The following is a 72,089-nucleotide window of genomic DNA, read 5'->3' as shown; positions in this document are numbered from 1 at the left end:
CCCCAATTAGCCTCTGTTTACACCTGTTATTTTTTGAAAAGCATGCCAAGTCCCGGAAAGTTGCTGATTCCTGATTTTGCTGCAACAGAGAGCAAGAAAGGGGCATAGCAATGTATTTGCACAAATATATGCATGTCTCGATCCTCGTGCCACCAATCACGCATACCGAGGCATGATGGCAGAGGAGTCGAAATGCACAACTCAATATAGGATGAATGCACATGAAACTACAGCTAAAACCTAACTCCATCATGGATAATCCGGAGTGTCGGTGACTGGGGAATTGAGACACATTCCGTCACTCGGAGTACGAAACATACCTCGTTTCCCGTGCCCGGGCTAACTCATATTCCGGACACGATGCAATATGCATGATATGCGTGAAATGCAACTAAGATGCAATCCTAACATATACAATGCTATGAAAATGAGATGGCTCGAAATGCGTGCACACGGGTACGCAAATCGAGAAACTGAAAATGAGGTGCCTCGAAATATGTGCACGCGGGCACGCAAATCGAGGCGATGATAGGTGTCTCGAAATATGTGTATGCGGGCACGCAAACCGAGGCGATGATAGGTGTCTCGAAATACGTGCACGCGGGCACGCAAACCGAGGCGATGATAGGTGTCTCGAAATACGTGCACGCGGGCACGCAAACCGAGGCGATGATATGAAAAAAGACAAATGGGCTTATACCAACATGAGTGAGCCTCAGCCACACTCACATAGGATGCCGACGGATAAAAAAAGAGTGCCTCGAAATGCGTGCACACGGGCACGCAAACCGAGGCGATGACAAAATATTATGAAATGACATGGAAATGACAAATGGGCTTATACTAACATGAGAGAGCCTCAGCCGCACTCACATGAGATGCCGATGGCAGAAAATGAGGTGCCTCGAAATGCGTGCACACGGGCACGCAAACCGAGGTGGTGCATACGCAATGCAAATGACATGGAAAATGACAAATGGACTTATACTAACATGAGTGAGCCTTAGCCATACTCACATAAGATGCCGATGGCAGAAAATGAAGTGCCTCGAAATGCGTGCACACGGGCACGCAAACCGAGGCGGTGCATACGCAATGCAAATGACATGGAAAATGACAAATGGACTTATACTAACATGAGTGAGCCTCAGCCACACTCACATAAGATGCCGATGGCAGAAAATGAAGTGCCTCGAAATGCGTGCACACGGGCACGCAAACCGAGGCAATGGCAGAATGCGATGAAATGATATGGAAACATGATATGGGCTTATACCAACATGAGTGAGCCTTAGCCACACTCACATAGGATGCCGTCGGATAAAAATGGAGTGCCTCGAAATGCGTGCACACGGGCACGCAAACCGAGGCGATGCTAAAATGACATGGAACATGGCAAAAATGATATGCAAGCATACTAACAGAATTTCAGCAACAAAATATGGGGAAAAACAGTCCCGAAATGTAGCGAAATGATACCAGATGCATGAAATTGTCCCGAAATGCAACATTAGGCACCCGAAATGGCCTATAGCCATGCTAAACATGCACAACATGGACATGCAATGCAAAGACAGAAGCTAGACAGCCCCAAAATAAGCACTTTTCCAGTTATAAACATGGCCAAACAGAAAATATAGGTATGGAAAAAATAGCATACAAGAATAGGGGCCAAGATAGGGGTAATGAAGCAAGTGGTATAAGCTAAACCCAAACTGAAAAATTTCCTTCTACAACAATGAAGATGGACCAAAAATATGAACATTTACAGTATATGGCAGCCTCAAAATCAGTATACAAATATGATAAAAATGGGATGCAAAGCAAGGCCCAAAAGGTGCTATAACATGAAGTATATAAAATAATCACCAAACAGAAAAAAAGTGTGAATGAAACATGAAGTATAGGCCAAAATAAGGCCACTTTCAGTTCGGACCAAGGTCCAAAAACAGAAACCAAGAGGGCTATCAACTTATGCAAAAATGGGGCCAAATAGGGGATTGAACTACAAGTGATACATGGAGACACCAAACAATGTTGAGCCCTTCTCCAATGTTGAAGAGGGGCTCAAAATAAGCCCTAAATCAGTTTACCACATGCTCGAAAATAAATTTCTCATGGGTCAAAAATAGCATGCAAAACTATGACATACAAGATGGTCAATGAAGCAAGTGTATCATGGAGGGCTCAAACAGGGTTGAGCCCTTAATGAGAAGTGAAGATGAGCTCAAAAGATGGCCATTTTCAGTTAGGGCCGGAGCTTGAAACAAAAAGGAAGTGAGGCTTAGAAATGGATCAAGAAAAAGGGTCAAAAGGGTAAAAGTGTAACTTACCCTTGAAGATTCGAATTTTTGTTGCTTCTTGGATGGATTTGCAGCTTCTTTAGCCTTCAAGAATCCCTCCTTGCTGCTGGAAATGAGATGGTGGTGGTAGAGCTTGGTGGTGTAGAAGGAATGAAGGTTATGGACTTAGGGTTTTTTGAAGAATTGAAGAAGAAGAAGATGGAGGTGGCTATGGAGCTTTGAAGAAAAGTTTTTCTAACCCTTGTAGAGGAGGCCATCAGCTGGTTAAAAGGGCCAAAAGGGGGTGTAAAAGGTGGGGGAAATGGAGAGGAAAACTCCCCCACAAAATATCCCCCGGATACAGAAAATATCTGGGGGATATTGCCCAACAGCTGGAAAGGGTACAGTGAGGAGAATACGGCCGGCCTCATACTTTTACAGGAGGTGGCCGGCCGGCCACACCCCCTAGCCGGCCGGCTAGGGGTCAAAAGGGTCAAGGAGCTTTTCTGGCCGGCCAGATATTGGGGAGGTAGCCCTATGTGTGTACAACACAACCATGTAATTGAAATTCCAAGAAAGTGGGCCCAAGGGGTTCAACAATGGCTCGGAAAGAGGGGGTCAAAAGGGTCAAGTTGACTTACTGGCCGGCCATGAACTTTTAGGGGCCTCTCAGGTGTGTACATCACAGATATGTGGTTCAAAGTTCAAGAAAAAAGGTCCAAGAGGTTCAACATTAGCCCGGAAGAAAGGGGTCAAAAGGGTCAGGTGACCTTAATGGCCGGCCACCAACTTTTAGTGGCCTCCCAGATGTGTAGATCACAGATATGTGGTTGAAAGTTGGCAACACTACCCCTAGGGTGTTCAACATTAGCCCGGAAGTTGGAAAAACGGGCGCCGGGAGGCTCCGGAGGAGAGATAACTGGTTGCTGCAACAATTACTAGCCTCCCACCCTCCAGTGACCTTCCTGGTGATAAAACAGAGGTACCTGCCAAAAATGAGCAAAAACCGTTGCAAAACGAATGTTCCGGAGCCAAAACACGCAGTTCGGGGTCCCGGAAATGGGCCGTTAAGCACCGAAAATGGTATTCGACCTCGAAGTGGGTTTCTCAGCCCCCAGTGTCCCTCAAAATGGATGAAATAAGATGTATGCAAAAAAAATCAAAGCAATAGGAGATGGTTAAGCGGTCCCGAACCGAGGCACACGGCCTGACGGCTCCGAAAACCGGGAACCGGACTCCGAAATGGGCAAAATGGCCTACGGCCACCAAATGTAGCCTACGGACATTGAGAGATGGTCTACGGGACCTCTCCCTTCCCTCAGGAAAAGAAATAGAGAAAACCGAGTCTGGTTCGCAAACCGAGACAAGGCACAGAAGAGGGTTCGGAAATCCAGAGGCAGGGCTCACGGCCGCAACTCTGAAGCTTCTGAACAAGCACATTATGCAACATCACCAAGCGCTCAATCGGTGACGTCTGAGTCTTAAGGTCGGTCAAAAATGGGGTGTCTACACATGCCTAGGTTGCATTCCATCTAACATGCATGCTTTGTCCCTTGATCTAGTGATAGGGATTGGGCCTTTGTTTGTGTGTGTGCATTGCATTTGAAATCAAAATGCATACTTGGTCTCTTGGGCCATCATGCATCAAAATGCGCGATTGATGGTCCGAGAACCAAGGAGCACACCTCTTTGAGTCATACATATGATAAGGAGTGTGGTTGGTGCATACATTGCTTGAAATGCATTGTCATGCCAAGTTCTGCCCTCTGCTGCTGTCAACTGCAGGTTTCAGCAGGAATATTTGGCCGAGAGCACAATATTTAGCCGGTGACCATTCTCCATGGCCGGTAGTATATTCTTTCAGCTGGTGGTGTTCCACAACACTCAGAGAAGCAACCTTAGGAGTTGTGCAATTTTCAGAGAAGCTAAACAGTCAAAGCAGAGGCAACTTGTGCATGGCAGTGACTATCCGAGCGGAGTCGAGCGCGCATTGCATTGGGCCCTCTTCCCGAGGCTATTTACTGCTTTCATTAGATTAGTCAATTTGTTAATCAATTAATTGGTCTGTAATATTTAATTAGCTTGTAGGTTAATTAACTTGTATTATTCTTTCGGTCCCTCCGAGCAAGGGCAAATCTGTAATAAGTGTGGGTGCGTGTGTGCATGTCTTCCAACCCCCACTTCTTTCTCCATTTTACTTACTTGCTTTTGATGGTTAGTATTAGGATATGTTTACTTTAGCATACCTTATGCTATGCATGCGTGCATCATTCATCAGTATTGCACGCACCAGGCTCAGCGCATTATACTAACTGCATAAGTATTTCAAATCTAACTTGAATACATGCTACTTGTGCATTTTCACATATCATTTATAGACTAGCCGAGCCTACTCTAGGGACATTTTGTATGCGTTGCATTAGCCACTTAACATGGACTTGGATCATGTATTGATTGCTAACATGTTTTTGTTTTGGCTCGGAGTACTAGGTAAGCATTTATGCTTTAGCATACCGCATGCGTGTGAGTGTTGCCATAATAGCATGATTACCATGAGGCTAGATGCTTATGTGATATAAACTGCTTGAATGCCTGTGGGTGAAGGTTGGATTGTTTGAGTTAGAACAACTCGTTGAAATCCGTGCTTTAGCCTACTTGCGAGTAACAAATTTCAAACTGTTTTCCAAACAAACGGATATGCAATGTTTTGTTCCAAATTAGGCGATCTAGTCTATACTTGTTTGTTGTACGCATAACGTAGTAATTCTAGGCTAATAACCGGAATAAGAACACATAACGTTTTCAAAAACGGATATCACGGTTAGTAGAGGCCGATCTTCGGATCGGGCGAGAGGGGGTGCTCATAGCTGACCTTCCCCAATCGTACTCAAGCTCCCGAGCCGATGCAACTTTGGTGATGACGGACACGTGGCCTTTGGCACCGAGTCAAGATTTCCTAAATTCTCCATAAAAATATTTAGGTGGCGACTCTGTATCTGGCAAAGCAGTCCATGTTTGGCACTTCTTTTATAAAAATCTATTTTTCTCAAAACGATTTACCGGATTTGGACTCTTTGGTTCAGATTAAAAACCGTGACAATTCGAGAGTCCGAACTGTAGTGAACCCAAAACGAACAAAACAGGGGACCTATCCTCCCGGGACGTTCGGGGACGTCTACAGTCGGTCAAAAATAGGGTGTCTACAACGGGTGATTGAAAGGTTCAACATGAAAGATGCCAAGCCAGTCAGCACACCACTGGCGAACCATTTCAAGGTGACAAAGCATTCGTGTCTCACGACCAGCTCTTAAAGGAAAGAAATTGAGGTAATTCCCTATTCCTCTATAGTAAAAAGTTTGATGAATGCAATGGTATGTACCAAGCCAGATATAACTCACGTAGTTGGCGTTGTGAGTAGATTCCTCGCCAATCCAGGAAAGGAACATTGGGAGGCAGTCAAATGGATTCTTTGGTACTTGAAGAGAACTTCAAAGATGTGTCTATGTTTTGGGGGAGCTGAACCAATTTTGGAGGGTTTTACAGATGCCGATATGGCGTGTGATCTTGATAGTAAAAAATCTACATCAGGATTTCTGTTCACCTTTACAGGAGAAGTTGTTTTATGGCAGTCCAAACTACAAAAGTGTGTTGCTTTATCTACAACAGAGGCAGAGTACATTGTTGCCGCAGATGCTGGAAAGGAAATGTTGTGGTTAAAGCGGCTTCTCCAAGAATTGGGTCTAGAGCAAGAAGAGTACAAGGTAAATTGTGATAGTCAGAGTGCAATTGATCTAAGTAAGAATTCCATGTACCATTCACGTACAAAGCACATTGATGTCTGGTATCATTGGATACGAGAAATGATGGAAAAATAGTTGATGAAGCTAATAAAGATTCACACGAACAAGAATTCTTCTGACATGATGACCAAGGTTGTCACCAGAGACAAACTGGAAGTTTGCAAGAATCTGACCGGGATGGACTTCAAGTAAGAAGTCATTCATCCATATATACGTGGAGGGGAAGAATTGTTGACTCCAACCCACATGGAGGAGTAGTTGGAGGTTGGCTCTCCAAGTCAAGAAAATATGGGGGAATATGGAATATGGCTATTGGCAGTTGGCAGCCCAATCACTTTGTTTTTGACTTTGTATTTCCTCAATTGTGTATAAATTGAGGTGAGGAAGAGGGTTTGAAAACAAGGAAAAAAAGCACAGAATGTGTGTTTGAGTGAGAGTGCTATAGAAAGAGAGTGAGGTGTAAGTGTTGTAACTCACTCTGGGAAAAATTCTATAGTGGATATCTCTCTCGTGGATGTAGGCAATTGCCAAACTACGTAAATCTCTTGTGTTATCGTGTGTGATTAATTTCTAGTGTACCTTGATCCTAACACTATGTTGTCGTTCGGCAAAAAAAAATTTAGTCGATATTTTGGAGTTGGAACTTTTTTAGCTTGAGACTCTAAAGTTTGTTTGGCAAATTTATTTTGAATTTTTTGACTTTTATGAGAGAAAAAGTAAAAGTAATTATAGTTTGAATGTGATATTTTGTCTTATTAGCTTTTTAACATATTTAGCCTTTTAGGGACTAATTTAGTCTCAACCCAACCTAACCCACATAGCTAAACGAAGCCACCTTTTCCCTTATCTACACTAAAAAAATTTATATAGAATAATGTGATTCAACATTTCACTTTAAACCAAAATAGTTATAAAGATGATTTATATTTACAAAAATAACAGTGCCACATTATTTTTCTATTAATAAAATTTTTCTTTATTTGAAGTTAATTTGTTGAATATTGAAACATGTAAGAGGAAATGAAATTAAAATTACAATTTTCAGTCTAGAAATGCTGAATTTTCTAACACACAATGGTACATTTCTTTCTAGAAAAGAACCTCGATTTAAGATTGACCTCCATTTCAATAATATTTACTTCATAACATGAGAGGCACGTAGGGTCTAACTGTAGTACACAAAAGTGGTTTTCCCGTATCATACATAAAAATTAATTTCAGCCATTGATCCTCATCTTTTAATCTGTGTCGTCCGACAATTCCATTCACCAATAATATTTTCTCTGCCCCTGCCCGCTGAACGGCATCGCAATGTTCTAGAACCCTTCATTCACCAACAATTCTGTTAATGTACACTAAACCTAACCCACTAACCTAACCCACTACATCCACCCCACTAAACCTAACACACTTACCATCTCCACTACCACCCACCACCTCCACTACCATCCACTACCACCACTCACTTACCTCACACCTCTTCTATATAATAGCTTGTAACATACAAATCAATACACAACAATCTTGTAATACATCAATCAATACACAATTTATTCTCTCTCTTTCTCTCTATCAATTTATCTTACATGGTATCAGAGCTATAGGTTAGCTCTTGGTGATCTTCACCTTCCGGCGGGCGGCAACCTTGCCTTCACCGCCCGCCGGACCCCAACCATGCTTATTGAAACCTCCATGGCTCTTCTAGCTCGAAACCCACATCGAATGGCCCTAGTCGCATCACAGACATCAGCAACGATCCACCCCACCCTCCCATCACTGGCTCCGCCATCGCCGTGGCCGTCGCAGCCCACGCCCTACTCCCGCCCGCCGGAGCTCAACTAATTCGAACTTCCTAACTCCCTCTGTCAAAACCTCCAAAAAAAAAAATAAATAAATAAATAAATAAATAAAAAAAAAATCCACACCTAATTCCCCATTATTTTTGGCTTTCCTTTCAGACCAGCATGGATCTCTTCTGCAACGCCAAGGCGGTGCGCCTCCGCAGCCACCACGACAAGTACCTCCTCGCCGACGACGACGAAGACTCCGTCACTCAAGACCGCAACGGCTCCGCCAAGAACGCCCGCTGGACCGTCGAATTCGTCGACGACGACGGCGGCGGAGCCAACTTCCTCCGCCTCAAATCCTGCTTCGGACAGTACCTCACCGCCTCGAACTAGCCATTCCTCCTCGCCATGACCGGTTACAAGGTCGTTCAGAGCTCACCGGCTGGCCGGCTCGACTCGTCGGTGGAGTGGGAGCCGATTCGGGAAGGGAATCAGGGGAAGTTGAAGACGAAGTTGCTTCTGATTCGAGCTCGCCTTCCACTCATTCTGCTAAATCTAATAGTTTTGGACGACAAGATGAGACAGGTATTGAGGACAGGTATATGAAGATCAGGTTCAACATGTTCTAAACCCGAAATATGACTGCCTCCTCTTTGATGTCGATGATACTCTTTATCCCCTAAAATCTGGTCTGTCTGCAGAATGCACCAAGAACATCATAGAATATATGATTAACAAGCTCGGCATGGAGGAGGATAAATTCTCTCTGTCTCCCTCTTCCTTTTGGCAGAATTGAAAATTGCATACCCACTCTCTCTCTCTCCTATTTCTACTTTCCAACCACCATCTATTTTCCTATTTCTTTTCTTTTTTTTTTTATATTTACTTTACTCCATCTTTTGACAAGCCCACGACACACCAAGCAAACCCATCATCTTCCTTTTCCATTAGTGGTCGGACCCGCCCCACTACATTTGAATCTCTCATTTCTTTTTTTATTTTATATTACTTTACCCTTCACACACTTCTCTTCTTTTTTATTTTCTTTTATACTTTATTTTCTTCCCCTTCCTCTCTGTTTATGTCAGTGCGCTACATAGCCTTCTCTGCGCAGCACATGGATATGAGTACAAACAAAACAAACAACTAAAACAAAAAAAAAAAAAAAAAAAAAAAAAAAAGAGAAGAAGAAGAAGAAGAATTGCACACCAACCTCATTTTATTCATGTCGGGGCTCGCCCCGCTCACCATTTTACACAAAAAAAAAAAAAAAAAAAAACAAAACAAAACAAAACAACCACACCCACAGCGGGCTTTTTTTTTCTTCTCTACTCTGCTGCAGGTCTCTTCTTCTTGCTTTTCTCTTGGGTGTCCCTTACCGGTGCTGCCTCTGTGTTTCCCACGCCGCCGAGCACGTTCACTCCCCCATACTCCTCCACTGCAGCATATGGCGGACCTCCAAATCGGAACATCACGGTGGCCTTCCGCTTCAGCTCCTTGTTTTCTGCCCTTAGCACGCTTATCTCTGCTCGCGCATCCTTATACATGCGTTGGAGCAGAGCCAGCTGGGAGTTTAATTGCTGCACCTCATTTGTCCTACTCTGCAGCCGGTGCGACAAGTTTGTGACCGCCGTCATGGACTCCACACATGCCTTCAAAGTATACTGATTAGCCTCCACATCCGTTTGCACTGCCATTTTTTGCTCCACCGACTGCATCGGAAAGTTCAACGGAGCAAACCCAGTGGTGTTTGATTGAGGTTCACGGGACACCGCACCAGTTATCTCTCTTGTGGACTCGTTGAGGTCTGGAAAGAGAGTGAGCAGACTCCGGGAAGACGAGGCCATTTTCTGGGCAACAGAGTGTTACAGAATATCTCTCACAACAGAGTGTTACAGACTATCTCTCTCAGCAATCTCAGCAAAACGATCTCTCTTTCTCAGCCAAACGAAGAATTTTTCAGCGGTTTCTCTCAGTTTTTCTGTCTCAGTTTCTGCCTCCTCCGCTTCGGTTTATAAAGACCATGACACAGAGGCAGCCACGCGCATCGCGCGCCTTTTGACGCCGACAACCTGGCACGCCTTTTCATGGCACGCCTTTTGATGACTCGGGCACGCCTTTTGATGACACGCCTTTTGAGGGTGCGGGCACACCTTTTGAGGGCACGACTTTTGAGGGCTCGATATCTACATCTATGTATATCTTTTGGGCAGTCCATCTACACACTCGTACAGTGTCTTCTACACCAGTCAGCTTTATCAATCCCTTTGTTTCAACCTCAAATAGGTTTCTATCTTCACACCTATTTGAGTTTGAGGGGGGGTTATACACAGTATCATGTATAAGTCATCATAAGTCGTCCATGGCGCACTCCCTAAGTCGCCCCCTTGGTGCACCACCACAACTCATGCTACATCGGTCCGACATGACCCCGTAAACTGTCTTCTACAACGGTCCGACATGACCTCGTAAACTGTCCTGCTACATCGGTCCGACATGACCCCGTAAACTGTCTTCTACAACGGTCCGACATGACCCCATAAACTGTCTTCTACAACGGTCTGACACGACCACACAGTGTCTGCTACATCGGTCCGACATGACCCCGTAAACTGTCTTCTACAACGGTCCGACATGACCCCGTAAACTGTCTGCTACAACGGTCCGACATGACCCCGTAAACTGTCTGCTACAACGGTCCGACACGACCATACCGTGTCTCCTATCCTGTTTTGTTTTTTATTTATCAGTTTACTTTTCTGTTTTGTTACTCTCTTCAAACTCAAGTTGATTAGTTCCTATCCTCCTTGAGTTTGAGGGGGGCTGTTAATGTACACTAAACCTAACCCACTAACCTAACCCACTACATCCACCCCACTAAACCTAACACACTTACCATCTCCACTACCACCCACCACCTCCACTACCATCCACTACCACCACTCACTTACCTCACACCTCTTCTATATAATAGCTTGTAACATACAAATCAATACACAACAATCTTGTAATACATCAATCAATACACAATTTATTCTCTCTCTTTCTCTCTATCAATTTATCTTACAAATTCCATGTCAGTCAAAATAGCTCGTCTCATCCCAAGCTTTAGCATTGTTTGTGGATTTATGTTTCTATTAAAATTATGTACATGTATGATTATATATATATCTCTGTTTTCACACACATATATATATATATATATTATAGAATGGCTCATATATGTTTTGATGGTCTTTATTTGTAAAGATAGATAAGTGGAGCCCCAAATGGAATTTTTCACTTTCTTGGAGAAAATATTCTTGCAAAACAAATAGAGCACGTTTTAAAAAAATCCGATCCACTTTCTTTAGTTCTGAAAAGTGACGTGTTTTCCTTTTGGTAATTAGCTAAGGGTTTGCATTCTTAGGCTTCATCTGTATCCCGAATGCTTGATTGAACAGACCATGATTCGTTTTTTTTGGAGCATAATTCTTCGGCTAAACCATTTAGAGCATCAGCATCAACCTAGCTAAAATCATTTTTTAACTAAATTAGTAATACTGTTCATAAAAAATGGACTGCATCAGTCTCGTTACTGTTCATCGCTAATATACGAGTGTTACGATACCTCGTTACAACAAACGAAGTACTGTTTATCGCTACAACACGAAGATTAGTGTTACCGGATGTTCGGCCGGTCAACTGGTCAATGGCCAATTTTTTTTTTTTTTTTTTAAATTATTTGGTTGGTAACTCATCAATTTAATAAAAAAAAAAAAGAAGAAAGAATAAAAAACATAATAAGAAAATAATATTTTAATAAAGTTAAGTGAGAATAGAGAGTTTGATGCAGTAAGTACTAAAGAGGTGATTAGCTAAAATAATGAAATAGCTTTTTTAGTTATAATTTGACTAAAAATTTGAAGAAGCTGATGCGGATGCTCTTAGCGAGTAAAGTAAGGTTATGTTTAATTTATGTATTTGGTAAAAGATTTGAAAAAGAAAAATGAAAAGGGATTGAAATATGAATTAAATACGATTATATTTCATATATATATATATATATATTTTAAATTCCTTATCATCTCCTGGAAAATTAATTGGGAATCACTTTACTAAATGTGATCCAATTTTTTAGTAATTATGGTAAATTTTAACTCAATTTAAAATTAATTATTTTGTTATATTTTAACCATTTAAACTGAGGTGGTGACAGTGATAATAGACTGGTGGTGAAAGTGGAAGGGTTTAAACAAATTTTACACCAGTAATAAGTTCACAGTTTCAAATTAAATTATAACATAATATTTTATTCAATTTATTTATTATTTTATTATTTTAAAAAATAACTTCAAATAATTAAATTTTAGTTTTGTAAAATCATAGATATAGAAATTGCTAAAGGTCTATATCATACTCAACAATATTTTACTTACTATTTCATTATACTTGCTTTATTATTCAATGAAATTCTATTTCCTACTTAATGAGATTCAACTTACTAACAAGCTTGACTTACTATTCAATAATATTCCATTTACTATTTTATCTAACTACTACTCAATCAAATCTTACTTACAACTCAATGATACTCAATTTATAGAGCCATCCAAGAAATTAGGTCTAGGCAAGCATCAATTCGACCCGCTACCGATTCGCTACAAATTGGGTGATTTCAATGGTTTGAGCGAATGGATGCGAATATTTTTTTCAATATGCGTAAGTTCAGATAGATAGTGAATGGGTAGCCACCCGATTTATGAGTATCCATTGTTTGGCAGAGATTTGGTGATCAATTTTTACTTAAAAAAATGAATAGAAATACATTGACAATTATATCTTTTTATTTATTTTGAAACATAACAATTTGTTTGTTAATTTTTTTTGTTGTTGGCATTCTACAAAATGATGCTATACTTTATGCTTTACATGTCAATAAAATGACCTTTTATTAATTAGTAATTATAGCTATTTATGAAATATAAAAGTTGTCTTTATTTTTTATTATAAAAAAATAAAGATTAAAAACTTTTTTGCCCAAATAAGGCCCAAAACAGTAAATAACTATTAGAAAATAGTATGAAAATGTTCAAAATAATAAAGCCTAATCGCCAAATCGATCCTCATCCACTTATTATTTCATTAGATTTCACTTACTACTTAATGAGCTTCCACTAACTATTTTAATAGACTCCATTATCTACTTAATTTCAGTTTCACTTATTACTCATTGAGCTTCCACTTACTATTTCATTACAGTTCACTTACTATTCAATGAAACTTTACTTACCATAAAATTAAACCCCACTTACTACTTAATGAGACTCTACTTACCACTTGTTAATTGTTTACTTACTACACCATCAAACTTGACTTACTATCCAATTAAACACTACTTGTTACTCAATGAGACTCAACTTACTACACAATCAAACTTTACTTCACCACTACTTAAAAAGACACCACTTAATTGGATTTGATTTACTACTCATTTAAATCTCACTTAATCCCATTTACTACTCATTTAAATCCCACCTAGTTGTATCAGATTAAACCCCACTTACTATTCAATGAGAGGCTCTACTTATTATTTCACTAGATTTCACTTACTATTTAATTAAATCATATTTACTATTTAATGAGTTTTCACTTACTACTTCATTAGACTTTACTTACTACTCAATAATCTTCTACTTACTATTTCATTACACTTCACTTACTACTAAATTAAACCTTATTTTCTATTTAATGAGACTCTATTTACTACTCGTTGATACTTTACTTACTTAGTGGTAAACTGATAAGTGGTAAGTTGAGTCACAAAATGTTATAAGTAGGGCTGAGTATAAAAATAGAAAAAATTGTAAATCAGCCTAGTCTAGACCAAACCCTATGGTTTGGATTGGTTTTCTCACTGCATAGTTCAGTTCTGATTTTTGAAATAGGCGAATTGTATTTCACGATTCAATTTGTGATTTTATAACTTTTTTTTTTGAACCAAACTAGATCATTTAGATTATATTATATGAGAGTAAGAAGATGTTTGGTAGCACCTATAAAAGTAAAAAAGTTACTAAAAAAAGTAAAAAAGTTCATACTGTTTAGGGCTTTTGGATGGGAAGTCTGTGGGGTCAAAAAAAAAAAAAAAGTCAATGATAGCAGCTCATTGTTGCATTGCATTTCCCTCACAAAAAAAAAAAAAAAAAAACAAAAAACAAAAACAAAAAACAAAAACAAAACAAAACGTAGCACAATGTAAGCCACAAATTCCCATAATTTTTTTTTTTAAATGCACAGAAAGCCAGCTCAGTGATGTTTCATGTGTCACGAAGGACAACCCGGTAATTTTGATATTTGCTACAATATTTTATTACAAATTTTTTCGTAAAAAGTAAAAAGTCAAAAAGTGCACTTATATAGATCATCTCAAACAACCACTAAATTACAAATACCCCTCCTGAGATTTTCTTAAAATATGTATCATCACTAATGGTTCTCAAAATTACATTTCACCCCTTGAGATTTTTAATTTCATAACAAATGACTCATTTTATTAATAAATCATCAACTCAATGATTGGTCAATAATAGAAATATGATTTTAAATTATTAACACAAGAAATATGAATTTTAAGCAAAATGTGAAAATGCAAAAATTTGTTAGACTTAACTTAGTACTCAGTAAGATACCACTTAACTTGAGAATTGGATTGTTGTCTTGCATGTATTTAATACATATGCTTAGAGATTTTATCATTGGTCATCGGTGAGGGATGGCATTGTTGTGTTGAATAATATCGTATATGTAGTACACTTGTATTATTATATATTTTAGTATGCTGAGATGGTTGGAATTGTTCACATACTGAGAATGAGAGATACCAATATCTTTCAGCTTGTGCCTAGAGAATGCGCTTAGAATGAGAGATACCAGTGCCTTCCAGTTAGTGCCTGGAGAACTTGGCAGATGTACCATTACCTTTCAGCCGATGTTTGGTAAATTGGTAGAGGTACTATTACTTTCCAGCTTGTGTCCGGTAAATTGGCATTTCATTATGAAAATGTGTATCCTTGGCTTACCATGCTTAAGGCAAGTAGAACATTGCCTCATTTCTCATTTTGTCTTGGTGTATCCTTGTATATCATGAGTAGGTGATGGTTACGGTTGGATGAGACCAGGTTACTTTAATTATGTGATAGCGTAGTAATCATTATACATGTATTGATTTCGTATTCGTGTTAGGACATATATGTATGTTCACAGGTGTATTGGACGAGCTGTTGAAAATGTTTTTTGACCACGGACTTAGGGCCAAAGGAATGTGATGAATGTCTTAGAAGTGAACCTATATTTTGTATTGGGCGTAAATAATAAGAAGTAATCGGATTTTTGTGAAAGTATTTTTAAAACAACCAGTTGTAATGCGTCATTTATAAATGGGAAATGAGAAAGAATAGTGAATTGTTTGTGTTATTGGGCAAATTGAATGATTTTGAGAAAAGTACCTATATAAGTTTCAGTATAAACCACACTTATTACTCAATAAAACTCTACTTACTCTCTTATTAGACTTGACTTAACACTCATTTAAACCACATTTACTACCCAATGAGACTCTACTTACTAGTTTATCAAATTTGACTTATCAGCCATTTAAACCACACTTACTAGTCAATGAGATTGTACTTACTATTTCATCAGACTTGACTTACCACTCATTTAAACCACACTTACTACTCAATAAGACTGTACTCTCTGCTTTATCAGACTTGACTTACCACTCATTTGAACTACACTTACTACTCAATGAGACTCGACTTACTACTTTATCAAACTTGACTTATCAGCCATTTAAACCATACTTACTAGTCAATGAGAGTGTACTTACTATTTCATCAGACTTGACTTACCACTCATTTGAATCACACTTATTACTCAATGAGTATAGTGATCCCAGGCTTACCCTTGTTGTACAGTGATCCGGACATGTGTCCATGAATGTTGGTAGTTGTTTATTTTCTAGTTTGCATCCTCTTTACTTTGTATATTGAGTTATAGGATGTGTTGGGCGGGTTGGTTACAGGTTGGTTGAGTTTAGAAACCAAAACTAGTTGCCCAGATTTTTGGCCTGTCCGCTCGAGCGGAGGTGTTGGCGCTCGAGCGGGGAATACATCCATCCAGTATCTTGTTGTGCAGTGTTGTGAGCTCGAGCGTAGGGTTGGGAGCTCTAGCGGAGGCCTGGTTCTGCAAATGTGCTGAGCGAGTGCATTCTGAGCTCGAGCGGGAGGTTGGCCGCTCGAGCGGAAGTCTGTGAGTGGCCGCTCGAGCGGGGTGTTTTACGCTCGAGCGGAGACCTGGGTTAAAGTCCCGAAATTGTGACTTTTCAAATCACTTTTTCACTTTCTCTTCTCTCTCTTACTTTTCCAAAATCACCATTGTTGAGCCTCTCACTCTAGACTCTACCTTCTCTCTAGGTTTTGATCTAGTATGAGTGATTTACTCACCTTTGGCCTTTACAAAAAAGTTGTTGATCGTCGAGGGCTTCATTTTAATCTGAAAATCTCGGGTTTTGGAGCACGTGGGGTTTTGTCGTCTTCTCCTTTGGGACTCCGAATTTGAGGTAGGGATAACCTACTCCTCTCTATGGGTTTTGTCTTTAAATTTTGGTATTTTGAGATGTTGGGCTTGGTTTGGTAATTTTGTGAAAGTTTGGGGCTTTTGTGTAATTTTACAAAAGTTGGGGTTTTATTCATAATAAGCCTAGATGCATGTTTGGCATAGAAAAATGGAATGATTGTTGAATCATTGATGAAAATGGGACCTAAGGGTTGAAATGGTAATTATGGAAAATGGCCTAATTACATTGTTTAATTAATTGGGATAATTAATTGGTGAGAAATGAGGAAATGAAATGTTGATTGAATATCCATTTGTGCATTTATTTTCTGTTTTAGAAATAACTGCTTTGGGCTATCGGTGGAGGATAGTCGAGATTGTTGTAGACAATGCATGATGATTAGGTAAACGGAAACTAATCAATGGAATGTGTCATGGAACTTGACGGTTGATAGAATACATTAATTGTGTGTATTGTGTGATTGTATATAGAATCAATGTGTTTATATACGTTATGTGTAGAGGAGGAGATAGGGGATGTACTCCGCGGTTTAGGGGAAGATAGGGGATGTACCTCTAAACCGGATAGGTATTGGGAGGAGATAGGGGATGAACTCCGTAGACACAGCTCATATGCTTGTCTAGAGAAGTGAAGATAGAGCTCATATGCTTATCTTTGTGAAGTGTGGATACAGCTCGTATGCTTATCTGTGGATATTGTTGTTATACATATCTGTTGAGAATGTGGATATAGTTTTTATGCTTATCTGAATGTGAGATATAGTTTTTATACATATCTGTGGAAATGATGATAGAGCTAGTATGCTTATCTGTTGTTAAAGGGAAAATGAAAAGTAATTGGGACTTGTAAGTCGTTGACATAAATATGTTATTTATGTGATTGTATCAGTGTTGACCAACTATCAATTGCTAATGTTTTAGTCATTGTCCATGGTTGGTTTAGTGTATTTCTACTGGGCTGTGGCTCACCCTATATGGGAATATCATTTTCAGGTGCAGGAAGCATGCCACCTCCAAGGACATAGCTTGGGAGGCTAGAGGCGGACATAGTGTAGTTGTTTTACTTTTGATGTATTACATGTAACCTCAAGCCAAGGGCTTAATGTGTAAACGAGTTAGTACTCTTTTGTTGAAACCAAGTGTTAACTTGGAAAGCTGTAAGCCCGTAGGGCATTTTGTTTTGATGTTAACATGTAATACTTATGTAATGAAACTCAATGAAATAAAGGAATATGGTTGGTTTATATGTAAATGTATGTCTTATCTGATGGGTTTAATGTTACTATTTTGAGGGCGTTACAACTTGGTATCAGAGCGTACCGGGTTCGAATACTTTGGGTACGTGGGAAGTGATTAGTATCACAATGGGTATGTCTCGCTTGATAGAGACTTAGATGTAGTATCATATGCTATGTGCTTAATTGATAACATGCTTATGTGACTATGTGGGTATGAGATTTAATTTCTGGGATGTTGATTGGATCCTTGAGTTTCTGGGAGTCTTGTTGGAAAAGCACTTGATCAATGCTGTTTCTAACCGGAACTCTAGTAACGTCTCGGGACTATCATTATCCGGAAATGAAATTCGTAAGTGCTTATGTGTTTATGTGCTTACGTGGAGTGAATTACAGTTGTCCATGCATTAGGACGTGAGTGTTTAGTTTCGGCACACTTATGAATGTGCTAACGTTCTGTGTTGCCTTTATTAGGATGTCAGGACGAGGAAGAGGTGCTAGGCGTGGTAGACCTGCGAGGCAGGAAGCGCCGTTACCGGGTGAGATTCCGGCAGTGCAGGAGGGAGTTGGGCAGGCCAATGTGGCCGAGCCAGTAGGTCAGCAGGCTATGGGTGCCTTGGCCAGAGAGATAGTAGGAGCTTTGGGTATTCTTAGAGCTGGGAATCAGGCAGCTGAGACAGGGCCTTCCTTCTTGAAGAGGGAGTTCTTCCGGTGTAATCCAGACGAGTTTATCGGGGATCCTAAAGAGCCGCTTAAGGCAGATGAATGGCTCGAACAGACAACGAAGACGTTTGAGATGCTTGGCATCGAGGACGGAGCACTGAAAGTGACCTTGGCATCCTTTCAACTGAAGGGAGATGCGGGTCAATGGTGGAAGTACGAGAAAGCTCGTGTTGGTGGTACTTGGGAGGCGTTTGTGAATGCTTTTCAGGAGAGGTTTTTATCAGCAGCAGCTAGGGAAAAGCTGAGGGATCAGTTTAGCCGGCTTAATCAGTAGGGCTTGTCAGTGGCCGAGTTTGAGGCTACTTTTACCAGTCTGTCTAGGTTTGCACCTGAACTGGTGGCGTCTGAGGAACGCCGTTGCTATGAGTTTGAGCGGAAGTTGAGGCGGGGCCTCAAGTTGAGAATTGGTGGGTCTTATATTCGAGAGTATAGACACCTAGTGGACGCTGCAGCTCATATGGAGCTTATGATGCAGGAGGAGAATGAGGGTCAGAGAGGCTCCAAGAGGAGCCAGGATAGTCAGGGTGATGGCAGGAGACAGAAGGGTTATAACCCTCAGCAGTCGCAGGGTGGTGTTGCTAGATCGACCTTCCCAGTGCCGAGTGCAGGCTCCGGGAGAGGTGGTCAGGGGGATTTCACTTGTTACAAGTGTGGCCAGCTGGGTCACAAGGTATCTGTTTGCCCGCAGAAGGGTGGGGGTCAGAAAGCTGCTTCTTCTTCAGCTAGACCGCAGAGTCAGAGTTTGGGCAGGGGGCAGCTCTTGACTTGTTATCAGTGTGGACAACCTGGGCACATGAAGAGGTTTTGCCCACAGTTGAGTGTCACTTCGGGAGCGTCTGGTTCTAGACAGACGCAGGGTTTTCAGCCAGCTCAGTCTGTGCAGGCCTCGAGGGCCAATCCGGGAGCTTCGTCATCCCAGTCTGTGCAGTAGTCTTTTGCTCCGAGAGGTGAGCAGGTAGACCAGGGGCCTACGGGGCGCGTGTATGCTGTTACCGCGCAGGATTTAGTACCAGCTCCATCAGTAGTGAGAGGTACTTTTCTGTTTTGCAACTCGGTTGCTAGTGTGTTGATAGACACGGGTGCATCTCATTCTTTTGTATCTGCTGCATTTGCATCTGTTTTGGAATTGGAGTTAGCACAGTTAGCATCTCCTATTTGTGTGGTATCGCCTTTGGGTGGTGAGTTGATCCTGAAACAGGGTGTTAGAGGATGTGATATAGAGGTCGCCGATTATAGGCTTCCTTTTCCGTTTGTTGTCATGCCCATGAAGGGTTTTGATGTTATTTTGGGTATGGACTGGTTATCGTCATACCGGGCTGTTATTGATTGCTACCGCCAGAGGGTCACGTTATGTACCTTGAGCGGGGAGTGGTTCCATTTCTTGGGAGACCGGGTTGGTAGTGTTTTGCCACCGGGGTATGATTCGCGAGGGCGAAGTGAACTTAGTAGTCTACTTGCCAGCTTTGAGAGTGGTGAGAGTGGTGAGACCCAGGTTGTGTTACCGAGGGTGGTTTGTGAGTATTCGGATGTCTTTCCCGAAGATCTTGTTAGTTTGCCACCTCACCGAGAGATAGAGTTCTCTATTGATTTAGTGCCTGGTACGGCGCCGATTTCTATGGCACCTTACCGTTTTGCTCCAGCAGAGTTGGGTGAGTTGAAAGTTCAGCTCCAGGAATTGCTAGATAAGGGCTTTGTTCGCCCTAGTGCTTCACCGTGGGGAGCACCGGCACTCTTTGTTAAAAAGAAAGATGGTGCCTTGAGATTGTGTATAGACTACCGGAAGTTGAATCGGGCTACGGTTAAAAATAAGTACCCTATGCCCCGTATAGATGATTTGTTTGACCAGTTGAAGGGTTCCCGTTGTTTCTCTAAGATAGACTTGAGATCGGGTTACCATCAGTTGAGGGTCAGGGAGGAAGATATTCCTAAGACGGCATTCCGTATGCAGTATGGCCATTACGAGTTTTTGGTGATGCCATTCGGACTTACCAATGCACCGGCAGTCTTTATGGACTTGATGAACCGGATTTTCCGGGAGTTCTTAGACCGATTTGTGGTTGTCTTCTTGGACGATATCCTTATCTATTCGTCTTCTGAGGAGGAGCACGAGGCACACTTGAGAGTGGTGCTTGAGTTACTTAGAGCCCATAGGCTGTATGCTAAGTTTGGGAAGTGTGAGTTCTGGCTGAGGGAAGTCAAATTCTTAGGCCACGTGGTATCCGGGAAAGGGGTGTCTGTTGATACATCCAAGGTTGAGGCAGTGCAAGATTGGGCACAGCCTAAGAGTGTGTTTGAGATCCGCAGTTTTCTGGGATTAGCTGGGTATTACCGTCGGTTTGTGAAAGATTTCTCCAGGTTAGCGTCACCGTTGACTAGGCTGACTCGGAAGGGAGTCAAGTTTGTGTGGAGTGAGACTTGTGAAAAGTCGTTTCAAGAGCTGAAAGTTAGATTGACCACCGCTCCGGTGTTGATTATTCCGGAGAGAGGGTTGGGTTATGCGGTTTATTGTGATGCCTCACGAGAGGGTTTGGGTTGTGTGTTGATGCAAGAGGGGAAAGTGGTAGCTTATGGCTCACGTCAGTTGAAAATACACGAGAAGAATTACCCCACACACGACCTAGAGTTAGCAGCTGTGATCTTTGCTTTGAAAATTTGGAGGCACTACCTTTATGGTGAGAAGTTCGAGGTATTCTCGGATCATAAGAGTTTGAAGTATCTGTTTACACAAAGAGACTTGAATTTGAGGCAGAGGAGATGGATGGAGTTCATCGAGGATTATGATTTTGAGTTACATTATCATCCGGGAAAGGCCAATGTTGTGGCCGATGCCCTTAGTAGGAAAACCATTAGTGATGTAGCTTGTATAGCCATCCGGGAATGGGTGATGTTGGGAGCACTTGGCGAGTTTGACTTGCTACTGGGCGAATCTGTTGAGGCTGCGGCCTTGTTTTCTGTTGTTGCGCAGCCTACACTTGTGACTAGAGTGTTAGAGGCACAGAGAGGTGACCTTGAGGTAGAATCCCTCCGAGAGAAGATCTCCAGTGGGAAAGTTGAGAAGGGTTTGACGGTGTATCCCGACCTGAGTGTGAGATACCGAGACCGTTTGTTTGTACCGGAGTCTTGCCGAGAGGAAGTACTCCGAGAGTTTCATCATTCGCGCCTTACGGTGCATCCGGGAGGTACTAAAATGTATCAGGATTTGGGTCGCCAATTTTGGTGGCGGGGTATGAAGAGAGATGTGGCTGTTTTCGTATCGAAGTGCCTTACTTGCCAGCAAGTGAAGGCCGAGCATCAGAGGCCAGCGGGTTTGTTGCAACCCTTGCCTATTGCCGAGTGGAAGTGGGAGCATGTCACTATGGACTTCGTTGTAGGTCTTCCGAGGACTCAGCGGGGTAGTGATGCTATTTGGGTGGTTGTAGACCGGTTGACTAAGTCGGCGCACTTTATTCCTATGCGCGTGAGAGATTCGATAGATCATCTTGCCGATTTGTATATTCGGGATGTAGTAAGATTGCACGGGGTCCCAGTGACGATCGTCTCAGATAGAGATCCTCGTTTTACTGCTAGGTTGTGGCAGAGTTTGCAGAGTGCCTTGGGCACTAAGTTGACCTTTAGTACGGCTTATCATCCTCAGACTGACGGGCAGTCCGAGCGTACTATTCAGATCCTCGAGGATATGCTTCGGGGTTGTGTCCTGGACTTCAGTGGGACGTGGGAGAGGCACTTGCCATTGGTAGAGTTTGCCTACAACAACAGTTTTCAGTCTAGCATCGGTATGGCACCGTTCGAGGCCTTGTATGGCCGACCGTGTAGGTCTCCAGTTTGTTGGGCCGAGGTGGGTGATGCACCTTTGTTGGGTCCGGAGTTGGTTAGGGAGACGACGGAGAAAGTTGAGCTTATCCGTAGGAGACTTGTTACAGCCCAGAGTCGACAAAAGAGTTATGCCGACCGTAGGAGGAGGCCTTTGGCGTTTGAGGTAGGTGATCATGTCTTTCTAAAGATATCACCTAGACGAGGCCTGATGAGGTTTGGGAAGAGTGGGAAGTTATCCCCTCGGTTTATTGGTCCTTTTGAGATCCTTGAGAGGATTGGTGAGGTTGCTTATCGATTAGCCTTACCGCCGCAGTTGTCCGGAGTGCATGACGTGTTTCATGTGAGTATGCTTCGGAAGTATGAGCCAGATCCATCACATGTGTTGGATTGGACTGATTTAGAGGTAGATGAGGATGCCTCGTATGAGGAGAGACCAGTTCGGGTCTTGGATAGGCGGGATCAGGTCCTGCGTGGCAAGACCATTCCTTTGGTGAAAGTCTTGTGGAAACATCACGGAGTGGAGGAAGCCACTTGGGAACGTGAGTTGGAAGTCCGAGAGAAATATCCGGACTTGTTTGTTGATATGTAATCTTGTATTTAAATTTTACATTTTGTTGAACTTAAGAGCTTTTATATATGTCTTAAGTTGTGAAATATTGAAAATGTTTGGTTTATTGGAAGTATGTTTTGGGAACTTGCCTCATATGGAAGTTGAATGTGACACTATATGTGTTGAATATATTGTTGAAATTGGAAAGTTAGTGCATAATGTTGATGCATGTTGAAAATACATATGTTGTTTACATATTGTGATATGTCTCTTGTTAAAGGGATGGGATGACCGGTAATGGGTCGAATTGTTGAATGTTAAATTGTAACATTGTCTAAAATGAAGGAAAACTTGTTTTTGAAAACTTATGCTTAATTTCGGGGGCGAAATTCTTTAAGGGGGGGAGGTTATAGTGATCCCAGGCTTACCCTTGTTGTACAGTGATCCGGACATGTGTCCATGAATGTTGGTAGTTGTTTATTTTCTAGTTTGCATCCTCTTTACTTTGTATATTGAGTTATAGGATGTGTTGGGCGGGTTGGTTACAGGTTGGTTGAGTTTAGAAACCAAAACTAGTTGCCCAGATTTTTGGCCTGTCCGCTCGAGCGGAGGTGTTGGCGCTCGAGCGGGGAATACATCCATCCAGTATCTTGTTGTGCAGTGTTGTGAGCTCGAGCGGAGGCCTGGTTCTGCAAATGTGCTGAGCGAGTGCATTCTGAGCTCGAGCGGGAGGTTGGCCGCTCGAGCGGAAGTCTGTGAGTGGCCGCTCGAGCGGGGTGTTTTACGCTCGAGCGGAGACCTGGGTTAAAGTCTCGAAATTGTGACTTTTCAAATCACTTTTTCACTTTCTCTTCTCTCTCTTACTTTTCCAAAATCACCATTGTTGAGCCTCTCACTCTAGACTCTACCTTCTCTCTAGGTTTTGATCTAGTAGGAGTGATTTACTCACCTTTGGCCTTTACAAAAAAGTTGTTGATCGTCGAGGGCTTCATTTTAATCTGAAAATCTCGGGTTTTGGAGCACGTGGGGTTTTGTCGTCTTCTCCTTTGGGACTCCGAATTTGAGGTAGGGATAACCTACTCCTCTCTATGGGTTTTGTCTTTAAATTTTGGTATTTTGAGATGTTGGGCTTGGTTTGGTAATTTTGTGAAAGTTTGGGGCTTTTGTGTAATTTTACAAAAGTTGGGGTTTTATTCATAATAAGCCTAGATGCATGTTTGGCATAGAAAAATGGAATGATTGTTGAATCATTGATGAAAATGGGACCTAAGGGTTGAAATGGTAATTATGGAAAATGGCCTAATTACATTGTTTAATTAATTGGGATAATTAATTGGTGAGAAATGAGGAAATGAAATGTTGATTGAATATCCATTTGTGCATTTATTTTCTGTTTTAGAAATAACTGCTTTGGGCTATCGGTGGAGGATAGTCGAGATTGTTGTAGACAATGCATGATGATTAGGTAAACGGAAACTAATCAATGGAATGTGTCATGGAACTTGACGGTTGATAGAATACATTAATTGTGTGTATTGTGTGATTGTATATAGAATCAATGTGTTTATATACGTTATGTGTAGAGGAGGAGATAGGGGATGTACTCCGCGGTTTAGGGGAAGATAGGGGATGTACCTCTAAACCGGATAGGTATTGGGAGGAGATAGGGGATGAACTCCGTAGACACAGCTCATATGCTTGTCTAGAGAAGTGAAGATAGAGCTCATATGCTTATCTTTGTGAAGTGTGGATACAGCTCGTATGCTTATCTGTGGATATTGTTGTTATACATATCTGTTGAGAATGTGGATATAGTTTTTATGCTTATCTGAATGTGAGATATAGTTTTTATACATATCTGTGGAAATGATGATAGAGCTAGTATGCTTATCTGTTGTTAAAGGGAAAATGAAAAGTAATTGGGACTTGTAAGTCGTTGACATAAATATGTTATTTATGTGATTGTATCAGTGTTGACCAACTATCAATTGCTAATGTTTTAGTCATTGTCCATGGTTGGTTTAGTGTATTTCTACTGGGCTGTGGCTCACCCTATATGGGAATATCATTTTCAGGTGCAGGAAGCATGCCACCTCCAAGGACATAGCTTGGGAGGCTAGAGGCGGACATAGTGTAGTTGTTTTACTTTTGATGTATTACATGTAACCTCAAGCCAAGGGCTTAATGTGTAAACGAGTTAGTACTCTTTTGTTGAAACCAAGTGTTAACTTGGAAAGCTGTAAGCCCGTAGGGCATTTTGTTTTGATGTTAACATGTAATACTTATGTAATGAAACTCAATGAAATAAAGGAATATGGTTGGTTTATATGTAAATGTATGTCTTATCTGATGGGTTTAATGTTACTATTTTGAGGGCGTTACAACTTGGTATCAGAGCGTACCGGGTTCGAATACTTTGGGTACGTGGGAAGTGATTAGTATCACAATGGGTATGTCTCGCTTGATAGAGACTTAGATGTAGTATCATATGCTATGTGCTTAATTGATAACATGCTTATGTGACTATGTGGGTATGAGATTTAATTTCTGGGATGTTGATTGGATCCTTGAGTTTCTGGGAGTCTTGTTGGAAAAGCACTTGATCAATGCTGTTTCTAACCGGAACTCTAGTAACGTCTCGGGACTATCATTATCCGGAAATGAAATTCGTAAGTGCTTATGTGTTTATGTGCTTACGTGGAGTGAATTACAGTTGTCCATGCATTAGGACGTGAGTGTTTAGTTTCACAAAACTACCTAGATTTCTTAATGTGGTTTTAATTATTATCAATCAATGGTTAAATTTATTTTACTTTTAAATCTAATGCTTCAAATTTATTTAGGTATGATACATGAAAACCACCTTCATGTGTGATAGAAAAATCCCAGGCACGCATGATCATACCTGACAATCAATATCAAGCGAAAATTAATTTACTGTAGTGTGTAATGAAACAACTATTTATCGTTGTCTGCTGCATTGTTATACGTGAAATTCCAGTCATTGATTAGTATTGCCTTCTATTATCGTGGTACATCACGTCTTTTGGAAAGACTTATCAAGTTATTTGTCTAGAGGATTCCTGGTCAGAAATAGGGATAGAGTAATATTGTTTTTGATCTAGATAAAAAATGATATCCTAAGTTGTTATCATGGTATTCACTAGTTCAGATTTTAGGATAATTATTTGTCGACCTAATTTAACCCAATTTATAGGAAGGGATCCACCACTGAGGTATCAGTGGAACTCATCAATCACCCCCAACAAGACCAGGGTTCGATCGGAGTATAGTACGAGGTCTCAGAAGAGAGCCACTGGAAAAATAAATAAATAAGAAAAAAAATTAAGAAAAACAGTTTGTCATTTATATTTATCTAAATTGTAGATCCCATCACAAAAGAGTTGAATTTAGATCATACATTATTTTTCTTGGTTTTTTTTTTTTAAATATTTTTAAATCTCATTTCTTGGTCATTCAGCTTTTAACCATGTTCTTGAAATAGCCCTATATCATCGTTTGGCAAAACTTTTTTTAGTTGACATTTTAGAGTTGAAACTTTTTTAGCTTGAGATTAAAATGTTTGTTTGGCAAATTTTTTTTTGGTTTTTTTTGAATTTTGTGAGAAAAAAAAGTGAAATGATTATAATTTGAATTTGATATTTTATCTTATTAATTTTTTAACATATTTTATCTTTTAGTGACTAATTTAGTCCCAACCTAACCCAATCCACATGGCCAAACGAAGCCACGTTTTCCCTTATCTAGATTAAAACATTTATACAGAATCATGTGATTCAACCTTTCACTTTAAAACAAAATAGTTATAAAGATTATTTATATTTACAAAAATAACAGTCTCACATTATTTTTCTATCAATCAATTTTTTCTTTATTTAAAGTTAATTTGTTGAATATTGAACCATGTAAGAGGAAATGAAATTAAAATGGCAATTTTCAGTCTAAAAATGCTGAATTTTCTAACACTCAATCGTACATTTCTTTCTAGAATAGAACCTCGATTTACGATTGACCTCCATTTCAATAATACTTACTTCATAACCCGAGAGGCACGCATGATCATACCTAACAATCAATATCACGCGAAAATTATTTACTGTAGTGTGTAATAGAAAACTATTTATTGTTGTGTGCTGCATTGTTGTATATGAAATTCCAGTCATTGATTAGTATTGCCTTCTATTATCCTGGTACATGTCATGATGGATTTGGGGTGATTGTTGTGTGGGATGCACAACAGTTGTTGTTGTGTAGTCAAATAGATTCATTTCGGGGATCATTTTGATAATCCGAACCGTTCACATTTTAAAATATATCAAGTAGATTATACTTGCAAAAAATTAAGTTAATCGAATATCATTTACTCATTCATTCACTCACATTTGTATCTACAAAAATAAATAATAATTGTGATTTAAAGTATTAAAATAAATACAAATATGAGTAGATGAAAGGATAAACGATATCCGATTAACTTGATTTTTTATAGAAATATTCTACTTAATGTATTCTAAAATGTGAACGGTTCGAATTATCGAAATGAGTCTCGAAATAAGTTTATTTGGCTGTACAATAGTGGCATGCTATGCACCCCGCACAGCAGCCACTCCAAATCCAGTCAAAGATTGATTAGTATTGCCATCTATTATCGTGCTACATGATGTCTTTTTGAAAAACTTATCATATTATTTGTCGGAAAATGCTAGAGGTCCCAAATTTTCTACCAAATAAATGACCAAATGTCTTATATGGGTGTGGGGTCCACAAACCATGTGAGACATTTGGTCATTTGTTTGGTAGAAAATTTGGTGTCCCTAGCATTAACCCTATTTGTCCAGAGGATTCCTGCCCTAATAGCGATTACTAGAGACCAATAATTAAATAAAAAAAAAATCAAGAAAAACAGTTTGCGGTTCAGATTTATTTAAATTGAAGATCCCATCACAAAAGAGTTGAATTTAGATCATACTTTATTTTTCTTATTTAAAAAAAAAAAAATTAAATCTCATTTCTTGGTCCTGGCATTTCATTATTGATTGCGATAGGGTGTGCATTAATTGCCTCCTTGAAAGGAAAAGTTGACCCACAACAAAATTATGAATTTTCTAATACAGCTATCATGATGTGAGAATTGTGACATAATTAAATAACAATTGGAGCTCTCATTATTCCAATATATATTGCCAAACGGTATTTTGATACACCACATCTCAATCAAAATTTCTATATTGTGTGGATTAGATGAAAGCACTGAGTTCTGCACAACTTTTAGTTGCAGCTATTGTACTACAATGTTGCTTCATATCCACTCTTCATCACCCCCTAGACCCTCTTACACCTAGTGAAATCAACCAAGTTAGCCTCATAATCCAAAAATCTCATCTTGGTACTGCTCTTTCTAAAGTGACTTTTCACTTTGTCGACCTTGAAGAACCAGAGAAAGAACATGTTCTCAAATGGCTATCTTCCAATGAGCATAATGGATCTTTCCCTCATCGTCGAGCCAAGGTTGTGGTTCGAGCCAGGGGTGAGACCCATGAGCTCATTGTAGACTTAGCCACTGGTTCAATCACATCCGACCATGTTTACACTGGTCATGGTTTTCCCCCATTTACTACCAATGAGCTCATCCAAGCTAGCATACTGCCTCTAATACACCCCGAGTTCAAGGGATCAATTTCGAAAAGGCAGCTAAATTTGTCTGAAGTCACTTGCATACCATTTTCAATTGGTTGGTTTGGAGAATTGGTTACTAAACGAGTTCTTAGAGATTTGTGCTACTATCGCGGAGGAACGACTAATATCTTCGCAAGGCCTATTGAGGGGATAAGTATACTAGTCGATGTTGAGTCAAATCAAGTTATAAAATATACAGACAGATTTAAAGCACCTTTGCCTAGTGCTGATGGTACTGATTTTCAGTCATTAGGGCAGAGGGGGCCCAATTTGGCCCCTTCCAATGGAACGAAAACTGGATTCACCATCAAAGGTCATGAGGTCAGGTGGGCTAATTGGGCCTTCCACGTCGGATTCAATTCCCGGGCAGGGATAATCATATCGACAGCCTCTGTATTCGATGCTGGAAAGAAAAAGTGGCGGCGTGTGCTTTACAGAGGACACGTGTCAGAAACATTTGTACCATACATGGATCCGACTAGCGAATGGTACTTTAGGACCTTTATGGATGCCGGCGAATTTGGGTTTGGGAATTCGGCCTACTCCCTCATGCCACTGATCGACTGCCCTGACAATGCAGCATACATGGATGTGTACCTGGCCGGGGCAGATGGGCAGGCACAACAAGTGGCTAGTTTAATTTGCATTTTTGAGAGATATTCTGGTGACGTGGCATGGAGACATACTGAAATTGGAGTTCCTGGACAATTGGTAAACATAGTTTGGTGATTTCAGTTATTTGTTTGCATATGTTTTGTGATTTTGTGTTGGAAAAAGTTGTGTGATGTTGATTTGGATTTGTTTGATTTTGCAGTTAAAAAGTGGAGAGACAGAGGTTAGTTTGGTGGTTAGGATGGTGGCTACAGTTGGGAACTATGACTATATTCTCGATTGGGAATTCAAGCAAAGTGGTTCCATTAAAGTTGGGGTAAGAAAATATTTTTCAGCTTTTGTGCTAGTTGATAATACTTTAATTTAGGAAAATATTTCTTTTATCATACTAAACGGCATATGTTTTACTGAAACAAACCGAGTCTAACAATTTTTATTTATTTATTTATTTTGGTGGTAAATTACCAGGTAAGTTTGACCGGGGTGCTAGAGATGGAGGCAACCTGGTATGCACACAATGGTCCCAAAACAGAAGATGTTTATGGTACCTTTGTGGCCGATAATACCATTGCAATCCATCATGATCACTTCCTCACTTACTACCTCGACCTCGACATTGATGGCACAAACAATTCATTTGTCAGATCGAAATTAAAGACCGCTCGAGCGGTGGGGATTAAGCCTAGCACGCCAAGAAAGAGTTACTGGACTGTGGTTAGAGAAACTGTCGAGTCAGAAATGAAAGCCAGAACTCGGCTTGGCTTGGAGCCAGCTGAGTTGTTAGTAGTGAATCCGAATAAGATGACCAAGTTGGGGAATCAGGTGAGTTACCGGCTCATCACGGGACAACCGGCTACTTCGCTACTGTCTGTTGATGATTATCCTCAAATTCGAGCTGCCTATACCAAGTATCAACTGTGGGTGACGCCCTATGATCGGTTGGAGAGGTGGGCTGGAGGGTTTTATGCTGATCGGAGCCACGGCGACGATGACTTGGCAGTTTGGAGTCGCAGGTACATTTTTTTTTTCAAACTCGGCTTGTTAAAAATTAATCGAACTCAAATTTGAGCTTAAACTATTTGTCAAATGTGGAGTCTGTGCTTGACTCAAGTGAAATACATAAATAAGTTGGGTTTGAGTTTGAAATGAAAAATCAAACTTGAATTAACATACACATTAAGAGAAAAAAAAAAAAAAAAAAAAAAAAAAAAAAAAAAAAAAAAAAGAAGATTATGAACAAAATATAAAAGAATACTTATATTATTAATAAATTTCGTCAATTAAATATATAAATTTACATAAACACTAAAAATTAATGAATGAAAATAAATTTGTTGTATTATTAACAATAAATATGAATTTATACATTTTGTATTTACGAACCTAATCAAGCTGAGTTTGAATTACACAAACTTTACTTGATTACTAAACAAGTTTAAATTTTTTAGTCGAGTACATTGACTTAACAAACTAGTCAAGTATTAAATGAGCACGACTTGATTTATTCATGAACAATTCGGTTTATTTTTCGGTTCTAAATTTAGGATCTTTTAACTTTGTTACAAAAATTGATATGAGAATTTGCTTTTTGGAATGTGCAGAAATAGGCGGATTGCAAACAAAGATATAGTCCTTTGGTACACGGTTGGGTTCCATCATGTTCCGACTCAGGAAGATTTTCCGGTGATGCCAACACTCCATGATGGATTCGAGCTCCGGCCAGAAAATTTTTTCGAAAGAAACCCATTGATCAAACAATAATAGTGTTCAAAATGTTAAATTTTCCTAGGGCAACAAAATTAATCAGTGTAGGAAAATTTACATTTTTCTTGTATTGCATGAGGTAAGGCTCGTTATGCCTCTCGGTTTTGGATTATTAATACAACTCTCCTTGTGCTGCTATGGTTTAGCCCAAAAAAAAAAAAAAAGGAAAAAGAAAGTGCAGGAAAATTTTATCAACAATAAAAGAAATATGGGTAAGAAAAAATCAATGGAATAGGAAAACAACCTAACTGGAGTCAATTATTCGACTATTGATGAAGAAGGCGATGCGACTGATTGAACCCTGGACCAGTTATTAACAATGTGTTGTTAGAATTGTCAATTGGGTTTAATAAGAGAATTTCAATTTTACAGAGTTGTAATTCTTATTCATTCTGCGAAACCAATTCTAAGGAAAAAATGCCAAATTATTATTATTATTTTTTTTACTGTCGAAGCAAATTACAGCATAATAAGAATTGAGAGCATCGGTTTCAGTCGTCATTTTGCATATCGACAATATGCACGCCTGAGAGAGGCCAAGTAAAAAGAAATCGATGCTAATGTGCACTTTGTGCTTATTTTTATACATACATTGTTTGCCGAAATTTGATCAAGGTCTGGTAGTGCAGTTAGGCCAGTGCACACTCTTGGGAGGCCTTGTTTTAAGCACTGGATTTCTCTCGAAGAAATTGGTCGGCCCGAGCTCAAATCCACCGCTTAGCATCGGCATTTTCGGGAAAGCTTCCTGGCAAGGGACGTGATGAAATCCCATGGTGTACCACAACACAATGTCCTTGTTCTCAATCTTCCTTTTCCTGCACAATTTGTCCAAAACTTTGATGAGTCAGAGTCTGCATGAATAAACATAAATCAAGTCTACATTAAACTAAAAAAAAAAATCTGTATAAATAGGGTGAATTCTCGTTAATGGTGTTGTGTCCCTAGCCTTCATAGTTGTAATCACTTATGAAGATGGCTTTCACTTGACCTTGACCCTGTCTACTTCAACTTCACCCTAGACTCATGTTTTATAATAGAATGTACATGTTAGCCTGATAGGGCCTCTTAATTGATTGATATACTCACTATTTTCACACACAAAAAAACAAAAGGACCCCATCATGCTGAGATGTATTTTAGTAATTTTTGTAGTTTAATTTTGTGTATGTAAATTTATCAACATATCAAATGAAGTTTTTCATTGGGACCATAAGGTGTACCTAAGGGTCCATACAGCTAAGGTATCATTTCCCCGACTCTGATCAACATATAACCCTCCAGCCCATTTTTCAGACTTATTATATGGAGTCACCCACACATTGTAGTTGGTGAAGGCCCCACGGATTTGGGGATAATCATCGTCTGATAAAAGAGAACTTGCTGCCAATCCTGGAATTAGGCGATAACCAATACGGTTGCCTAACTTAGTCTTCTCGTATGGATTCACCATTACCAACTCTTCTTGCTTTAGGCCGAGTTGAATCCTTGCATCAAGCTCGGTTTTCACTGTTTCACTAATAACGGTCCAATAGCTCTTTCTTGGAGAGATGCTACTAGTCACTCGTCGCGTCTCTAATTTGTTTTTCACAAAAGAATTGGCCTCACCATCCACATCTAGGTTAAGATAGTAGGCCAAGAAGTGATCATGGTACACTCTGTGATAGTGTTATCAGCTAACAATGCCCCAAAACATCATCTTTTATTTGATTAGTGTGGGTATATGATACTCCTTTCACTTCCAGTATGCCAGTGAGCCCAACCTGCTAGGGAAAAAAAAAATATTAAAAGTGATTGGTCAAATTGAATATTCCTATTATGTATGTGCTAATTAAAGCACATTTCAATTTTAATTATGGAATCAAATTTATTACCTCAACTTTTATGGATCCACTAGGCTTGAATTCCCAATCAATTATGTAGTCATAGTTGCCCACTGATGATACCATCCTCACCACTAGGCTCACCTCTGGCCTTACCTCCCTTATCTGCAAAATTATATTGGTTATAGCAAAAGCACTTTCTCAATCGATATTTTTTTAAAAATAAATAATTATATTTATATCAGCAATGCTAGAGAGTCCAAAAATGTTGTTCGAAAAATTCCTAAACCCCTATGTTTTTGGGTTTCGTAGTTTTTGCCTTTTATATTTCATAACAAAGCAAAAAATTGTGATGACACTAGTACCGATGCAAAAAAATTCTGTTAGCAATGGTACAATTAAGCAGTCGCAAAAATGCCATTTTTTTTTATTTTTAGGCATTAGGTTTCTACTGTCCCTGTTTTGTACCCTCTATGCCAAAGCTTTTTGTGGCGGTCCGGTTTGGGCTTGTGGATTCTATCACGGACCATACTTTAATAATTTGATTTGTAATTTTTTTTAGTTTTATTTCATAGATCATTCAGAAAAAAAAAATAATTGTACCCATGTGATTTAATAACATTTGATTTTATAAGAATGAATGATTTATTTTTAAAATTATATTTGTTATTATTTGTTTTTAAGATAGATTTACATACTAGGATGTAAAAAATTAACAGATTAAATCATTAAAATAGGAGTTGTGGTATGGCACAGACCTAATAGAAGGAGGTTGACCTTGTGGTGGAGGTAAACACAGTTGTTGAGGAGTCAAAGTGGGATGAAGGGTTCATCAGAGAAGAGGAAGTATGTACCAAGGAGGTAGGTCAGGGTCTAATGATTGTCATTTGGGCGAGGAGGTAAACACAGTTATCGAGGAGACCATATTGGAAGAGTTAGTACACAGTCCTAATTTTGTTGTTGAGCAAGTATCTACTCCTGGTTTTATTAAAAGCTTCAGTAGATCTCGTGATGGAAGTGGGTTTGGTATCAATCTTGAAGTGGATTTGGCACAAGCTCTTAGTAAGAATCTAAATAAGAAGGGTCTTCTGAGCCTTAATCAGTCAGGCTTAGTTAGGCAACCTGTTTCTGTCCCAAAACTCCTGCGGAATGAGAAGAGGAAAAAAAAGAAGAAGGTTCAACTTGGGGGGTTCACCGGCTTTGCTAGACTTCATGGGCACCATGCTGCAGCAGTCAGTGAGCACACTTCTAGGTCTGTCATTTTCAGACCAGCTGCAGCTGCGATTGCACGTTCAGATCTGTCTGAGGGTGTTATTAGTCCGAACAATCTTCTTCTCGATGAAGCTAAAGCCACTATACAATTAGGTAAATCTCTTCGCATCAATTTCAATGGGAAAGAAGATGATGTGCTAAACAAGATTATTGAGCTAGAGCTAAAGGACAAAGAGAGATCCAAATAGGAAGGTTTGGTCTTAAAAGGTTGAAGGATGGCTTCAAGTAAGCTTAGCTGGAGTTTTCAGTGAGTATAAGCTTTGTTAGCTAGTTTTTGGGTTTTGGCTTCAAGTGCTTGTGGTCTTGTAAGTTTGTATTGGTTTCTCACTAACATTATGCTCGGTTTCTTTTCTTGTCCTTTTTTCTTTCTCTTCCTTGTTGATGTTATCTTATATGTAATGTATGTTTTCTTCATCAATAAAGGATTTTCTTTGCTGATCAAAAAAAAAAAAAATAGATAGTGAATTGACCCAGCACTCAACCAAGCAATGTTGCTGATAAAATTATAAATATTTTTAGTCTACTTAGTAAATTGAGTCACCACTCAGCCTAAACATGTTTCTGCTAAAAAAAAATAATAAATAAACAAGTAATTAGTAGTAAACATAGTAAATTGATACACCATCGAACCTAAACAAATTGGTCACAAATAATAATAATAATAAAATATTTTTTTAAAAAAAAGTTAAAACATGTTAAAAAATCACTTACAACTTCTCCAGGAATGCCGGTCTCAGTATGGCGCCACATGACATTTCTGGCATGCTTCTCAAAAATGCAGAAAACATTTGAAATTTTTACCGGTTTGCCATCTTGGCCGGCATAGTATCCATCCATGAACACTGTGTGGGCCGGGCAATCGTTGATGGGCTCGAGCGACACTGCAAATAGCCCGAACTCAAATTCACCTAGATCAAAAAATGTTTTGTAGTACCCACTGCTGGAAATGGAGGATTTAGAGGCGTTTAAAAAACGCCGCGATAGGTCCTAAGAACACCGCCAAATCCTTTCGTGACGTTTTGCCCCAAACGCCGAAGATGCGGCCGTCGCTATAACTCTATGGCGCTTTAGAAACGTCGCTTATATGACTATAGGCGGCGTTTTTAAAACGCCGCTAAAAGTTCCATTAACGGTAACATGACGTCACCATGCTATTTAGCGACGTTTTTAAAACGCCGTCATATCTCTTTTTCCCAAAAAATCCAACCGTTGGGATACTATTTAGCGACGTTTTTAGAAACGCCATGATAGTGCTCTTTTTTTTTTTTTTAAATTGTGCTAATTTTATGTTATTGAACTAAAAAAATACCTATAATAAAACTAAAAAATAACACTAATATGAAATAATAACTCTCATTCACATAATAAAATCTTATCAAATGATAGTCCACAATCATTGTGCAAAAAAAAAAAAAACATTCACACACAAATCATTTGAATAACATTAAGGAGTCACCAAAATAGGATGCCCCTCTATTTGAGCCAAAATAGGAATCTCAGTTCAACAAAATAGAAATTTGGACATTTGAGCCAACTTGATATTCATATTCCCATTCACAATAACCACATTCACACAAAGCCTTTTCCTACCATACCAACCTAGTTCACCAAAATAGGATGCCCCTCTCTATGCAATGTCATGCATCTCTGCAATTACATTAGGAATCTGAGTTTTGTTGACTTGTAATCTAGCCTCTCCATCTTCGTCTCCAATGCACTTTTTCCATTTATCTCTGCTGTTCCCTGAACTTAAAAACATGTATAAAATTTGGGAGGGGGGGAGGGAGAGAGAGAGAGAGAGAGAAGTTGATATCAGTAATCATAAACAATAGAAAATGCATCTAACCGTTGATAGCAATTCCAAAATCTAACAATCTGCCAAGACAAAGTTAATGCACGGGGAAAGAAAGGAATTACTGGAGGGTTTTATATCCATGGGATGACCAAATAAGACATCACTGGTTCAAAGGGGTTGGCCCTACAGACAATCATTTCGAGGATGATGATTAACCTCTAACCAAACATAAGAGTTAAACATACAGCATCCTCAAAATATATATAGACTCAAAATATATCTATCTAGTTGGATGCCAATGTACATTTCGCATGGCTTTCTAGAGCCGGTATCTATCATGGTGGCCTAAACTTTGGAGCACAGCATAGGTAGGAGACGACTCTCAAGTCTCATCACTTTTGCTTCCTTTTGTGAACAGAACAATAGGCATAAATTCTGGAATTTATTGTTTACTAGGCTCTACTTCTTTGGTTCTCTCTTGAAAAAATGTCTGAATTTCATTTTCTGCTTCTCCTAGGAAGCAAGGTTAAGGTACGTCTTTCTGTGCAGCGCACACACAGACATATATTTAATTACACATACATGATTTTGAATTTTCTTGTTAATTTTGTAAATATGAACTTCATTATTTGCTAGTAATAAAGTTTTAGCAGATCGATCCTAGAGAGCGTTCCATTTTCTCTGTCCACGATGATGGACAAGTTAGGAACTGACTTCAATATTTGTTCGTCAGTTCCCCTGCTTACTAACATTATAGAGATGTTTGCTGTGTTTTTGTCATGTGTTTTAGGTTGTAAATAGAATCAGTGAACAGATCATAGAGGAACTTCAGTTTGATGAAATACCAGAATCAATGTCAAGGGATATTATTGGATTAAAAAGTTATTTACAGTGTTAATATTGTTTCTATTTCGCTCACGTTCTATCACTTTCATTCTAAAGAAACTGTAAAGAGAATATACTTTGACTATTGAGTCATGCTAATCACAACTTAATGAATTGTTAAACAAAATATCAAAAAATTTAAAATCTCAATAATACAACTTCTACACATTTTAAAATATTTTTCTACACTTCATAGATATTTTATACAGCTACCAATATTATTTACAGTCCTTTAGATTACCATTAGCATTTTTCCAAACAGTTTAGTCATCTAACTTTTTTGGGGGTGAATGTTAAATGAGCTTCATCATCACATACACTGAAATAAAAACAAAAACAAAAAGCTAAAGAATTTCAATGAAGTTAGTTTTAATTGAAATTATGAGGAAACAAGTGCAGTGAATTACCTCTCTGGGCATAAGAGTTTTTGGAATCACTCTGCAAAAAAATAAATAATGGAGTTTATGAGTGGAGAAGAGAGAGAGAGAGAGAGAGAGAGAGAGAGAGAGAGAGAGAGAGAGAAATTACCCTAAGACGTGGTGGCCACCATCATAGACAGCTTGGGAGATTAGACCCGTCAACCCTTTTGGAACCAAATGGTTCCAAAAAAAAAAAAAAACAGAGCCCTTTTGTTCTCTGTTTTAGTCTCTGAAATTCGATTCCACTTTAAAGTAAAAAGAATCACAACATGAATAAGAATGTTTCTTGACAATTGTTAATCAATTAATTACAAGAAAAATAAGAGACTTGTTTTCAAATTCAAATTGTTTCATGATATTTTGACAAGTGGTAAATGGTTACCAGTTCGTTTCCAAGCTAAATAGCGGCGAGCAGGTAGCTGGGCTTGTTGCTGGGGCTGCTACCGCAGAAAACACATACTCTCTTGAATCTTGATTTAGATAAATTAAAAATTATGGCCTTATAAATTAAATTTTTTTAGTGTTGTTAAAAAATTAAATTATATATTAAATAAAATTATAAAAATGAGAAAATATAAAATAAAAAAAAATTTGAGTCATAACCTTTGTTGAACCGTTCATGTTCAATGGAGGTTGAATATACTGAGCAACAACTCAAAGTAATGAAAAACAGATCAGTTTATACTAAAAAGAGACCTTTACATTTTCGGCAACCTGCAATTTTTGCAAAACGTCACCTGCATACATGTAGAGTGAATACTTCAAAGCACATCATCGCCATTTACTTTCAGAAGTGAGGATCTTTACACTGCAATACAGCATTCAAGTTATGCATGTTAGAAATTAAAAAAAAAAAGAAAAAATATAATAATAAAAACACCTCTACCATAGAGCATATAATATAAGGATAATGAGAAGCTATATGTGTACATTTGTCACATGTGCCTCCAATTGGCACTATGCAACATGTCTGCAACTATGGAAACAAAATGGTGGTGAGATGCCAGCTCTTGAAGAAACATCTGAAAAGTCCTGAGAAAGTAGAAATAAAGAAGGATTGGTCCCAATCAAAAACACAAGTAAACTAATGAATTCTGGGAAAGGTTCCATAACATGGTTTTTAAAAATAGGTAGTTGAATCCCAACTTTTGAAAACAACACATAGTCTATGAGCTCACTGGCCAAAATGGATACACCCTCTTGTATTTCTTACTAGGTCTGCTATGTCAATCTGTCATTTTCCTTCAATTGAGAAATACATAGAGCATTCTAAAGGACATGATGGCAAATTCCATCCACACCCAATTTTTCAAAATCTTTCCCCAAAACTTTGATTGTTTCAAAAGTTGATAGAATGATCACGTTCAGCTATCATCTTCCTATACTTCACAAATAAACAGACAACTAGCCTCTACTACATTTACAAGTTTCTTTAACTTCTTTCTTTCCCCAACACTCCAGAAGAGTATGAAAATTTTCCAAAATGCCTTCAAGAAAAAACCTCCCTCTCTTTTTTTGTGGTTAGTTTTCAATAAGTGAACCTTTGATCACTCAAAAATCTAGTTTAAAGCCCACACAATATAGCCAGCAGAACAAAAGGCACATCATATTTTATAAGTAATGCAAGAGGAGATCAGCTGAAGAATTCCTCAATCTACAGCTCTGCCCAAGGTGAACATCTCCAAAAACGTATCTGTACATCATGCAATAAGGGAAACTGATGACCACAATATTCGAAAGAATAATTAAAAAACATGTAAGAAAAATACCTATATTCACAATGCTCAGGCCATGCACAACGAGCTTTTCCATAATCCCAATAACAGTCCTCTTCCCTCAAAGGTCTACACTTAGCTGTTCCATGTAAAATTTAAGAGGTAAAACAATTTAATGAAACAAAAAGAACTAAGAAAGAAGAGATCCACCTTTTGTAACAAATTTTGATTTTGAATCAGGATGGCTATCATGCCACATCTCAAGCCACAATTCTCGCATTAGAACTGGAGATCTAACAATGTGCCTGTGATTTGCTACATGAAAGCAGTTCCAACTAATTTTAAAGTGCCATTATGATTGGTAAAGAGAAGAAACAAACTAGAGTAAGAAAAGAACTAGATCTATCTATATGGGTCTTAGTTCTTTCCTAATGTTTAAAATTGTGAGGAAACTATAATATGGTCAAATGTTTGTGGGCTGTGGCATAATCTGTAATGCTATTACTCAGATGAAAGGAAGACAGAGAAGCTTTTACAGCATTTTTTTCACTATGCTAAGAGAATATCACTCCGATGAAAGGAAGACAGAGAAGCTTTTACAACATTTTTTTCACTATGCTAAGAGAATATCAGCATAAATTGAACTTCATGTTCTTGTGGAATTTAAGCGAGCTAATGTTATTTCAGCAAAGATTATTTCATATTTTTTTTTTGTTGAATCTGACCTTAAAATGAAAAACTTGCTTTCCACAACCCGTGACCTTGAGATGTAGCCATAATTTTTTCTTACTATTTTACTACCCTTGGAGCACAAACCAAAAACTCATTTATTTGGCTATAAGGTTCATTCATCCTGTTTAAGGGAAATGATACATACAATACATGTGAACAGATAAATATGCGTGAAGTGTATAATTGATTGCTAGATACATTTACTTTCTATTAACAAATAACATATTAGATATTAGATAAAATAAAACAATAAAAAGTCTAATATTGCAAACCCAGACATTTTATAACAGAGAATTTTCACTCATTCTCAGCTAAGCATTTCCTTTAAGCCAAGTGTAAGTATTTACTGAGCCTGAAATCCTTTGAAGCCACTGTTGTCCAAAATTGCATACAACAGTTAACGTGATTTGTAAGACATTTTACATACCCTTGTCAAGCTCCCAAACTGCTGTTCTCTTTCCAGGAAGACTGTCAGAGTCTTCATAATAGGTTATGTACTTTACCCTAGGTGACCTTGACATGTTGGGAATTACATCTGCTTCATAATGATGTTCAACATTCAGGTGCACTTGTACATCTGACCCATCATGCTCGGACTGAAATTATTAACATAGCAAAGAATCAAAGAAAAGAATATATCTTTCAATTAAGAAACTGAGTAACACAGAAATGATAGAGACCCACAATTCAAATCCTCAAATGCACCCATAATAACGTGACAAGGGAGTTGGGTCTTCTATGGTTGAGTTTGGGGCAAATCAAAAGTTGACACATAACATGCCATGTCATTATGAGTCAAATTAGGGGAGGCTTTTTAGGGGTCACAAACATATTTTCCTTAGTAACATGTTTTGGCATAAATGCAGCAGGCATTAGCTACTCATTGTCTTCAATAGTGAAGATGCAACATGAGACATCAATTCCAACCCCTTATTTTCAAATATATGACCAATGAGAGGACAGAATATGCATAATTATTGAACAATGCCAGAACAAAGTTTAAAATAATCCATCAAATAGAAAAAGAGGTGCATTTTAGAAGGAAATACAGATGAAGTTAAGAAAAATTGATCATTCAAATAACCATATTTGTGTAGTTCAGTCCTGACAAAATGCAGAAAGGAGGGACAAAAAACTACAATTTCATTGAAATGACTTCACCTATTTCTGTCATATACAAAGAAATTCTTTTTCTTATAGAGAATGGAGCCTTAAACAAAGGTTAGAACTAGGGCTAAATGATGCCCTGTGGAATTACAAGCCTTAGATCATTTAATCAGCTGAGCAAATAGTGGGACAAAATAAAAGACTTATTTATATAATTCATGCTAAGGTTCAATAATCTGAAACAAAATTGACTACCAAAGAATTAATTGATTTGAGATGAAGAGCCTAATATCATAGATCAAGAGCACATAAGTTCCGTTTTTCATAGTCATCAATCTAACAAGCATGAGCACCACACATTGAAATGACACCAAGCATAAGCATAAGTGAGAAAGACAGATGTTCCAGATAAACAAGGAAAAGAAAACTGAACGTAACTGTTGTCATCTAACTTTAAGAAAAAATATACTTAACACCTAAAATTTCAAAATCATGTTATACAATTAAAGATTCTTCTCCACAAAACAACAATGGAAAACTATCCTTCACATTGATGACAAATGAACATGTTCAGCATATTCAAGAAAATATCTAACGATATGGATATTGATGGTATAGGTAACTGATAAAACCAGACTAGGGTTCTACTCCTTTTCTTGCTGGAGACTGTTTGTCGGAATTTGCTGGGGCGAGAAAGTGAGAGAAAATGAGAGAGGAACTGTGGGAAAATTAAGGAAAATGAGAGAGCCAACAAATTAACTAAATGGAATCAAGAAAAGCCTAAAGCTCATCTTAATCTTAGACCAATAAATAGAGCTGATGAGATTAAAGTTAAAGCTGCTAGAATACCATACTAGAATTGGAATTGGAAAGTAAATTCACAGCTTAATAGACACTACAACAAAAACATACTTTAGTGGCACTACACTAGTGGCATATTTTTAGAAAATGCCACAAAAAATGATATTTAGTGGCACGTTTTTTAAAAATGCCACAAAACGACAAACATAAAAGGCTCTAGTGACATTTCAATGAACAAGTGTCACAAAACTACAACAAAAACATACTTTAGTGGCACTACACTAGTGGCATATTTTTAGAAAATGCCACAAAAATGAAATTTAGTGGCACGTTTTTGAAAAATGTCACAAAACGACAAACATAAGAGGCTCTAGTGACATTTCAATGAATAAGTGTCACAACACTACAACAAAAACATATTTTAGTGACACCATACTAGTGGCATGTTCTTAAAAAATGTCACAAAAAGAATATTTGGTGGCATTTTTTAGAAAAATATCATAGAGCGACAAACATACAAGGCTCTAGTGGCATTTCAATTAAAAAAAGTGTCACTTCACTACAACAAAAATGTCACTACAACAAATTTACACTTTAGTGACACTACACTAGTAGCATGTTTTTAGAAAATGCCACAAAAATAAAAATTGGCATTAAATGTTTTAGAAAAATGCCATAGCACCACAAAACATATAAGGCTCTAGTGGCATTTCAATAAAGAAATGTCACATCAATTTTATGACATTTTATAAAATAATGACACAAAAAATTATGTTCGTGACATTTTCCAACAGATGCCACTAAACTTTACTTGCAATGGCATTTTTTAAAAAATGTCAGGACACTAGGTAGGTGCAAATTACTTTTTATGGCACTTAGGTGAAAAGTGTCATAAACAAATATCTTATAGCATTTTGAGAAATGCCACTAAGCCAAAAACTTTCCAAGCTTATAATGACATTTTTGAAAAAACAAAAAATGCCAATATATTTTCTAAATTTTTAAATGCAGTAAATGATTAAAAATAAATGAATTAAACTCAATATATACTACAGGAAAAAGCATATTCGGCGACTAAATTTCCTGACCAAAAAAATTTGGTCGCTGAAAGTATAGCTTTCAGCGACCAAAACAGCATTAGTTGCCAAAAATAAAGCTTTTTGGCGACTAAACAATTTTAGTAGCCAAAAGTCTACAATTGGCGACTAAAATTAAGTTTGTCGCTGATTATATGGGTTTTAGTGACTAAAAAATTTTTCATAGCCCAAAGTAAAGTTTTTTCACGACTAAAAAAATTTAGTAGCCAAAAGTCTACAATTGACGACTAAAAATAAGTTTGGTCGCTAATTATATGGGTTTTACCGACTAAAAAAATTTTAGTAGCCAAAAGTAAAGCTTTTTGGTGCCAAAAAAAATTTTAGTAGCCAAAAATCTACAATTGGCGACTAAAAAATAAGTTCAGTCGCCAAAAGTGGTCATTTTTAGCGCGGGAGAACTAAAATCCTAAGGCGGGAATAAAATTTTTTGGTGACCAAAATTTTGGTAGCTGAAAGTGCATCTTTGGCGACCAAATCCGATTTTGGTCGACAAAAGTTAAGTTTTTTAGCAACTAAAAAACAATTAGTAGCCAAAAGTATAGAATTGGCGACTAAAAAATATTTTTAGTCGCCAAAAGTAGTCTTTTTTTATTTTGGTAGTAAATAGTTTATTTTACATAAATTATGTTCAATAAAATAATTATGTTTATACATATACTTTTATATTAATATGGATGTATGTACTATATAAATAATATATGTTGCATATATAATCATGTGGTGGTATAGAGGTGTAGTGGAAAGAGTGTGGTGTATAAGGTTTATGGTGCGGAAGGTTGGCGGTTCGAGTCTCCGCAAGAGCGGATCAAATTGTTCTACAACGAATTATCTTCATGAATGGCACTTGATAGCGTCACGAATAGTGCCTACCATGACATTAAAGTGTCACTGAAAGGTTTTGGTCTTGATGGTGTAATGACACTTACAAGTGTCACTAACGTTTTTTAATGGCGCTTGATAGTGCCACAAATAAAATAATATCTACCATGACATTAAAATGTCATTAAAAGTTTTCAGCCATGATGGTGCAGTGGCACTTGCAAGTATCTACCGTGGCACCGATAGAAGTGGCACTTGTTTAAAATGCCACAAGACCAAAAAATGTCATTAGAAGAATAGTTTTGTGGCACTTTCAAATGTCACTAAATTAAGAAAATGTTGTAGTGAGAAGTTAACAACTATCATAAAACCATAAATGTAATTTCACAGCTTCGTATTCACAAAATAAACGACTCTCATTCTCCAAATAACTTCAATAATACAATTTAGAATGGAGAGTTAAAATAGCAAATTGATAATCAAAACAAAATACGAAGAAGAAGCGATTGCCGATGAAAATTAACAATATAAATGAAACCAGCGTCAGAGCCAAGAGAGAAATCGATACCTCGCTGGTGCAGATGGTGGTGGCGGTGGAGCTTTGAAATAGAGAGAGAGAGAGAGAGAGAGAGGGAGAGAGAAATCGAAATCGCTCTGAGATGAAATCAAGGATAAATCTCTGAGAGAGAGATCTAGAGATAGAATCGAAATTGCGGTGGCAGTGCAAACCGATCTCACAGATTCACCGATCTGAATCGGTGAATCTGTGAGATTTGAATCGTTGAATTTATGAAATCGGTGAATCGGTGAATCTTGCTACCTCGCCGGTGCAGATGGTCGTGGTGGTGGAGCTTCGAACTCGGTGAATCTGTGAGATTTGAAGGTGAGATTCAAAATAAGGGTTTTTAGAGAGGGTTGAGAGAGAGGCGATGTGAGGATTCAATGTTGGTTTATGTCTGAAGGCGCCTTACAAAAGTTTTATTCTCAGATTTAAAATAGGCGCGTGTGGCCTATCGCATTTGGAGGCGTTTTTAAACGCCTTCAATTACAAAACTGTGTCGTTTTAATAAAAAAAAATATGCGACGTTTTTAAAACGTCGTTAAATATTAACAAAAATGATATTTTAAAAAATATCGCTAAAAAAATGCCGCAAAAACCCTTATTTCTTGTAGTGACCATTCCTCGGTTGGGTCCATATATGGCACGAACATCTCCGATATGTATCCTCTGTACATTACAGTTCGAAATCTATGTTTGTCCAAGTCATAGATTGAGGCTAGAGATATGATTGGGCAGGCTCGGGCGTCAAATCAATGCCCAAATGAAAGGCCCAATTAGCCCATCTGGTTAAAAAAAATACAAAAACTGGTTTTATAAAAACATAAAGACTATATTGAATTATTATAGAGAATGATGTTAATTATTCCGGTTTGGTGAGCATATTATAAGTTAAAGTTTGATAATCAGGAAAAAAAAAATTAAAAGCACTTATCCCTTAGTTTTGAAATAATTAATTTTTTTATTTAATATATTTCTATCTAATAAATTATAAGCAAAAATTGTATTCCAATAGTGTGATACAAACTTTAATTTGTTAAGAAGTGAATTTTTTGACTTTTTAGTACATCTTATATTTTTTTTAATTTTTAAGGAATTTAAGACGAAATCTCCAAAAAAATAAAAAAAATAATAAATGAAAATTTAAAAAGTCTACAAGCAACAAAATAAATAAATAAATAACTAAACCTTTTTCTATTTAAATTAATTTTTTTTGTTTAGTATTTTTTTATAAAAAAAATAATAATTTATATGTATGTATATTTAGTTTTTAGGGCTTTTAGACTAAGAGTCAATTAAAATTTATGAAAAAAATCCATAAAAAAAATCAATTAAAAAAAGGGGAAATTATTAATCAGTGGTGTTGTATTGATGAAAAAGTTTTTATTTTTAATTATTAATGCTTATTAATTATTTTTTAATTATTAGTCAGTGGTGTTGTCTAAACAAGTCATCCTGAGGAAGTGAGAATAGTCTAAACACGTGACTTATTATATTTGTAGGTATAATTTTTCTTGCTCTATGCTCTTGACCATTTATTTAAAGTTAATTTGCCGAATATTGAAAGACTGAATGTAGGTATACTAGCTACTACATTTCTCGAATGAAACCTAGATTTAAAATTAACTTTCATTTCAACATTAAAAAAGGCACGCATGCTCATGCACATAAACTTGTAACGTGCGCAGCACGGATATTAATAACTTCAAAACTTAACTTTTTTAGTGATTTTTAATTTTTTGATTTTTTTTTTTATGAAAAGAAAAGCGTAGTGTTTTTGGAATAAATTTTTAGACTAAATAGATGGTTATAAAGAAAAAAAAATGATTAATTAATATGTAAAATATGACTTTAACTTTTTATATTTTGAATTTTTTTTTTCAATGATCGTTTTTATTATTTTAACCAAAAAATTTCATCCCAAACAACATTTAAGAAAGACAATAGTTTTATTTGCTTTTGAAAGGAGGAGAATAAAATTGAACGACAAAAGAATAAGTTATGTATATATATATATTGAAAAATTAAACTATGGTTTGACTGGGAACATATCATCGATATGCACGGCAGATTTATGCAAGGGTATCAGGATCCTCTGGAGTAGTTGGCCTGAAGTGATCCCTGAAGTGTATTGATCCAATGGCTGAGAATCTAACTAACCAAAACGACGTCGTTTTGGTTAGTAATTTCCAAAAAAAAAAAAAAAAAAAAAAAAAAAAAAAAAAAAAAAAAAACCTGATTCAAAGTTCCCAAATCATCTGTGATATGTGAAGCATCAGAGACGAGAGAGAGAGAGAGAGGCTGAGAGAAGAGCTTTCGATCCACCCCTGATCACCGCTGCCACGCCGCTGCCACGCCGCTGCCGTTGCCACGCCGCTGCCGTTGCCACGCTGCTGCCTCGCCATACTCCAACAGATTGAAGGAAAAGAGCACAGGTTTGTTCATCCTTCAAAGTTAAAAAATATTTTTAGGGCTTTGAATCCAAAAATTAGGGAAAATCTGAAAAAGTTGAATCTATGGTTTGTTCATCCTTCAAAGTTAAAAAATATTTTTAGGGCTTTGAATCCAAAAATTAGGGAAAATCTGAAAAAGTTGAATCTATGGTTTGTTCATCCTTCGAAGTTAAAATATTAGGGCTTTGAATCCAAAAATTAGGAAAAATTTGAAAAAGTTGAATCTATGTTGATGTTTCAAATCTAATGAATATTTACGAATCTTACTTCTTCATGTTCTTCCTTACAATTTTTTATTTTATTTTATTTTAATCCATAAATTTTTTTATTTTATTTTATTTTATTTTAATTTAATTTCTGTTTTCTGTTTGCTTTTAGTTTAATTTTACTTGGCCTATGGAATTTTATTTTTTTTCAGTTCCCAATATCCAGGTGAGGCTGTATAAATTTAGAGTATAATTCGGTGATATAAATCTCTCTCTGGGGCTTTCAGGAAACCACATTATCATTCATTCCGGTAAATTTATTTATTTATTTTTTTGTCATTGCTTACGGTTGTTGAATAATTTTGATTTGCACTGTAATTGTTTTGTTTTGTTATCCACAATGATGTTTAACTTGTTACAATCTGAATTTTTATCTGTTGCTCCTTTCTCTAATTTATTGTTGGTGCTGGTAGATTTTTTTATTTTTTTTTTTGGATTTTGGTTTATGAAATTCAGGTTTATTTTTTAAAAGGGATTTACATATGAATGCACAAAATAGGAAAAGAGTATTCAACCTGGAGTTGGAGATATTACTTTGATCAAATTTTTGCTTTTTGTTCCTTTAATTTGGATGGTAATCATTATTTAAGAATAGCTCAGTTGCATAGGTTGATGGGGTTTGGGTTTTGAAGGTCAATTGATATTGGCATGAACATTGTGAATTGTTATTTGCTTGAATGCATCCATTGCTATTTGCTTGAATGCATCCATTGCTTGAATGCATCCATTGCTTGAATGCATACATTGTGAATTGTTATTTGCTTTAATCTGACAAATGCATCAAAATATAAGACAAATCAGAAATAGCAAAAGTTAAGGACCAATATATATATGTCTGGACAAATAAAATGAAAGAAGTAAGTAATATTTTATGGGCAAAACTATTTTATAGATGAGATTTCAACTTATGGATTGAATATTTATAAATTCCCTACTCCCATTATCCATTTTATGTACTTATTTACCTTTATAGATGGCAGGATTCACTTCCATTACCCATTTCATGTGATTTAAAATTTGAGTCCTACTCATTTTTGTTCCATTTGTTATGTCAGGTAAAAAAATGTCAACATCAAATGCATCTATGACTGATATTAGCGAAATTCAGTTTAGTAATCGGAAATGTCGTTGCGGGGTGAGAGCAGCATTCAGGATTTCAGAGTCAGTAGACAATCCGGGGATGTTATACTTTGCTTGCTCTTCAAACAACACCAATGGATGCGGCTTCTTTCAGTGGTGGATGCCTGTAGCTAAGCAGCGTCAATGGTTGAAGATGATAAGGGAGGAAAGCGACGGCAATTGTAATATCAACCCTTTGGTCAATGAAGTTATTGTATCCAATGATGAGCTGAAAGAGATAGTTACAAAGCTTACGAAAGAAAGTAAACAAATGGTCGTCGAGATTACAAAACTTCAGAAAAAGTTGCACTACGCCATTGTAATAATGTTATTTGGATTTGGACTTGTTTTGTTGTTTAAAAATTAAGTGTATTTTAAATTCGGATTTGAACTTCGCCTTTTGTGAACTAAATATTATGTGTAAATGAAGTTGGTTGTTGACTTCTTTTGTTTGTTTGGATTGTTGGTTTGGTATGTTGACTTCTCATAATCTAGATTGGGACTGTCATCTGCAAAATTCAGAACTGAAAACTAAATAAATTTAGACTCTCCTTTGAGGTTCTCTATCCTGCTAAAAGCTCGTGGAGTCCACAAAATTTATGCAGGGATCATGTTGAACTGAAATCTAGACAACTGCTGCGGAATGGTGGATATAACCGGCCCATATCTCTGCCAACAAATAAACAAGGTGGATGCAATAAGATTTTTTAAATGAAAAAATGATTAGGCAGTATTCACCACAGAAACTATGATCTCCCCATCCTGCACTGTAACAACATTGTCCAATTTAGACTAGGCACTCACGGTGATGGCTTTAAAATGCATTGTTTTTTTTTTTTTTTTTAAGAGGGTTAAAATGCATTGTTATTTGGAAGGAAGGTTAACTCACATATATAGCAGCAGGAGTTTTTCTACCTAACCAACATGGGGCGGGATGTCACAGAAATGGACTTGGTGAGTTTTCAAATTTTGTTTTCTAAAACTTCTCAAAAATTAGTTTGGTAACAAAATGAAAAAACATTCAGCAAAGTAGAATGAGATTCCCATGATTTGAACATAACGTAAATTTCAGCAACATATTTCAACAACTTTGAGCACCATTTCAGTACATATTTCAGCAACATATCAACACAAATTTCAGCAATATATCAACACATATTTGAGCACCATTTGAACCAAATTTCAGCAACATATCAGCCCAAATTTAAGCCCCATATCAGCACATATTTCAGCAACATATCAGCACCAATTTCAGCTTAATTTCAACCAAATTTCAGCAACATATGAGCAGAAATTTGAGCACCATTTCAACCAAATTTCAACTACATATCAACCCAAATTTAAGCACCATTTCAGCACATATTTGAACAACATATCAGCACAAATTTCAGAAACATTTCAGCACCAATTTCAGCATCATTTCAACCAAATTTCATCAACATATGAGCAGAAATTTGAGCACCATTTCAACCTAATTTCAGCAACAATTTCAGCACATATTTCAGCACATATGAGCAGAAATGTCATGTGCACTCTAGGCTTCCAATCACAATCACCCCCGTCATTCTCAACATTGTTAGGTTCCATATCACTGTGCAAAGTCACTTAAAAAAAAAAAAAGGTGCTCAATATTAGCATAAAAACTGTAAATTATGTTTGCAAAATAATACAAACTAAATAAAAACACTACAAGAATTGAATCATATTAGATTATATAAACAAAGGGGCACAAAGATGGTCTTCATATTAGATTATATAAACAAAGGGGCACAAAGATGGTCTTCAATGTTAAATTATGTTTTAAATGATCCAGATTGAACACAAATTCCTTAATTGAGGCCTGAGAACTTGGGCTACGAGAAGATTTCTAAGCCCAATCAAGTATTGTTCAATAAGTCACAAACCAATTTCACATGCCATCATCCCCAACCCCCACCAAATGGAAATCTGCTGATAGACGATTCCATTTTTTGTTTTTTTTAGGGTCCAATGACGATGGGCTATAACTGGGAGCTATGTATTTTTGTGGTCCAAAAAAAAAAAAATAATGGATAAATTACAAAAACACTATTGATTAAGCATACAGTCATATAGTAATTGTAATTTTATGTCCAATTTTGTTATGTATAGAAGTCCATTGTCCATGTATGTAATATTTTTTTTTTTGTTCTTACTATGTTGTCTCAACCATTTTTTAAAATAAATTTTTACTATATTTTTAAAATTTCATTGCCATCTATATATACTTGCATTGTATGCATATGCACAAATTAAGGAGTTATTGACTAGTAATTCATCAATATTGCTAGATTCTTCTATAGATTGAGCATTTTCTAAATGCAAGCCTGAGCAGATATCTAAAGTGCCTCACAAACAACATACATATGGGCCTGGACTCTAAGTAGTTCAAAAACAACATACATCTGTTTCAAAATATTACATGTAAAGATATGTGGTTGAGCAAAAAATACTATATTGTTAGGGCCAATCAAAGTCAAATTTTTAACTCCAAGATTCTCTTCCCTTATTCTTTTTCAGACCTCTTCAACCTCCAAAACGGTGGAAAATGCAGGACTTTAGGGAATGAGGTGTTCTGCTTCTTTAAACAATACATATACATATACATAGTGAATTGGAATTGTTCTGATCCACCTCAAGAAGTTGAGATGGAACTGTTCTGATCCACCTCAAAATGCAGAACACATATACATACTGAAAAATGCACAGGACACTTTAAACAATACATATACATAAAAAGGGATGAATGAAATGTTCCCACACCTCAGCGATGGCGGCAACGACTGGACGACGGCGGCGACGACTGGACGACGGCGGCGACGACTGGACGGCGGCGATGGTGGCAATGGCTGGACAACACTCCCGTCACTCTTCTCTCTCTGACTTCTTCTCTCTTTTTTACATTCCCGCCCCACAGCTTTGCTTACTGGAGGGAAGGATTTGGGAACTTTGAATCAGGTTTTTTTTTTTTTTTTTTTTTTTTTTTTTTTGGAAATTACTAACCAAAACGACGTCGTTTTGGTTAGTTAGATTCTCAGCCATTGGATCAATACACTTCAGGGATCACTTCAGGCCAACTACTCCAGAGGATCCTGATACTATGCAAGGACCAATGGGAGTAGCTGCCCCACTCAACTTTGAAAACTAATTTTACTTTTGTTTTTATAATTAAAAAATGTACTTGAGCCCCTCTCGTCTGTAATCTAGATTAGAGGGTATTGTTCATTCTCATGAGGTTTACTAGTTTAATTTTAATAATTTGAACTATTTCATTTTATTAGATTTTTTGTATATATTATTCAGGCAGAAAAAAATAAATTAAATTGATTTGATAATCATAATCTATTAAAATTATTATATTTATCTCGAAGAAAATGAAAGATAATATGTGTTTTTAAAAATAGACTATTCATTTTTTAGTAACAAACATAATAAATAAAATATGTTATGAATATCAGATTCGCTTAATTTTTTTTTATATAAATAATATACATAAAAAACACGACAAAATAAAACTTGTGATAAATCCCACGCACCCGAACAAAATTATGGACCCAAGAAAACCAGCTCCTTAAAAATTAAGGCTGAAAGGCAATTTTCGCACATTTGCTTTTGTTTTGTTACAAGTGGCAATAATGGCATTTGAAATCTTTACCAACCTAACCGATACGTTCCAACACAGATTGAAGGTTGTTCCTAACCTTACAAACAAGATAAGGTTATATTTTACTTATATCATCACTTAAAAATATCATCTTCTTTACAATTGTCTATCAGAACAACATTTCGTGCAATGATTCTAGCTAATATTTTATTCAAAAAAAAATTATAACATTTATTAGTTAGTATCTGGGTCAATCTTGAGATTTATCAGCTTTGGGCGGGACTTTAAAAGTGAGGCCCTTCTATATATTTATTTTATAAAAAAATTATGGATAAAATAACAAATAACCAATAATTTTTTTATTATTTAATAGTTACAAAAAGTTTCCTTACACATATAATTATTAAATTTCATTTTCATACATTAATATACGAATTTTTTTTTACAAAGACTCAAAAAAAAAAAAAGATAAAATAGGGTGTTGTTTTATAATTTAGTAATAATCGATACAAATAACATAATTCACTGATATTTGATAAAGAAATGATTATGTTATTTTAATATGATATCTGATAATATAATCATAATCTACACAAATCACAATCCATTAATTATTTGATAACAAAACAAAAATCATTGGGAAAAAAATTGAGAGAAAAAATTAAGGCAAAATTATTCAATTAAATTATGATAAAGAGAGAGGACAAAAAATTAGGACAATCAAAATTAAGGAAAATAAATTAGGGTAAAATCATTAAATTAAAATATGATAAAGAAAGAGGGCAAAAAAATTAAAATAAAATTATTTATTCCATTAAAATCTTGACATTAGACTTTATTTGTACACATTATATTATATATATTTATTTGGACTAATAATATAAAATTTTAATTAAGCCTAACAATAATTATATATATATATATTGTTTTAATTTGGCCCAACAAATTTTTTTGAGGAGCCTTAGAGACTGGGTCTCAAACAATATAAACATTCAAACTCTTAATATAATATAAAACTAATAAATTTAGGTCATGTTTGATTCAAAAGACTAATAGTGAAGTATTAATAATCCTATTAAATTAGTGTAGGATTCACTATCCAATTGGATTAATATCCATTGGATTAATAATCCCACCCCTACCCCATTACTAATAATCCTACAAATTTGTTGGATTAATTATCCATTGGATTAATAATCCTAAACCAAAATGTCAAAACAAACATAGGATGATTGGGCCCACGGATTAATAATCCCAATCCTATGCTTTAATCCTTCCAATCAAACATGCCCTAATGTTTGATTGGAAGGATTAAAGCATAGGATTGGGATTATTAATCCGTGGGCCCAATCATCCTATGTTTGTTTTGACATTTTGGTTTAGGATTATTAATCCAATGGATAATTAATCCAACAAATTTGTAGGATTATTAGTAATGGGGTAGGGGTGGGATAACTAATACCACACTAATTTAATAGGATTATTAATACCTCACTATTAGTGTTGTGAATCAAACATGGCCTAAGAGTATTATTTTAGGTCAAAATTTGGGGTCCTAAATACGGGCATTAGTGGGTTTAGCCCAGTACCGGCCCTAGTTTGTATATATTACTCAATAAAAAATATTGATACTATAGGGGGGGTTGTGTGTTGGGGGTGTGGTGTATTAACCGATACTAATGTGTTCAATCTTCTCAATTTTTATAAGTGGGTCCAATTTTTTATTTTAAAAAATTGTATTCTATAATTAAATTTTGTATATGTAAAATTTTTGAAATAAGCTAGACTAACGTGATAGTGTGTCCATCAATCTCAATACCTGACCCGTCAAGCTGCACGGTGGTGACACCCTTCAGCGGTGGACCAAACGGCGGCTTCTGCTTAGCCGCCCGATACTCCGTCCCTCTGGCTTTCACCACCGGAACAGTAAACCTATCAGTGTACTCAATAATCTTTATTTCATCCAAGTCAACAACCAATGTAACTCCCTCCACTGGCCTCACATACAAATTCACAGTCCCATCTATGTAAAAACACAGAATCTTCAAAACCCTAGGACTCTCTCCTTCTTCTCCAAACCACCCAACACTGAAAGTTGAACAAACAACATCAGATATATCACGCCGTCTCTTCTTCACAGACTCCAAAAATGGTGGGTAAGTCATTGGAAGGTCAATTGCAGCTGTTTGTTCCTCAAGTGTAAATAAAGGGTAGCCATGGCCGGCGTAAATGTGATCGGAGACGATGGATTGAGTAGACAAGTCCACGGTGATTTCGTGGGTATGTTTGTTTAATCGGGTTATGACAAAGGCTCGGCGCGGTGGTGGTGTGGTGGTGGCCGCGGTGGAGAGCCATGAGAGAAGGGTAGGCTTGTTTGGCTCGTCTAACCCTACATATTGAAAAGTTAGGTTATTAGGGTTTGATTTGTGGTATGAGTTTGTGATGATGGTTTGTACTAGGGTGAACTCTTGGGGAGTTAGAGAGTCTAATGGGTGTGGGTGGGGGTGGCTTGCGGTGGTGCTGATGGTGAAGAAGCTGAAGAGAGAGAAGATGAATTTTTTTCTCAAAGTTGAAGCTTTCATGGCTTGGTTTGTATGGAAAACTATGGCATGTTTGTCCTCACATACACACATATATATATATATATTAGTGATCTGCACACTTAATGTGTGTAATTTAAAAATAATTAATATTATAAAAATAATAATAAAAAAATATACATATATTATATGTTACTGAAATAATAAAAATATTTATTATTAACTATAGAATAAAAGTATTTATTATTAAATCTATAGTTATGGGTTTGAGACCCACCCTTCTCTTTGCATAATTTTTACAAAAATTTCAAATTTAAAGACAAAAAATATCAACACCACCAACAGATTTCGTTTTATATATTAAAATAGATAAATATATTTTGAAAGGAAGACATATACTGGTAGTGGTAAAGAATTTTATTAGATCTAAAGTGTTGATTTTGAGTCTTAGATTGGTGTCCGACTCTCACGATGAATGCTAACCACAGTAGTATGAGAATCACTTTAAAACACACATTTATTATTTTAAAATTAAAATAATTACACTTAAAAAATAATAATAAATAACACAAAAACATATATATATTTATATTTAAATGAGGTAGATTCTCTGGACTGTGTTATTTGAACTTGTGAAATTTACATCAATAATTTAAATGTTTACTTTACAGATTACAACATATGAAAATTAGATTAATCAACTGTAATCACCTTACAAGGATGCCATATTCCATTGAAGAGTCCTAGTCCTAGCATGTTTGATTATTTGAGTTTCAAAATTGTCATAAGTCAGACTTTGAATAGTTTACACATCATCCAATCAGACACTTGTTTGATCTAGTTGTATATTATGCTGAAAAAATTATTTAGTAGTTGAGAGGGTAATTTATGTGAAAATTGGGCCGAGCTGGGAAATGGTCATTATGGCCCACAATACAAAGGGCTGAGTAAAAAGGCCGTAAAGTTACTCCGGCCCGAGAGAGGTACAAAGTTACTTCGGCCCGAGAGAAATGTAATTTTACTCCGGTCCGGAAGCGACTTGGGGTTAGGCCGGTTGGAAGACTCTTTGAAGTTAGACCGGTCTCAGAGTTAGCCCGGTCATGACGTATTGTGGTTAGACCGGTTATGACTTTGCTACTCGGTAGCTCGGTCTAACCACGCCATTCTTTATACATAAGAGACCGAGATAAGGAGTAGTGAAAAGGAGAACCGAACTAAAGACGGTTCGGTCTACTCTGTGGCTTGGCGTGATCATAATTATTTCGGTTATATAGGAGTTTGGCCATGATAAAAACCATCTCACTTGGTTTAAGCAGTGAGGAAGGTGTTGAAGGATAAGCGTTGTCCTTCAGGAGTATGAATCCTAGGAGGACTCTGCGTGGAGAAGTAAAAGTCCTACTAGGATTGTGCCACACGAAACCTATAAAAGCTCACAAACATCACCTTTGGAGATGTAACACAACTTTGCTTTCTGAATACACAGAGCTTTTGTCTATTTGTCAAGCTTCCTGACTTAGGCATCGGAGAGGTTTCCGACATACACCCGCCGGCTAGCTCACGTTTATGTTTTCAGGTAATAAAGCGACGACGTACGGAGGAGCGCAGACTTGATCAACAGGATTATACGAGAAAGTTTATTTCTTTCCCGTACAATTGGCGCCGTCTGTGGGAAGAACAGACAGGACAAAACCTCTTGATCAAGCGTTACCTCTTTAGGAACAATGGCGCACATTGAAGAATTACCACAGTACGCCATCGACGGGCAAACACCAGACGGGGGTACAAGGCGTGAAGGATTACCTTCTATCCCTCCCATGGCGGACTTAGAGTCCCAACGACATAACTCCAGGAGAGATACTAGGGGGAGGCGGACTCACAGCCCCCGTCACTCTCATTCACAAAGTCCTGATAGGCAAAGGCAGAGGATTGATCCTCAAGTTCTGGAGAACCGCGTAAAGGAGCAAGACGAATTAATAAGGAAGATGGCAGTGGACATGGAAGCCTTGAAGCGCCAGATGAAGGGAAAAGGAGTAGCGACAGGAGAGGGGCGCAAAAACAAGACGCCCCCTCGCCACTCAGAAGACCGTGGAAGCATCAGGACAGGCGATACTCAGTCCAGAACCTCCAGAACTCGTTACTCCAAGTCTGAGAGAACGAGATCATTGAGGTCTTACACAGAGGGAAGTACCTACCGACCCTCACACTCGCACCAAACATCATCCAAATAGTCGGAGCTGCCCAGATCATCCGATTTGCGGATCGTGCTGGAAGAAAAGGCATGATGGAAGGAGGATACCAGGGCAGGCAACCCTCGCAGAGTTTCTGCCCTTCAACGATTGGCTCCTCGATCACATGGAAGCGTCGAGATTGGAATGCCATTACCACGCCCTGCCTATGAACCGACGGACAAAGCATTAGCAAGGTTATAGACCTCACCGTTCGTTCCGGCAATTGAAAACGCGCCCCTACCTACAGGCTTCCTTCAGCCCAAATTCACTACGTACGAGGGGAAGACGGACCCCTACATTCACCTAAGCCATTTCTGCCAGGTTATGGCGGTATATTGGCGAAACGAGGCTCTAATGTGCATCCTCTTCCCGTCAAGCCTTGGCGATCTAGGCTTGACTTGGTTTGAAAAACTTCTAGAAGGCAGCATAACTTCCTGGGCGCAATTGGCAGAGGCGTTTGTCACAAGATTCAGAATAAACACCAAAACCCCGATGGAGATTGACAAACTACTCTCCATCGACATGGGCGAAAAGGAGACGCTAAGATCCTATAATAGTCGATGCTGGGAAACATTCAACCAGATTGGGGACTACCCCACCAATCTAGCCATTGCACAATACAAAAGAGGCCTGCTAGTCGGGAATAGACTAAGGGACTCAATCACCATGACACCGCCCCTCACTATGGAAGCCTTGATGGAAAGAGTGCATCAGCACATCAAGGTGGAGGAGGATGGCGCACGTGCCAAAACAAAATCTAGCACGACCACAGTACCAGAAAAGAAGACCTCAGCAAAGGTCAATGCAGTAGATCGACAGAACAGAAACGGACGTGGCAGGCGAGACAACGGAGAGGACCCAGATAAAAGATGGTTGAGGGTCCGCACGGCCATAACCACGGTATTCAAGAAACCGATCTACCGAATTCTAAGTGAAATAAGAGATGAGCCTTTTGTCAGATGGCCAGCCAAACTAGGGGAAGTGCAGAAGGACTATGACGAAAGATCACGGTGCACCTTCTATAAAGAAAAGGGGCACCGGACTGAGAATTGCACGCCATTGAGACAACACTTGGAGGAGTTTGTGGCAGCAGGACACTTGGATAAGTACATTGAAGGAGGGACGCAACTAGCCCCCCAGGACCATAATAACCCAACCGGGATGCCAGTCGACGCCCCACCTCAAGGCATTATCAATGTGATACATGGAGTTTTTGAACTTGAGCGTGTATGCGAGCTCAGGGGATCAATCAAAAAGGCTGAGCACTTTAGAGAGGTGCTAAGTGCCCAACCTGCCATCAAGAAGGGGAAGACAGAGGCAACAAACGTCATGTTTTTTTCGGATAAAGACTTGGAACGGATATATTGCCCTCACAATGATGCCCTGGTCGTCACTCTCCGAGTCAAGGATTTTGACGTCAAGCGGATTCTGATTGACTAGGGTATTTCATGTGAAATCATGTACTACGAAACATTTAAACAATTGAAGCTGCAAGACAAAGACTTGGCGCCTGCCGTATCTCCCCTAATTGGATTCAACTCCATGCCAGAGTGGCCCGTCGGCAAAATAATTCTTCCAGTCAGAGCAGGAAGCGTGACGAAACAAGTGGAGTTCTGGGTATTGAAGGTCCCCTCCACTTACAACATCATCTTGGGCAGAACATGGCTGCATGCCATGCGATCAGTGGCGTCATCCTACCACCAAGTAATGCGGTTCCCCAACGATACCGGGGTAATTGAAGAAGTCTATGGCGACCAGATCATGTCGAAACAATGCTTCGTCACGGTGAATGGCAGCCGCGCTGCCAAAGGATACGTTCATTCGGTGGAAGAACCTGAGAGCAATGAGCTATTCGCAGATGTCGGCAAAGCGGCTGATTAGAAAGCGGTGGAGGACTTGGTAGAGGTAAGAATAGATGAAAAGAACCCGGATAAGTTCTTTTTGCTCGGTTCGTCGTTGTCCAGCACTGAGAGATTAGAGGTGTTGGAATTTTTGACCTCTAACATCGAAGTATTCGCCTGGACACCATAAGACATGCCAGGTATTGACCCCAACTTCATCTGTCACCAACTCAATGTCCACCCATCCGCCAGACCAATCATTCAACGCACACGCAGATCGGCACTCCACCATGCCGAGATAGTGGCGGAAGAAGTAGGTAACCTGCTGGAGGCAGGAGCAATTAGAGAAATGCACTACCCAAGATGGATCTCCAACACAGTCGTAGTGCCAAAGAAGAATGGAAAGTGGCGTGTCTGCGTCGACTATAAAACAGTCAACAAGGCGTGCCCAAAAGACAGCTTTCCTCTACCATGGATAGATCAACTGGTAGACCTAACGGCGGGGCACAACCGACTTAGCTTTCTGGATGCATACAGAGGCTACCACCAAATCGCCATGCATGAACCAGACCAGGAGGTCACATCCTTTACAACTCCAAGAGGACTATACTATTACAAGGTCATGCCCTTTGGCCTAAAGAACGCAGGGGCAACATTCCAACGGATGGTCACTAAGATGTTTGAACCATTTAGGCAGAACAATGGAGGCTTACATCGACGACATAGTGGTCAAGAGCAAGGATGAGAATGACCATCTCAAGGACCTAGGCGAGATGTTTGAGATCCTGAAGAAGCATAAGTTGCGCCTCAATGCATCCAAATATGCATTCGGAATTCGGTCTGGCAAATTCCTGGGCTTCCTTGTGACCAACCAAGGTATAGAAGCAGACCCCTCCCAGATCAAAGCAATCCAAGATTTGGAGAGACCAAACTCAGGGAAAGAAGTGCAGCATCTCACCGGCATGGCAGCCGCGCTCAATCGGTTCATAAGTCGGTCATCAGACAGACTACGACCATTCTTTCAAGCTTTAAAAGTCAAGTTCGAGTGGGACGAAGAATGCGACCGAGCTCTGGAAAGCTTGGAGGAATATATGTCTTCCCCACCACTACTTGTTACCCCAGTACCTGGAGAAGAAATTTTCTTGTACTTGGCAGTCTCTCAACACGCAATTAGCGCAGTGTTGGTTCGTGCAGAAGGAATCCAACATCTGCCCATCTTTTATGTCAGCAAGACATTGCTGGGAGCCGAAACAAGGTACTTGCCACTGGAAAAATTAGCATTAGCCTTAATGATGGCCTCCAGGAAACTGGCACACTATTTTCATGCCCACACCATAGTCGTCCTCACAACTTTCCCACTAAAAGCTTTGTTTGAAATGGCGAACTTTTCTGGGCGAATCTTGAAGTGGGCAGTAGAGTTGGGACAATTCGACATCAATTTCCAACCCAGAACCGCAGTAAAAGCCTAATCTTTGGCAGACTTCGTCGCAGAGTTTACTCCTAGAAGTCATCATATCTGCCCAGTCGACCTAACTGACACAACCGAACTAGGGATGGAAGTTGACGCCGGAATAGCGCAACCCCTAGCAGAAGGTGCTCAGTCAGACTCCAAGGCAGACCAGACTAAAGACAGCAAGGAAGAAGCAAACCAAGCTACACCAAACCAAGACTCACCAACAATTAAAGACTTGGTACAATCAGATAGCGAGGGGCAGACAGCAAGCATGGACCTTGAAGAAAACACCAGCAACATTCTTGACCCCACGACATCATCCGACCCCTCCACTTGCTGGAAGTTGTTCGTTGGTGAGATGTGGAAGCTCTTTGTGGATGGAGCATCCAACCGGCATGGTGCAGGACTTGGCATAGTCCTCATCTCACCAGACGGCCTGGTTGTGGAGCAAGCAATCAACCTTGGCTTCCCAGCATCAAACAACGAAGCGGAATATGAAGCACTTCTTGCAGGACTCAAATCAGCATACTACATGAAGGCCACCGAATTAATGGTCTACAGCGACTCATAGTTGGTGGTAAACCAAATTTCTGGCGACTATGAAGCAAAGGATGATAGGATGGCCAAGTACCAAGAATTGGCCAGAACAGAAATCAAGAAATTTGAAGTAGTGAGGATAGAACAGATAGGCAGGGAAGAGAACGGCAAAGCAGACGAACTAGCAGGCTTTGCTTCAATGGCAGATACATCCATCCCTCATCCATTGCTCATCGACTACTTACCAAGACCAAGCATCGAAGAACCCGAAGCAGAAGAAGTATGCTGCGCCGATCTAGGCCCCTCATGGATGGATCCTATCATACTATTCTTGAAAGATGGCGTCCTACCGGAAGAAAAGAAAGAAGCCAACAAAATTAGAGCAAAGTCACAACGATTTTGGCTTTCCCCATCTCTGGCATTATACAAAAATCGTTCTCAGGACCCTATCTAAAGTGTGTTCACCCTAGCAAGGTGGAAGCATTCTTGTTTGAAATACATGAAGGGGTGTGCGGAAGCCACCAAGGAGGAAGATCGTTAGCTTACAGAGCCATTTCACAAGGATACTGGTGGCCATACATGCAGGCTGACTCAAAGAAGTATGTGAAGAAGTGTGAGAAATGTCAGAAGTTCGCACATCAAATACATCAGCCGGCCAGAGAACTCCTACCATTGACAAGTCCATGGCCCTTTGCAATGTAGGGCTTGGACATAGTAGGACCACTTCCAACGGCACCCGGAAACAGAAAGTTCTTTCTCGCAGCAACAAACTACTTCACAAAGTGGGTGGAAGCAGAAGCATTGGCATCAATCAAGGAAAAAGATGTGAAGAAGTTCGTCTGGCAAAATATCATTACACGATTTGGCATACCTAAAGCCCTCATATCAGACAACGGCACGTAGTTCGACGGCAAAATTTTTAGAGGCTTTTGTGAAGAATATAAGATAGAGTTCTACAATTCCACACCGGCATATCCCCAAGCAAATGGTCATGCAGAAACATTGAACAAGGTAGTATTGGATGGACTGAAGAAACGGTTAGAAAAAGCTAAAGACAACTGGGCGGAGGAACTCCCTTATGTTTTATGGGCTTATCGCACCACACCACGACGGTCAATAGGAGAAACTCCATTCTCCTTAGCCTATGTTATGGAAGCAATAATCCCACTCGAAGTTGGCCTCCCCACAATTAGAAACGAAAATTTTGATCCAGACTTGAATGGAGAAGCCATAGCATTGGAGCTCGACCTTGCGGAAGAAAGAAGAGAAAGAGCACTGGTTCATATTGCCTCATACCAACAAGAGTTATCCAGGAAATACAACAAAACAGTGCATCCAAAACAATTCAAGATTGGAGATTGGGTACTGCGTAAAGTGATGGGAAACACTTTGATACCAGGAGATGGCAAGTTAGGGCCAAATTGGGAAGGACCTTACAAAGTGGTCGGATTAGCTGGCAAAGGGGCATACCACCTGGAAGATGAGGACGGCAAAGCCATTCCAAGGCCATGGAACACTGCCAATCTCAAACTATTTTATTTTTAGCTTTTTTTTAGGAGTATGTGTAATTTTTCTTTCTCTCAATAAAACAAAGTCAATTCTTTTCAGCATAGTTGTTTTTTGTATGAGATTATATTAGTGAGTTAGGAACATCAAAAGTAAGGTTGGCTAGAAAAACCAATCTATAGGTTGGCTGGAAAAACCAACACCCCTCCTAAGCCCAGGATAAGGATCCAGGCCGCAGGACGTTTGGTCGGAATAACCAAACATTTTATTCTAAGTTGGCTGGAAAAACTAACTTAGAGGTTGGCTGGATTAAACCAACACTCCTCCTAAGCCTAGGATAAGGATCCTGGCTGCAGGACGTTTGGTCGGAATAACCAAACATTTTATTCTAAGTTGGCTGAAAAAACTAACTTAGAGGTTGGCTGGATTAAACCAACACCCCTCCTAAGCGCAGGATAAGGATCTTGGCTGCAGGACGTTTGGTCGGAATAACCAAACATTTTATTCTAAGTTGGCTGGAAAAACTAACTTAGAGGTTGGCTGGATTAAACCAACACCCCTCCTAAGCCCAGGATAAGGATCCAGGCTGCAGGACATTTGGCCGGAATAACTAAACATTTTACTCTAAGTTGGCTGGAAAAACTAACTTAGAGGTTGGCTGGATTAAACCAACACCCCTCCTAAGCCCAGGATAAGGATCCAGGCTGCAGGACGTTTTGTCGGAATAACCAAACATTTTATTCTAAGTTGGCTGGGAAAACTAACTTAGAGGTTGGCTGGATTAAACCAACACCCCTCCTAAGCCCAGGATAAGGATCCAAGCTGCAGGACGTTTGGTCGGAATAACCAAACATTTTATTCTAAGTTGGCTGGATTAAACCAACTCTTGGTACTTTTTAGTCGAAGTAAGAACATTGGCTAAAGAGTGGTTGGCTGGATTAAACCAACTCTTGGTACTCTTTAGCCGAAGTGAGGACATCGGCTAAAGAGTTGTTGGCTAGATTAAACCAACTCTTAGTACTCTTTAGCCGAAGTGAGGACATCGGCTAAAGAGTGGTTGGCTAGATTAAACCCACTCTTGTTGCTCTTTAGCCGAAGTAAGGACATCAGCTAAAGTGTGGTTGGCTGGATTAAACCAACTCTTGATACTCTTTAGCCGAAGTGAGTACATCGACTAAAGAGTTGTTGGCTGGATTAAACCAACTCTTGGTACTCTTTAGCCGAGGTAAGAACATTGGCTAAAGAGTGGTTGGCTGGATTAAACCAAATCTTGGTACTCTTTAGCCGAAATGAGGACATCGACTAAAGAGTTGTTGGCTGGATTAAACCAACTCTTGGTACTCTTTAGCCGAAGTGAGGACATCGGCTAAAGAGTGGTTGACTGGATTAAACCAACTCTTGTTGCTCTTTAGCCGAAGTAAGGACATCGGCTAAAAGTGTGGTTGGCTGGATTAAACCAACTCTTGGTACTCTTTAGCCGAAGTGAGTACATCGGCTAAAGAGTTGTTGGTTGGATTAAACCAACTCTTGGTACTCTTTAGCCGAAGTGAGGACATCAGCTAAAGAGTGGTTGGCTGGATTAAACCCACTCTTGTTGCTCTTTAGCCGAAGTAAGGACATCGGCTAAAGAGTGGTTGGCTGGATTAAACCAACCCTTGGTACTCTTTAGCCGAAGTGAGGACATCGGCTAAAGAGTGGTTGGCTATTAAGTCCAGTCAGATTGCTTAGCAATAAAGTATCTCGGCCACACTACTATTAGAAAGCAAGCTCAAACAGGAATTTAAACCAAGATAACAGTTGGAAGTAAAAAGATCGAGTCATTACAAGTACAAACATGCAGATCAACCGAAGTAAGAGTTCAAAACAAGAAAATTTTCATTCACGAAAGAGCAAATACAAAGGAGGGGCCGTAGCCCGGTTACAAGTCCAAAACAAAAGGCAAAAGAAAAATACAAGAATCAGTTGAACAAATCATCTATCTCGGCATCCAGACCAGCATCACCATCATCCGAAGCGCGGTCTCTGGCTGGAGCTCGGTCTTGGTCGCAAGTATGGTCTCGGTCAGAAGCACGGTCTCGGTTGGTTGCTCAATGATCAGGTCTTCCACTGTGTGCTCCGCCCGAGCTGATTGATTTGTTGGAACATTGCCGACCGAGGTATCAGTTAGCTCTTCTTCATCGTCGTCAGAACTCTCAAGGAACTGCTGCTGAACGGATGCAGCATACTGAGTTAGTGAGGCCGGAATAAAATACTGCGGAGCATTGTAGACCTCGGTTTCGGAACCACAACTGAGCTGCTCCACAGTACTTCTCCAGCCGCACTTGAAAAATAAGTCCTTTGCTGCCTCACATTGTTGGATATAAGCAGCCTCACCTTCTTTGTAGCCCTTTTGCTCGGCGTCATCAGCCTTCTTCTTCAAATCATTTATTTCGGCGTCTTTGGTACTTTCAAGCTTTGCAAGCTCCCACAAATGCTTGTCTTTCATTTTGGTTAGAGCTCTTTGTTTGTCAGAATTAGCTGCGGTAACCAGTCCGGTTAAGCGAGTTACCTCGGCCTCCAGCTCAGCCATCTTTGCTTGTGATTGTTTGAGCTCAGTGGTCTTGGCTTCAGCTTCTGCCATGGCCTCTCTTGTAGTTCTACTGAGCTCCAACACTCGCTTGTGTGCGATGTTATTTTTCTAAATGGCCTACAATAGTGTAGAAACTTTCTTTTTTAACCGAACTAAAAGATGAAAAAAATGATAAAGATGAAAAAGCAAAGAAGAGAATTGCCTACCAGGATCATGGATTTTGTTGAAGATCAGATGGCCTTCAACTCGGTGTTCAGTTGATTGTGGTGCTCCATGTCTTTTGGAAGGCACACACTTTTGGCAAGGTTGAAAGCCAGTATGTGATCCTTCTCAGCAACCACCGAGTCAGTATCTTGGATATCTCGGTTCTGAAACGTGAGCTTGGGAACCCACTTGGAGGTAGATTGGTCAGATGGCTGCGGTTGAGGGTTTGGTGGGGGGCTTGGCGGAAGGATGGTTTCATCCTCATCTACTAAGCGTGGCTCAGTTTGGTTAGTCCGGGCACGCTTCTTTGACCGAGATGAAGAAGGTTGTTGCGTTGGCAGCGCCACCACGGTCTCTTGGGTTTGGCTTGGTGGCAGTACTTCGGGTCTGTTGGTTTCGGTCAAGAGGGCCCTGACTCTATTTCTCTTGGCCATTTCTTGTTCGCGTGTGAGTGGGATTAGTCTAATTTCTGGCAAGGTTGGGTCCGGTTCTGGGGCTTCCTCTAGCAGAAAGTCGGTCACTCTTGCTTTTCGGCGGCCGCTATATCCATAGGTCGGTTCGAACTTTAGCAGCTTGGCCCAACTACATTCTGGATACCGTAGTGCGGCGCGTAAGGTTGCTAGATTTGGGCAGCTGTACAGAGACTGGAGGTGGGCAGAATCTACGAAAGAAGACAACTGTTAGTTCGGCTGAAAAATTGAAAATCGAAATATAGTAAATCAAGCAAGAAAACCGAAGTAATTATACCAAGTGTTCCTTTTTTCCAATTAATGCTTCGGCCAGGAATCTGGGCTTGGTGATCCTCAAAGTTCCCAGACACCCAGAAAAAATCGTCGTCATTCAAGTCTTTATCCAGTGTGTTTTTTATTATTTTCTCACGTCGACGGCGTATTCTAAGATAGTACACCCAGCCGTCTTCCTTCGAACCTATGGAATAGTGGTGGAAGATTTCGGCTAGACCGAGGTTGATGCCTACTTGGCGGTTTAGTTTGGCTATACCCATTATTATACGGTAGGAGTTTGTGGAAAGCTGGGTTGGGCACAGTCTGGTTTGCCTAAGGAATTCACAAATAAGGGGTTAGACTGGAAATCTTAGCCCGGTCTCTATTATTGAAAGAAGGGTAAAGGGTACAAAGCCCTGGTTTCCCCAAGGTATGACTTCTTTTTCGGCTAAGATTAAGTGGACGTCGTCGGGTATATTGTAATCTTTTCGGAATTCGGCTAGACCGCCCGGAGTATTTACTAAAAATCTATACTTCCCCATTTATTTTATAAGTTATGAATAAGTTAGATCGGTGGCAAAATTGTGCTCAGTAGCTCAGAATGGCGCGCAATGGAGTGCCTGGGGAACCTAAGTCTGCAAAGTGGAAAACAAAGGGGTTAAACACAGATCGTTGGACCGTGCTACAAAATAAAAGCAAAAATAGGAGTCCTACTTCGGCTATGTGGATGCTACAGGTTCTGTCTCGGTTTCAACAAGATTCTTGGTAGCTTGGATTGAGCAGGGGGTTCGATATCTCGGTCTTGGCAAGCGATTCGTTATCTCGGTTAAATAAAAGGCTCAGTCAGACCGGTTGAGCCTCTAGGGGTAGCTTTCTGAGTTCGGTCTAAAACTTAGAAAGCTGGCTTAGCCCCAAAAGTCCTAGCTCGGTCGAAAGATAAGGTTTCAGTATGCTACGTTCGGACTTAGTTCGGCTCGTTTACCTCGGCTAAGGTCTATCAAAAAGTGGTTGACTTATTGAAACTACTGGTACCAACATAGAGTGCTAGTTCGGTTAAAGTCTGATAGAAGGACAATGACTACAAACTATTTTCTAGTTCGGTTATATGGTAATTATGGATCAAGCACTGTTTTATAGATTACTTCATGAAGTTCATAAGGTTCTTATGAAGTTTTTCCTGAAAAAACGCATGATAGAGCAAGAAAAAGTGTTTTGCAAAAACACCCAAAACAAAGTACGAAAACAAGGAAAACAAGATAAAGGTGCAGTGCTTACCAGATGAAGAGGCAAGAACTGGAGATGAGAGCAGCAGCAATGGAGAACACAAGCTCAGAGGTTGAAGAAGCAATGGAGGTTCAGAGAGAGAAGTTGAAAAATGAATGGCGTAAGTGATTCTCTAGCCAAGGGTTATTTTGTGGAAAGAGAAGGGGCAAAAGGCGGGAACTGTTCAAATTGTGCGAAGTACGAGGGCGGCGTGACAGCTGCGATAGGCCAATAAGGGCGTGCCACATGTCCTGGGAAAGAGAAACGATTCAGTTGTTGTGATTAAAGAGACGTTTTGACTGGACAAGCAGAGCCCAGTGTGAAATTAGCTCGGCTGGAAAGGCTTAAGAGTTTTAGCTCGGCTGGAAAGGTTAAAGGGTTTTTAGTTCAGCTGGAAAGGCTTAAAAACTTTAGCTCGGCTGATAGACAGGTAATCCCTATCATGCTGCGCAGATGGAATTAAGGGGCAATTGAGAGGGTAATTTATGTGAAAATTGGGTCGAGCTGGGAAATGGTCATTATGGCCCACAATACAAAGGGCTGAGTAAAAAGGCCGTAAAGTTACTCCGGCCCGAGAGAAATGTAATGTTACTCCGGTCCGGAAGCGACTTGGGGTTAGGCCGGTTGGAGACTCTTTGAAGTTAGACCGGTCTCAGAGTTAGCCCGGTCATGACGTATTGTGGTTAGACCGGTTATGACTTTGTTACTCGGTAGCTCGGTCTAACCACGCCACTCTTTATACATAAGGGACCGAGATAAGGAGTAGTGAAAAGGAGAACCGAACTGAAGATGGTTCGGTCTACTCTGCGGCTCGGCGTGATCATAATTATTTCGGTTATATGGGAGTTCGGCCATGATAAAAACCATCTCACTTGGTTTAAGTAGTGAGGAGGGTATTGAAAGATAAGCGTTGTCCTTCAGGAGTATGAATCCTAGGAGGACTCTGCGTGGAGAAGTAAAAGTCCTACTAGGATTGTGTCACACGAAACCTATAAAAGCTCACAAACATCACCTTTGGAGAGGTAACACAACTTTGCTTTCTGAATACATAGAGCTTTTGTCTATTTGTCAAGCTTCCTGACTTAGGCATCGGAGAGGTTTCCGGCACACACCCGCCGGCTAGCTCACGTTTGTGTTTTCAGGTAATAAAGCGACGATGTACGGAGGAGCGCAGACTTGACCAACAGGATTATACGAGAAAGTTTATTTCTTTCCCGTACAGTAGTCTTGAAACAAATTTATGTGACGTTTTAACTCAATGTTCATTAGTCAATATAGTGGGGCACACTATTTTTTATTTAATTTACAAGAGACAACATACTAAGGGTTTGTTTGGAATGTAAGTTGACTTTTTGATTTTTTAATTTTTTTAACCTGTGGTTAAAAAGTTTCGTTTGTGATAAATTTTTTGGCTTTTGTGAGAAAAAATAAAATGATTATGGTTTAGATGTGATATTTTGTCTTATTGGACTAAAAGACTTGTTTTTCTTTTTGTGACTATTTTAACCAAAAATCCCATTTTAATTTCTGCCAAACGGAAACTATCATATATTAAATGTTATGAAACACTAAAAATACCAAATAATCGCTGATAAAAAAAAAATCACCAAAAAATCACTAGGTACAAATGGTTCTAGCATAGACAAAGGAATCTTTTTTCTTTTTTTTCTTCTTCCCAATATTGCATCTCACCAATGATTCTCAACCGTTTACTTTCTTTAATTTGGTTTGAATACCAAGTTTTGCAAGTAGGTACTACTTATAAAGAAATATAAGACTTGTAAATTGTGAGAATTAAAATAATATTAATTCAGAAAGAAGAATACATATTGTCATGATAATCAAGCATTTGAATTTTGTTCTTGAATGGTTAAATCTTAAATGCATAAACAAAACCCACTCACCGAACACTTTTACAAAACCATATGGGAAAAATGGAAGGAATAGAGTTTCAAGTCTATTCTATTCACAAAACAACGTCTGTGTTTGATGACTATCACACACATATATGTAGATAGACATAGACCCATATCTAAGTGTAACTCCTTATAACTTCCCACCATCAAAGAAGTTGTAAGGTTCCATGAAACCACCATATGAGATAATGAACAGACGTCAGTTATCCATTAACCATTAAACTAATTAAATATATATAATAATATAAATAAATAAATACAACGTGTGTTATATGTGCCAAGTGGAAGAATGTAAGAATATCCATAAAGTGGCCTTCAATATCCCATATGATGGTTTCATGGGACGTTGCAACTTCCCTGATGGTGGGAAGTTATAAGGAGTTACACTTGGATATGGGTCCAAGCCTATCTATATATATGCCTATGATAGCCATCAAATACAGACGTGGTTTTGTGAATAGAATAGGCTTGAAACTCTCTTCCTTCCACTTTTCCCACATGGTTCTGTAAAAGTGTTCTGTGAGTGGGCTTTTCATACATTCAAGATTTGATTATACAAGGATAAAGATTCAAAGGCTTGAACATCATGGCAGGAGGTATTCTTCTTTCTGAATTAAAATTATTTTAATTCTCACAATTTCCAAATCATTCTGCGGACATTGACTTAAACTAAATTTGTCACCCTTTAAAAGGGGCGCTACATTAGGAGTGTAATCACTCATCTTGAATTTCTCCAAAACTCTTTCAATGTAGGCTTTATGAGAGAGTCCAAATGTCCTTTTGGACCTATCTCTGTGAATCTCTATGCCAATGACATAAGAAGCTTCCACACCTGTGTTTGATGGCTATTACAAGCATATATATAGATAGGCTTGGACCCATATCCAAGTGTAACTCCTTATAACTTCCTGTAGACGTCCCCGAACGTCCCAGGAGGGAAATCCCCCCCTCCCCCCATTTTGTTCATTGGGCTCACTACAGTTCAGGACTCAATGTCACGGTCCTGCATCTAATCTCACAGAGTGCAATGCAAGACCAATGAATCATCAAAGAGTCCAAATCTGGCAAATCGTTTTTGAAAAACAGATTTTTTTGAAAGGAGTGCCAAACATGGACTGCTTTGCCAGATACAGAGTCGCCACCTAAATATTTTATTTTGGGAAATTTAGGAAACCCTGACTCGTTTGCCTAAGGCCACATGTCCGTCATCACCAAAGTTGCCTCAGCTTGGGAACTTGGGTACAATTGGAGAAGGTCACTTCGTGAGCACCTCCGCTCGCCCGATCAAAGATTGGCCTCTACTAACCATGATATCTAGTTTTGAAAACATTATGCATTCTTTTTCCGGTTATTAGCCTAGATTTACTACGTGATGCGCAAAGCATACAAGTATAGACTGGATCGCCTGAGTTGGAATAAAACATTTCATGTTTGTTTTTTAAAGTGGTTTGCTACTCGCAAGTAGGCTTAAAATGTAGATTTTGCCACCCTCAGGTGAGCTCAGAAAACATGGTTTTGCCACTATCTAGTGGGCTTAAAACTCACAGTCAATGCATTATTCCAATTCAGATAATCCAACTTTCACCCACAGGCATTCAAGCAGATATATCACATAAGCAGTTAGCCTCATGGTAAGCATGCTATCATGGCAGTCACTCACACACATGCAAGGATGCTAAAGCATAAATACTTACCGAGTACTCCAAGCCAAAACAGAAGCTATATTAGAAATCCATGCATGATCCTAACTATACAAAAATGCCTAATGCAACACATACAGGAATGCAACTAAGATAGGCTCGGCTATTCTAAGATGACATATGATGATGCTACAGCTAACACGTATTCAATTTTGGAATTAAAATACAAATGCAGTTAGTATGATGCGCCGAACCCGGTGCATGCAATACAAATGAATGATGCAAACATGCTATCATAAGTATGCTAATTGAAACATGCCCTAATCTAACCATCATAAGCTGGTAAATAAAAGGAAGAAAGACGTGGGGTTGGAAGACATACATCACACTCACGCACACTTATTACAACATTGCCCTCGCTTGGAGGGTCTGAATAAATAATACAGTCCGAATAAATACAAAGCCCTAATTAATTAACAAATTAACTAGGAAAGCAGTAAACTAGGTATGCAAATCCATGGACCGCCTCAGCTCTGTTCCGAATGATGAAAGATGCATGCTCGAGTCGCCTTCGTCGGAAAATTCCTTGCGATGCCCCGATTTACCTCTGTTTGCAATTAATCCCGGAATGCTGTGCAAAGCTCTAGAAGGCTACTGATTGCTGATTTGCTGCAACAGAGAGCAAGAAAGGGGCATGGCAAAGTACTTTCACATATGTATGCACACCTCGATCCTCGTGCCACCAATCACGCATCCCAATGCATGATGGCCGAGGAGTCAAATTGCACGACTCGATTTGAAATGAATGCACATGAAGACACAACAAGACCTAAACTCCATCATGGGTAATCCGGAGTGTCGGCGACTGGGAATTGAGACACGCTTCGTCACTTGGAGTACGAAACGTCCCTCGTTTCCCGTGCTTGGACTAACCCTACTCCAAACACTATGCAATGAGATGGCATACACAATGCGACTAACATGCGACCTTGCATACGCAATGCTATGGACTGAAATGGCATACACAATGTAAGATGGACTTACACCAATATGAGTGGACCTCAGCCACACCCACATCAGTGGCCATACAATGATGAAAAGAAAACAAGAACACTTATGAAAACATGCCCAATGCAAGGGACCGAATTTAAGGCACAAAGTGCAACTCTAGCAAAGCATGGCAAGGGATGCAATATGGCATAGAATAGCACATGATACAGCTCTGAAACAACATGCAAAGTGGTCTCGAATCATGCAAATATGTCACAAAATGCAAGTTAGGGGCCCGGGTACCGGCACTAGTGAAGTGCGTTACACTAGAGGTACCCAAAGCAATGCACCAAAGGCAAAACCAACCCTAAACAGACTCTAGGCAGGTCTGAAACAGTGGGGAAATGGCCTAAAATGATGGCTCGGAATGCAACGAAACGGAGCTCATTCAATGGTCTAAAAACAAAGCATACAAGCCCGACTCTCAAACGCATTTAAAGAGTACAAAACATGGCAATAAGGAATTAACATAGGCTCTGAAATGTGATGCAAAACGACCCCAAAGCATGAAAATACCTCAGCACATGCATGCAATGGACCTCAAACCTCAAAGTTAAGCATGGGTATTGAACTACAAGCATGTAAAACAAACATCATTCAAACATGAGACCCAAAAATAGAGCTAGGGCAATCCAAAATAAGCATATTATCAGTTTAAGACATGGCCAAAATGTGCTAAAATCAAGGTCCAACAAAGCATGCAAAGAAAGCTAGCGAACCATGAGTTGTTCTACAACTATGTGAAGCATATGAGGGCTCACTAAACCAGCCAAAAAAAGATGTATTCCATGTCAAAATATGCCCAATTAACCACTGAAACTCAGTCAATGCATGCAAAAATGATAGGCTCCTTTGAAAGGCCAATAAGAGGATTACTCTACACATATATGATGGACATCAATGATGGAAAAACCACCTCTAGAAATAGGTTATAACAGCCCTAAAACTCACCAAAAAGGCCTTGAAATCAACCTAGGAAGCATGTAAATGAAAGACCCTTTGAAAGGCCTTGAGTGGGATTGTTCTACACATGCATCATAGACATAAAATATGGCCAAAGGGGCTCCGGGAAAAGTCAAGGAAGACCTTAAAACTCACAAAATAGGGCCTGAAATGTGACTTCACAACATGCAAGATGGAGCCCCTTTGGAAGGCCAACAATGCTGGTAAAGAGGACAAGGGGTGAGAGGGTCACCCCTTTCTGATTTTAGGGCTCAAAAACATATCTAAGCCACTGAAAATCCACTAGATTTCAGT

The 72,089-nt window shown here is 38.8% G+C and overlaps 1 protein-coding gene, 1 long non-coding RNA gene, 1 other non-coding gene and 1 pseudogene across 3 annotated transcripts; 2 read left to right on the top strand and 2 right to left on the bottom strand.

The window, feature by feature from the left end:
• Positions 1 to 27,927: 27,927 nt before the first annotated feature.
• On the top strand, positions 27,928 to 31,260 carry LOC114307720 (primary amine oxidase 1). Its single transcript, XM_028253131.2, has 4 exons — positions 27,928 to 29,217; positions 29,321 to 29,434; positions 29,587 to 30,131; positions 30,720 to 31,260. Exons 1-4 carry the CDS (start codon positions 28,072 to 28,074, stop codon positions 30,877 to 30,879), a joined length of 1,965 nt encoding a protein of 654 aa, XP_028108932.2. The 5' UTR covers positions 27,928 to 28,071; the 3' UTR covers positions 30,880 to 31,260.
• Positions 31,261 to 31,379: 119 nt separating this feature from the next.
• Positions 31,380 to 53,945, bottom strand: LOC114307676 (amine oxidase [copper-containing] alpha 2, peroxisomal-like; annotated as a pseudogene).
• LOC114307722 (uncharacterized) lies at positions 38,678 to 40,380 on the bottom strand. The gene is made up of 3 exons (XR_014334519.1): positions 39,948 to 40,380; positions 38,843 to 39,103; positions 38,678 to 38,766 (listed from the first exon to the last, which is right to left on the bottom strand). It is a non-coding gene; the product is annotated as an uncharacterized LOC114307722 (transcript).
• Positions 45,992 to 48,186, top strand: LOC114283414 (uncharacterized). The gene is made up of 3 exons (XR_003636553.2): positions 45,992 to 46,338; positions 46,775 to 46,873; positions 47,678 to 48,186. It is a non-coding gene; the product is annotated as an uncharacterized LOC114283414 (long non-coding RNA).
• Positions 53,946 to 72,089: the final 18,144 nt, after the last annotated feature.

The sequence above is a fragment of the Camellia sinensis genome, chromosome 7, assembly GCF_055761805.1.
Source record: "Camellia sinensis isolate YWXY chromosome 7, ASM5576180v1, whole genome shotgun sequence".
Classification (NCBI taxonomy): Eukaryota; Viridiplantae; Streptophyta; class Magnoliopsida; order Ericales; family Theaceae; genus Camellia; species Camellia sinensis.
This window is presented reverse-complemented; position numbering and strand designations above follow the sequence as displayed.

Bases quoted from the DNA above. Each gene is read 5' to 3' on its own strand.
- LOC114307720 (XM_028253131.2), top strand. From the start codon at position 28,072: ATGAAAGCACTGAGTTCTGCACAACTTTTAGTTGCAGCTATTGTACTA. The intron at 29,218-29,320 runs GTAAACATAGTT...TTGATTTTGCAG, and splicing joins TTGGAGTTCCTGGACAATTG to TTAAAAAGTGGAGAGACAGA. The intron at 29,435-29,586 runs GTAAGAAAATAT...GTAAATTACCAG, and splicing joins GTGGTTCCATTAAAGTTGGG to GTAAGTTTGACCGGGGTGCT.